The sequence below is a fragment of the Pholcus phalangioides genome, unplaced genomic scaffold (genome assembly GCF_987345545.1).
Source record: "Pholcus phalangioides strain wild (caught in Gottingen) unplaced genomic scaffold, Ppha-v1.0 ptg000003l_1, whole genome shotgun sequence".
Classification (NCBI taxonomy): domain Eukaryota; kingdom Metazoa; phylum Arthropoda; class Arachnida; order Araneae; family Pholcidae; genus Pholcus; species Pholcus phalangioides.
In genome coordinates, this window is record NW_028301596.1 from 7,238,696 (window position 1) to 7,310,784 (window position 72,089).

The window sequence follows — 72,089 nt, forward strand, 5'->3', positions numbered from 1 at the left end:
GAAAATAATTACTTTTTCAAATAAAAATTGCATAACACCTTTTTCTCTCTCTCTTTTTTTTAACTTATGCATTTTTTCTACAACAAAAAAAACCTATATAATTTTATTTTTTTTGAGTTTTTTTCCCCCTTTCTGAAATGACAAGTACAGAAAATTTCATCCATTTTTGTAAAATTTTTTTTCCTTTACCAATAAATGAATTTTTATGTTCTGGTTTCGTTAATTGAAATTAAATATGAGAAAATATTTTATTCAAAAGGATAATGAGGATTTTTTGTTATTAAATAGCATATGTTATATAATATTTTCAACTGTTTAGTCCACTGCTATTAATTTTCATTTCACAGTATTTTGTTATCAGTTCATCACAAAGAAAGACGAAGCACTGATCATAAAACAACTTTAATAATCGATTTCTTTTCCCATTTTGACAACAGCTGTAATCGATCATGTATATAGAAATCACTCTTCTGTTGTTTTTATGCATTTTTGCAATACAAATATTTGACCAAATTTCCCAGAATCTCGCTTTTACTAGAAACAAAACATGATCAGTCTTAAATGTTTCTTAATCATGGGCAAACACAATAACTTTTTTTGTTATTTTCAGCAGGTTTCAAATAGCTAACCAAATTTTGACCAAGATTCAGATGCAATGCGTTTAACAAATATGCAGAGACATGAGAGATTTCGAGTAGCCAAAAACCAAGAAACTACTTCTACTAAACCAGACATACACCTCGTTTATATTCCTCTGCGGAACTTCTAACGAATTGGTACATGTTGAAATGTGTTTGTGTATAGTGAACCTTCCGTTTAGTTTGTTTCTGTGTAATGCTTGTTATGCGTAGTGCTGCCATCAGCAATGAATTTTTTAAACTATGAGTTTTTTTTCTCAACTCATAGTGAGTGAAGTGTAAAGAATGAATAATTTTAACGTTGTAGGTCAACCAGTTGCTCTCTGCGGAGAGAATTTTTATCTGGGAGATCGGCTCGCATTCGCGCCCGAGCTTCGAGGCGCGAATGCGAGCCGATCTCTCCGTTAAAAAGACCAAGAGACTGGTTGACTGAATGATTCAAGCTGCACGTTTTCTCTCACGATACTGGAGTAACGAGGAGACTAAAATTATAAAATTTTTGTTACTGGGGGAAAAAACAATTCAACATTTTGACGTGAAGTCACCAGTCGCGAAGATATTGTAGTCACTAATACTCAAATCTCGTCGTCTGAGTAGCGCCATACTAATATATGTCACCTTGATACTGAGTCTTCTGGTGTTTAGGCAACATCAGTACCTCCGTTTGAGAATCGTACACAAAACTCACGGGAAATTATGTCAGATCACAAAATGAAATCAATCGGTGGATATTACCATTAATACAAAGTTTACGCCCGTATTCACCGACAGAGTTTAAACTACGATCACATGTGGAAGAATTGGAGATTGATACGGATTGGTTAATTTCAGGATTTTAACCAATCCGTGTCGATCTCAAATCATTTAACCTGCGATTGTAGTTTAAACTCTGTCGGTGAATACGACCGTTAGTAGCTTACCCAAGTGTTGACTAACCGATTCCAATCGATTAGTCATCGAAGTCAGGAAAAAAAATTCCAGAACAAACACATTTTAGATGAGTTCACAGGTTAGATATACTGTATATATAGTCTTTGTACTTCGTATATGGTATGCAATCATCACACAACCTTTATTTTGCAGATATCATACAACATCCAGTGTCCTTCTATTCACATAATTCTCTCGACATGTTATGGGAAATAAAGATGCATCGATAGTGTCTTATAGCTTAATGTTAAATGCTACTTTATTTATCTCCATCAGTGGCAATTTTTCAAAATTCCAGACCTAGCAGGTAATTTTTCCCACGTTTGGCAACTTTTTTTTGCCAAGAACTGATGTTTCGTATAGTTAGGATCTGTGTTTCTCGTATTTTTCTCGATGAAAAATGGCCAGCCTAACTACTCGTGTGTTTTTTATTTTTTATCGGAGACTTGCTTCTATCACAGAATATGATAAAGTAGACATAATGACACTACATTTTTTTTCCTCGGTGGTTCGACTGTTTAATCAGTGGTCTCGGACCAGCGGATCATAAATGTTTATCAATGCAGTGCATAATAGGAATGCCATGAAAGCATTGTATAAAAGCATACAGGTGAAAATTTTTTGTACTTATCATTTGTAGTCTATTCATAAATATGTATATTTATAAGGGGAAAACATAGTCAATTCAAAAATATAAGAAATTACTATTTTAAGTATTCAAGAGTAGTACGAAATATTTTTTGCACAAAGAAGAAAAAAAGAAATTAAAAAAAAAACAACTAAAATTCCCCCAGAGTGAAAAACACTCAATGCAAAAACGTATGTAAATATGTACAAATTGAAATGTCTGAAACTGACATTTTCACGAGGAAGGAAAAATATTCTTCATATGCGATTTGTGATTTCACTCTTTCATCATCGGTCTAAGAAATGACAAACATTTTACAAAAAAACGAACAAAACTAAATTATGCCTTTAGAAAACAACTATATTGTACGGAAAAATTATATAAATACTGATTATTTATCATTTATTATGTCACCTTTCACCTGCATAATCGATAGCGCTCATCTCTGTAAATCTCGCCAAATTAATGACAAACTTGGCGCGTTTAGCGACAGCTTCAACCTGATGCCAGAGGAGAAATGTAAAGATGTCACGCGAATTGTGAAGAATATTCTAGAAAGATGCTTTTGCTTATATATATTTGGCGCCGCTTTTCAGGAACTATAGCAGTTGTAAAGTTTTAGTCGGAAGAGGGAGTTATCTGTAGATCGCATTCTACCTGTAGGTCACATTCCTTTAATATCTCTGCTTGTAAATACGTGTGAACAGCTGGTTCTCTCTAGAGAATAAATCTGTGACGTCCTGCATTTTGTTTCATTATCTGCGCATTTCAGGGACTTGTGTGAGACATTATCCGGATGATTGAGAAGTATCATTAAACTGGAACCCGTTCTGCCACCTATCAAATGAAAAACACAACTATTAATAAGAGTTCAAAATAGAATTGATTCAAAATACTACATGCATAAAAAACCAATATGATATGATAATAATATGTTTTTCAAACAATAATATTAAATAAATTCTTAAATTTGCTTCAAAATTTTGATAGTTAATTACCCGTAAAGTATGTAGATAAGAAATACTTAGATATTAGTAACTTCCACCACAAAACTACAATCAGAAACCATGCAAAGTTATATAAATCTTGTTCTGCTTTTATTACTAATATTATTTTACTTTACTTTAACATCATCTGTTAAAATTTTGCTGAAAACTCATTAATTAAATTTATATTATTACTTGAAAATATTTATTAATACCATACTATATTGTTTTTATGCGCATATTATTATTTACTAATTCTATTTTAAAGGACAGTTGTGATTTTATTTGATAGGTGACAGAAGGGGTCTCACTTAGTGACGTTTCTCAATATATAATACATACTGTATTACATTATATAGTTATTTTCTAAAAGGCATGGTTTTTGGCTGATAAAATTTTGTTTTTACCCGTTTGTTGGTTATGTCTGAGAAATGTTATATTATGTTAATGTTGTTATGTAACTAAGAACTGCTGTTATGTTAATGTTGGCATGTAACTAAGTTAAACATAATTTTTTCATGTAAAAACTAATACGGTAAGTTTACATATGGGTAGACATTTATAGTCTAAAAATGAGAGTACTTCCGTGTACACAGAGTTTCTGAGCAGAAATTCTGAGTACTAACTTTAGGCCCTCCGATGAAGGCTTTGGTCCCCCTCCTCCGGATGCGGATTTATCGTTTTGTGGCCGGTGGGCTGTATAAATTTTGCCGCAATTCATTCATCAATTCTAGTCCAGTTTTCTTGATTACTTGTTCCCCCAAATTAGCCGCCCCGGACGATAGCCTGCTTAGACCTCACTACCATACCGTAAATATGTCTCTGTGTCACTATCTTTCATTCATTCACGTGCTTTCACACCCTCTAGGTCACTATTTTCGTCCCTCACTCACCAAGTCATTCTCTTGGTCACTCACCAGGTCATTCTCTTGGTCACTCACCAGGTCATTCTCTTGGTCACTCACCAGGTCATTCTCTTGGTCACTCACCAGGTCATTCTCTTGGTCACTCACCTACTTGTGCAAATGTTTTGGTCACTTACATGAGTCCACATTGCTTCAGTTAGTCATCCAAGTGGTCTGGACTTTTTTAAACGCGACACTATCTCGTTAAAATTTAAAACAAAGATCAGCTTTGCGAATATCAGCAACACCAAAGTCTTCTTCTCTGGAAGCTCTGCGTGATCCGGGATCTTGAAGGGTTCCATGGCGTTTGATCATGCGGAACCCTAAAAAAAACTGTCACGGAACTCCAGTTGGAAACCTGTGTTCTCTCTGGTGTGACTCAACTCCCAGGGGTGATTGATGTGCTTACATCCCATATGAGACAGATCCTGGGTCATATCTGGCACAACAGTTGGAAACCTGTAATCTAATTTATGACATGAATACTGTACTAGAAATTTATCTTTCAGACATAAAAAAAATTATGTATTTTTTTTTTAATTTTTTGTCGGCATTTTCATTTTATACCACACATCGCATCTTTTAATTTTTTAATCAATTCCAGCCCAAATTGGTAACTTTTCTTCCATGTTTGACAATTTGTTTTAAAAAGAATTGACGCTGTCCCGTATTTGGGATCTGTATCTCCGGAGTTTTTCCCGATGAAGTATGGCCAGCCTAATTATTTTTGTTTTTTTGAAGAATTGTTGCAATGCTTTACCCGTTTTAACAAGTTTATCCTGCAATGGAAAAAAAAGTTTGTAGCCTAACAACAAGCATTAAGAAAATCACCAATAATGTGTGCCCATAGTAATGTCATCAGAGCATTTTCCCATTAGCAATAACCACAAAGATTGATTGAACTATTCATGAATAGAGGTAACACAACGGTAAAGGAAAAATACTTTTGTGTGCTAAGAAAACAGTAGAAGTAACCATAACTTGCTTGATAATAATTTTCTACGAATATAATGATGTCATTTAAAAATGTGCAAAATCATCAAAATACAATTTCGAGAATAAAATAGATTTTTCAATACATATTTTAAAATTAACAGAAATTCCAGTCAATTGAATTACCGTTTCCTACATAATCAATACTTATATCGATTTTGTACACAATAGGAATGTCATGAAAATATTGCATACAAAGTACACAGTGGTAAAAAAAAAATATTTTGCTGACATTTACAGTTCGTATATACTCTATTCATAAATAAAATTAATTACAAAAAATAATTAATAACTGCATAATTCATTAGGAAAAAGATTTACAGTTTCTTGAATAATTAAAAAATAGAAATGAGTATCCGAAACATTCAAGTATTCAAAAATCACACGAAATATTTTTGTCAAAAAAAAGAAGAAAAAACAATTTAAATTAAAAGAAAAACTAAAATTCCACACTGAAAAACACCAACACAAAAAGGTATGTAAATACGTACAAATTGAAATGTCTAAAACAGACATTTCCACGACGCGGAAGAAAAACACTCCGCATATGATTTCACTCTCTCTCTCTCTCTCTCTCATCAGTCGGGTCTAAGAAATGACAAACATTCCACAAACAAATAAACAAAAAACTTAAAAAATTGTTTTTTTCCCCCCACACACAAATTGCTACGGACATCGCCAGCTGTTTAAACAGTCACTATCTAATGTATAACATGAATACTGCACTAGAACTTTTCCTTTTTCAGAACACACAAAAAAAATTTATGTAATTTTTTTTCTTCTTCTTTTGGATGTTCGTCTCCGGTATTTTCATTTCATACCACACACATCGCATCTGAGAACGATTCATTTGCAACGACGGACGGCGATTCTGATGTCTCTCCTTACCGTTTTCTAAAATGGAGTAAAGTAAAGAATAGCAAGCAAAAAAAACGAATGTTTCTGTTTCTACCGTCGACTTCGAATTGAATTTCAATGAATTGTCGTTTGTGGACGAGAAACAAAAAAATGGAATTCCCTTTCCTAAAAAAAAAAATCCGGTGGGAAAATGCCTCCCTTTTTCCACAATTTTTTTTTCCTATTCCGTTTTTCCCCATACAGTAGTTCCGTAGTGGTAGTTTCTCGGCCATTATATATAGATGATGTGTTGTAAATGGGTAGGCGTTTATAATGCATTCCTCTCTCTTTCTCCTCCTTACACCGTATTCAATTTTTTCTTCTTTTATATTCCTTTGATATTTTTTACTTTCTTTCCAGAGAAGTGGCAACATTTCCGAAATCGAGCCTAGAGTCCAACTAACCGTATGTCTTGAAAAAGAAAAAAAGTGGCTATACTGATGTTTTTCTAATACTCGAAGAAAATCGCTGGATTATTCTATTCCGAGGTTTGTTTTTCGTTCTGGATTTTGCTCGTTTTAAGAAATTCTATTTTTTTTTGTTTTTGCGCTGTCTCCTTTGCTGTATTCGTTCGCTCGGGAATGGCTTGACGTTGCGCGGAGATTTGAAGAAAAGGAAAATTTTACCTTCTGTATACTTACTTGGTAATGTAAGAACATTATGATTTAGCATACGCCTTCTTTTAAAGTGGTTTTGCATGTTGTATTAAGCTGTGAGAAATTTGAATAGAAATTCCATATTCGAATAGAACAAAAATTTCCGTGTCGTCGTGGTCATTAGTGTTTTAAACAAACAAAAAAAAAAAACTCGTGTGTATTTCGTGTTAGCCTTTTGAGAAGCAGACGCACTAGACGCACTTAACCACACATGCACCTTCTCCTTATCCCTCTGCGAAACTTCTAACGAACTGGTACGTGTTGGAATGTGTGCGTACATGTAGTGAAACTGACGTGAAGTTTGTTTCTGTGTAATGCTTGTTATGTGTGCGGTGCCGCCGCTATCTGCCATAGGTTTTTCTAACTATGAATGAAGTGTAATGATTGAATAATTGTATCGTTGTAGGCCTGTTGTTCTGTGTGACGAGAGTTTTGAAAGGGGAGACCGGCCCATATTTGAGCGTCGAAATCGGGAACCGCTGAAAATCAACTTCAGCCGACCACCACTGTGGTGACGGTGCTACCACGGTTCCTCGAGGTGCGAGTCCGTCACTATGACCACTCGACCACCACAACGACCAACTACCACTTAACCGTACAGGCACCGCGTACGCAATTCCTCTGCTAAATTTCTAACGAATCCGGCGGGTTCTGTGTGTATGTGTGGCACTAATGTATTTATGTTGTCGAGTTGCGCTTGTTTCGTGTTCGCGTTGCCATCTGCCTTCCATATTCTGAAGTAAAGATGGAAATGCTTGAATTTTCTTGTGCTTCATGAAAATTACACTCCTATCAAGGACAAACTTATTAGCTTCATTTATTTTTCCAACTCGAAGGCTGATAACAGCAAATTCACCCAAGGGTATCAATCAGAGGCGTATTTATGAGAGGGGATGCTTCCCCCACTTGTCCACTTGACAAGTTTCGCAAGTCGGAAAATTTTATTGATTACTATCGAAAAACATCGGATTAGAACTGGAGAAAAGCGGCTAAGTCATAAATTTGTCTCTGGTTCCGATACCAACAAACGAATTCTTCTCTCAGTTCACAAACTACAACGTTGCAAAGTTTACGAAATGTCCCGGAATCTTTTTCATCCCTTTTGAGCAGAATGCGTAAGGCGGGAGGGAGGGGGGGGGGTCTTCAACCTTTAAGACACAGCTGGTCAAATTTAAACTTCCCGCGAAGCCCGCGGGCCACAAATTAATGTAATTAAGTGCCATTTTAATAGAAGTGACCAATGGGGGGGGGGGCGGCTCAAGTTAAAAAAAGACTTTTATTTATTCTGGAAGTATTTCTTTTATTAATTATCAATATCTTCATTAGTTCTGAAAAAAAAATTTCCGCTAATTCTGAAGATGTTTTTGATAAATTAATTCTAAAATGAATTTTAGATGATTCTCGATGCAGGATCGACATTTCGTCAAAAAAAATGTTATATTCAAGTCTATTTTTACAGATTTTCTTGGTGATAAACCTGCGGGAACCATCGACTCTACTCTACTGTACACTTCTGGGAGGAAAAAATACTCGTCATGCCGTCTCTGGGTTTTTCTCCGCCATCTCCTCCCGATACAAGAGCCGTATGACGTCACCATTCGATTCGGAACGTAGCCGCCAAACCACCCCTCCCCAAGAATGGTCTCGTCTCGCAGCCGTCTCTGGGTTTTTCTCCGCCATCTCCTCCCGATACAAGAGCCGTATGACGTCACCATTCGATTCGGAACGTAGCCGCCAAACCACCCCTCCCCGAGAGTGGTCTCGTCTCGCAACTACTGCTGCCACCTGGATTTCGCTGTCGAAGTGGGCGTTTCACCGCTTGTATTTAAGTGTCGCTACCCATGGACTTTCACGATGCAGGATCGACATTTCGTCAAAAAAAATGTTATATTCAAGTCTATTTTTACAGATTTTCTTGGTGATAAACCTGCGGGAACCATCGACTCTACTCTACTGTACACTTCTGGGAGGAAAAAATACTCGTCATGCCGTCTCTGGGTTTTTCTCCGCCATCTCCTCCCGATACAAGAGCCGTATGACGTCACCATTCGATTCGGAACGTAGCCGCCAAACCACCCCTCCCCAAGAATGGTCTCGTCTCGCAGCCGTCTCTGGGTTTTTCTCCGCCATCTCCTCCCGATACAAGAGCCGTATGACGTCACCATTCGATTCGGAACGTAGCCGCCAAACCACCCCTCCCCGAGAGTGGTCTCGTCTCGCAACTACTGCTGCCACCTGGATTTCGCTGTCGAAGTGGGCGTTTCACCGCTTGTATTTAAGTGTCGCTACCCATGGACTTTCACGATGCAGGATCGACATTTCGTCAAAAAAAAATGTTATATTCAAGTCTATTTTTACAGGTTAGTTCGCTTCACATTTTCATACCAACTTATTTAATCTTTATAAATTTAATATTCTTTGTGTCGATCCTGCATCCGACGTTTAAAATTATTATGTACTGTGTGTTTCTATTTTTTGCTCAACCATCAATTTTTTACTTAAAATATATGTGTGCTTTAAAGAAAAACCCTTTTCGCTCCGGTCCTTGTTACCACCATTCAAAATTGCTCCATTCAAAACCTCTTCCCTTTTTCCCTCTTGTCCTTTTTACCCACTTGGCTAGCTTGCTTCTACTGGCGGGAGATATCGAATCCAACCCTGGGCCTAGGGTCAGCCACTCCCCAACACGCTCTCAAAATAGATCAAATCCTTCATCTGAATCTTCGACTCTTTCGGATAACTCATCCATTCTCCGTAATATTCAAGACACCCAAGTAGCCATTCTTGACAAACTTACCCTCCTCACCCAAAAACAGGACTCATTCAGTCATCAGCTAAGTGATCTATCCCACCGTCTTAGTGCAGTTGAGGAAAAACTTTCCCCAGTAGAGGAACTCCAAAGCCAAGTCTACGACCTCTCCTCTAATCTCTCTGAACTCCAATCCTCCCTTACCAATAAAGTCATCGATCTTGAGGATCGTTCTCGACGGGATAACTTGATTTTCCGAAACATTCCTGAAGAATCTGACTTCGAGTCCTCCTCCACCCTCGAATCCAAAATCATCCAATGCTGTTCTGATCACCTTGACGTAAATATTACACCTAGTGAGATAGACCGCTGTCACAGATTAGGTTCCAAAAAGACCCACGGATCCAGACTTACCATAATAAAATTCAACAAATTTAAAATAAAAAGTGAGATTCTAAAAAATGCCTCGAAACTTAAAAACAGCAACATATCTATCTCAGAAGATTTCTCTTTCGATACACGCAAGCTTCGTGGTCAAATTTGGAGAGCCAGTCAAAAATACCGTGACGAAGGCATTAAAGTAAAACTTATCCACAATTTTGCACTCATAAATAATACCAAATATGTCTGGGATCCCGATATTAATGATATCCGCCCCATCTTCCCCGCTCATACTGCTTCGAACCTTTCTATGCCCTCCCTCTCCTCCCATATTTCCTCGGTACCCCCTTTAGGCTACTCCCCCCGAGCAACCCTTCCGTCTACACAACCTCCAAATTAAAAAATACCTACCAGTTGGGAACTATTAACACTCGGAGCCTGAAAAACAAAACTGATTTTCTAGAATCATTCTTACTCATCCATAATCCCCATTTTCTTGGTGTTACAGAGTCATGGCTAAATAATACAATCTCTAATTCCGAAATTTTGCCACCCGATTACAATGCTTTTCGAAAGGATAGAAACTCTCGGGGGGGCGGGGTCTTACTTATTTTCAAAAAATCTATCCCTTTAACTGAAATTCTATTAGATTCCGAACTCGAAATTGTTGGAGCCGAATGGCTTCAACCCAACTGTCCCCCACTTGCCATCTTTTCTGTCTATTTCCCTCCCTCTCCTGATTTCCACCTTTTTGAACAACTGGAAATTATTCTTGAAAAATTTTATAAAACACATTCTATTCTTATCTCCGGAGACTGGAATCTTCCCGGCATTGACTGGAAAAATATGGAATCCCTGTCCGGCAATCACGGAATTAATAACAAAGTCCTAGATATCTTCCTTAAATTTAACTTGGTCCAATCCATTTTTGAACCCACAAGAACCACCCTCTACTCCAGCTCTACCTTAGATCTCATTGCTACCTCCAATCGAATTTCAGTCCTTTCCACCTCCATCTTTGAGGGTTGCTCCGACCATAATATCCCACTCATTAACTTTTCCCTCCGCCACTCTATCCCATCCTACAAACTCGCCCCTAAACGTAATTTCAACAAGGCAAATTATCCACTTATGCAAAATATTTTTCGCTCTCACTTCAATGATTTCTTATCCATATCCTCTTCTAACAATATCCACACCCTCTGGACCTCTTTTAAATGTATTATAGACAAATGCTTAACTACAGTTCCAATTAAAAATGTTTCTCCTAAGTCTTTTTTTAATCCATGGATCACCAGAGATATTATTCATTTAAAGAGGAAAATCCGCCGAATCGCCTTCAAATATAAAACTAACAAATCCAATTCACTCAAATCCATAATTTCAGCCTCCACCCGAGACCTCAGAAACCTCATTTCCGTCCAAAAGTCCAGATACCTCTCTCATTCTCTACCCCATTACTTAAAAACCAATCCAACAAAATTCTGGAGTTATCTTAGACCTAAATCTGTTGGTCCCACTTCCCTGAGAAGTTCAAATAAATATACATTTTCTCCTTCAGAGATGGCTACCGAATTCAATTTAGCTTTCTGCTCGGTTTTCTCAATAGACCCCTCTCCTCCCCAATACTCTTTTTTTGATTCTATCCACAACTCACCCCCTATATCCTTCTCCAAACAAGGTATCCTAAAACTTTTGAAAAAACTGAAACCCCATTCTGTTGGCCCTGACGACATCCCAAATTCTATTCTTAAATTCTGTGCTGATGAAGTCGCCGACTATCTTTTAATCCTGTTCAATGTTTCACTAAATTCTGCTACCCTCCCGAACGACTGGAAAATCAATAAAATTATTCCTATCCACAAAACGGGTTCACTTTCCAATCCCCTTAACTTCAGGCCAATAGCAATCACTTCCTCCTGCTGTAAAATCTTCGAGCATATTGTAGCAAAAGAAATCCGTATCCACTTAGACTCCATCAGCTTCTTTTTCCCCAACCAACACGGCTTTAGACAATCTCTCTCTACTACCTCTCAACTGGCCCTCTTCATCCACGACCTCTCTGAAGCCATTGATAAAAACCTACAAACTGATGTCGTATTCCTAGATTTCTCTAAAGCCTTTGATAAAGTTCCCCACGATAAACTTCTTCTCAAACTCTCCCGCCTTGGCCTTAACGTTCAATTACTTAATTGGGTGGAGGCTTTCCTAAAACACCGTAAACAGTTTGTTCATTTTAATGATCATAACTCGTCATCCGCCTCCGTAAAGTCTGGGACCCCTCAAGGATCGGTCCTCTCCCCGTTACTTTTCCTAATTTATATCAATGACCTTCCTCAATCCCTCAACTGCACCACTAGACTTTTTGCTGATGACTGTGTAATTTACCGTATCATTCTCCATCAATCTGATCAAGAACTTCTCCAACATAACCTGGCTTCCATCGCCGACTGGTGTTCCGTATGGCAAATGCCAATGAATATCTCAAAAACGGTTCACATGAAAGTTACCCGTAAACTTCTTCCTCTTGAATACTCCTACTCCATCAATCATTTACCGTTATCCCAAGTTTCACATATCAAATACCTTGGTGTCATTATTTCAGCCGACCTACGTTGGAACAAACACATCGACTACATTTACCAGAAGTGTCTTAACAAACTTTTCTTCCTCCGCCGCAATCTTAAACACTCTACTCGGGATATCAGACTTCTCTGTTACCAAACTTATATATCCCCCGTCCTCTCCTACGCCGCTGAAATCTGGGACCCTTACACCTCCAGTAATATAGACAAACTTGAATCTATTCAAAATAAATCCGCCCGATTTGTTCACGACTGCTGGTCATCTTTCATTTCTGTGTCCGAACTTAAAAATGAACTTCATCTCCTCCCTCTCTCTACTCTTCGTTTCATCTCTCGATTAACATTGCTTTATAAAATTTTCCATGGTCAGTTCAACATGGATACTTCTGGTATCTTAGCCAAACCATCCTACATCTCTAGAAGACTCGACCATTCCCTTAAAATAAAACCTATTTTTGCTTCCACTGACTGCTTTAAATACAGCTTCTTTCCTCATACCATTGGTGAATGGAACAAACTCCCAAGCTCTATTGTTGAATCTCCCTCTATCACTAGTTTTTTATCCAACATCAAACAATATCTTTGTCATTCTCAATCGCATCCTCTTGTATAGGCCCAAGGGCCAACAATATTGTATAAATAAATAAATAAATAAATAAATTTTAATATGAAATCACTTTAAATGGTTCCTTAATTATTTATTTCGCAATATGTCTCGAAATTATTATTTTTTCAATAATTATGCAACTATTTTTCTATTGATTGTGAAGAAAGAGTCACTTCTATCAGAAATTATGAAACTATTTCTCAATTATTTGTTTCAAAAAGTCAAAAATCATTTCTTTCGTTATATAATCCTGAATTTTCATTAACTCTGGAAAATTATTTCCTTCTATTTATTCTAGAATTATTTCTTTTATTTATTCTAGAATTATTTCTTTTATTTATTCTAGAATTATATCTTTCGCTGATTTTGAAATTCATTCCATCAACGCTTATAACCATTTCCTTAAAGTGATCGGCGAGTCACGACAAAAAAAAGCTTCGAGGGACAAATGTGGTCTGCGGGCCATGCGTTGAAGATCATCCCTGGCGTAAAAGGGCTGTAAGAGCTACTGATTGGTCTATAAACTATAGTCACAATTTTTTGATAGGAGAGCGATACGGATCTGTGTGCTCCAAAATTGTGACCAATCCAAAAATTGTGACTGTAATTTGAACCATGTTGGTGGATATCGCCCTAAAAAACGTTGAGTCTTATAACTACTCAAAAATACGCTTAGTGTTTGTTTTTCTCTTCAGTTTCTTTTCCTGGGGGAAGGAGGAGGGTTTTCAGACTACTACTAAATTGCATATACACTTCGCAAAATGAGGAACTTCTAACGACATGGTGCATGTCGGAATGTTTTGCATGACCTCTGTACCTAACAACCGGGATCCTTGGAGAGAATTCAGAAGGTCCGTTAGCTTAGATGGGAAGACAATTGACTTATTGTTCTCCATATTTTGCTGAATATTAGTAAGTGAGGAGGTACCTGGCAATTATTTTATTGGCATAAGTGTGCGCGTGAAACAAAAAAAAGGTTAAGAATCCCTGCTATAGTAAAGCCAATGTACGAATTTTCGATGTTCAAACTAAATTCATCTACAAAACGGATGATTCAATTTAAAAGGAGGTATCCTCAAGGGTTCCAAGTTAATGTGACGAATGCATTTTGGCATATTAATCATGTGCCAAAGTGCTTTTGGAAATTTTCTCTTGAGCTAGAACGTGATCGTCATGGCAGTTTAGAAAACGTGTGTCTTCAGCTTGATTTTTTGCTTTTTTTTTCTCCACCCACCGTGACCAGATTAATGTTGGTAAATTCAAATCATGGCGGATCTTTGGGTATTCGTGCGCAGTTAAGCACACGCATTTCCACACAAAGGAGGGTGACACAACTAATGACGTATGTCCACGGGAAGATATATTAATTCGTCACTTGACCGATGGTTTTGCTCACTTCTCCCCACCCCCATCCCACGCGCACATTCCTCATCCTTCTCTCGGACATCCCGAGTATTTGCTGATGATCTATAGATCGCTTATATATCACCGTATTATAAGCGAGGGAGAGAGAGAGAGACAGACGGAACGTGTGCCACGGGGCGATGAGGTTGGTTGCTTAGTCACATGACTTATAAGGGCCACGACGAGGGGGTCGATGACAAGGCTTCACCCACAGGAAGAGGGAGGGGACTTTGTGGCGCATGATAATGAATGGCTGATGACAGCTCATGCACCGAGATAAGAGCCCCGAAATTCGTGCCCAGTGGTCATTATAGTCCTCGTACGAAGCGCGATCGGGGTTATAGAACAGTGATTTGAGTGGAGCTCTTCCCACACACACACACACGAAATGAAAATTCCTCGGAAACGGGTCACGAAAAGGACCGACGAAATATCAAAAAGATGCTGAAGGAATACGAGATTAACAGATTAGATTCCGTTCATGAATCCTCATGAGATGATCGCAACAGATCATTTCATCGATCATATGAGAGAGAGAAAAAAAAAAGGGTCGTTCCATACCATTAATGTTGACTATAGAATTGAAGTTGAAGAAATTTATGTGGTAATTATGTGACGTTCTTATGACGTGAAAGTCTACCTCTATGCTATACTGCATAGTGGATTTCAATGTGCATCAGTCGCTCGAATAAGTGATTCATCTTTCCCAAGTCACTCGACTAAGCAATTCAGCTTTCCTAAGGCACTCGAATAAGCAATTCAGCTTTCTTAACGCACTCGAATAAGCAATTCAACTTTCTTAAGGCACGCGGATAAGTGATTGATCTTACATAAAGAACTCGAATGAATGATATAATAATTCAGCTTTTCATCTGCCATCGGTGAAATTATTCAGTTTTTTGAGGTCTTCAAAGAAGTGATTCAACTTCTCAACTAGCCTCGAAGAAATTATTCAGCTCCTCAATAGCTCTCAAAGAAATCATTTAGCTTTTATAAGGTATAAGGTTCGGGAAGAAATAATTCAGCTTTTCAACTGCTCTTGAAGAATGTATTCAGCTTTTAAAAGGTATATCTATATCTCTCTAAACCGTCCCACCCGGGGGCCATTTCCTGAAGTTAAGAGAGGCTACTAATGCCTCTACTTCAGCGCCTCACGACACAGTGCGTGAAATTTGGAAGGCAGATTCATGTGTCTCCAGTGGTGTAGATGGTAGCATGCTTGCCCGGTATGCAAGAGGGCCTGGGTTCGAGTCCCGGTGGAGACGTGATGACTTTTCTTTCCGAGCTCATCTCAGCATAATATCCGGAAAATAACTGTTTCCTTATTAAGCTTTTATTTCCCTTGAAGAAATTAGTCGACTTTTCTGTTCCCTCCTAAGAAATTACTCACTTTTCTTCAACCGTTTCTGAAGACAATTTTCAGTTTTATTTCTACTAGCTCCAAAGACAGTTCTACTTCTAAGCATTTCTACTTCCTAAGAACTTATTAAGCTTTTCTACAGCTTTAAAACAAATCATTTAGCTTTTTTACTGCTTTAAAATAAATTGTTAAGCTTTTCTGCTGCATTAAGAGAAATTATTGAGCTTTTCTACTGCTTCTCCGAAGAAATTAACCAGCTTTCATATGCCCCCCCCCCACTCCTTCTCCTCCAAAGCAAATCTAGCTAAAGTATGACCTGTTGAAAAGTTTGTGTACCCATGTTTCAAAGCAAACAATAATGAACTAAAGCGGTAGATTTCAATGTACTGAACTGAAATAAAACAATAAAGGGGAAAAAAAAAATAAACAAATTTTTTTCCGGACAGTTGATTTGAGTAAATAGACGAATTATTCCACCTCCCCCATTGCCTATATCAAGACATTTAGAAATTATCAGTGCAGTGCAGTACATCTTTATGTACATTAACGACACAAATCAGTTTTCTACTAATTTTCGATACCCCAATAAAATCAGAAAATTCCAAATTAATAAAATATTAGTTAATTTTACTGATTTTTTCTCTCCAAATAAAATGAGTATTTAAAATTTGAAATTATTACAGTAGTTTCTCTTATGTACCGCGCCTCGTTATAATGGACATTCCGACAATCACTCGAAGATTTCTTGCCACTAATTCGTTATTACCATATTTCATTTTTTCACCGGTTAATATGATATCTAGCCTAAACTTCGATGAATTTTTATTTTAATTATCTTCAACCTGTTGCTCGAGAGCCCGTTAGTATAGTCAAATGACTTAAAGTATTACTCGGAATCGACGTCAGATTTCCCTTGCATATTCCAGGAATCAAAATGGTCGATTATTGTCAAACACTTAGTTAATGAGGTATTCAGTGACTTAAAGATTTGTTATTAGATATTGCAAGGTTTACAGGGACGGACAAAATTTGTTATGACCGATAATTTGTTCAATTGCATTCTTCTATAGGCCGGCTGACAGGGTTCCAGATGGAAACAAAGCTTGGTGTATACCACGCACGCACCAGAGAGAGAGGGAGGGGGTTATCGTTAGTTCGATTTATCGGAAATTCCGGACCGTCGTGAGATAGGTTAGTTTTACCCTACTGTTGAGAGGCTGGACTTTACAGATCGATACAGTTTGGTGAAGCTTCAGCTTGGTGCACGTTGCACTAAGCCCTGGGTCAGAGACTTTGGCTCTGTTGCCATAGTCAAAAACCACGCGACGGACATTCAAGAGGGTTGGAACCACCCCGCGAATCAGATTTTCGCCGGCTCTCCATTCGGATAATTATTTCCCGTCTCGCCCGTCAGTCTAAATGAGTGCTGAGCGGGATGACGACGTCTGATTTACGGATTAGTCTGTATGGCCAAAAGGCCCGGTCAGGGTTGTGTGAAGCATTATCGGAAATTCCGATTTCAGAGTGGTAAAAATAAAGATTTATTATAATAATAGTGCTATTTACGAATATCGTAACAGTAAAACATGTCAAACTACTTTGACTACTAAAAGAAAAAAATAGTTATTCAATTACACCATATTTAATTATTGAATGAGATAAACTAGGTATACATACTATATATATATTACTATATATTCTATGTATATATATGATATGTGTACTATGGAAACGGATGCATACATGATACTTGTATGAATGAAACGAATCAAATAAAGTGTATACAAGATTATTTGCTGTCGAAAAATGTAATTATTTTTTACTTTTTCTCTATTTTTTGTCCTTTCGTGAGAAAGTCATTTCCTTCTTGCAAGCAGACAAGTGAATCTGCTAAATCATATTGCTAAAACCTATTGCTAAATCCTATTGCTAAATGCCAAATTCTGTTGCTAAATTCTATTGCCAAATGATAAACCCTGTCATTAAATGCCAACTTCTGTTGCTAAATGATATTTTTAAATTTCTTTCATTACCGAAAATTTTGACTTAAAGGAAGAAAACTTCGAGTTAATGTAAGAAAAATGTTAATGTAAGAAAAATTAAGAAAATGTTTACACTAAAACACGGAGAAAAGTGTGGGGCAAAGCGAAAACTTCGACTTAAAGAGATTTGAGGTATCGAAGCTCGACTTATCGTGAATTAACTGTATATAGATTATTTATCCAATTTTATAAGGGGGGAAAAAAGGTACACACGGTTGAGCATAAAACACGTAGCGAAAAATATAAATAACAGTACGACGAACAATCGCTTCCCATGCTACCGAGCAAAAAACGCCATCGTAAATTCCCTCACGTTTACCAAACAATCCCCTAGATGGCGCTAAAAACAAGCTTTTCCCGTTAGTTTCGATATCGAATTCTCGGATTTCGTTCCCTTCCAGCGCGTGTATTCCAAGGGTAGCCTTTCCGTCTTTCAGTGTCCAAACAAATTGCCCGGATGGGAGAGAATTGGAAGCGAAAGTATTGTGTAAAAACCCGAATGGGGAGGAGGGGATAAGATTGAAAAAAAATAAAGAAAAATCTTCCTTTTCAACATTTTCAGGTTAAAAAAAAGCCAAATAAAAAGAAAAGTTCTAAATAAAACGGCAACGAAAGGCTTTTATTCACGCGTTAAGACATCTTGATAACTTTTCTTCTCAGGTAATATATTTTCCAGAGCACTTAAAAGCCTGGAAGAAATAAAAACTAAGAATTTGGAGTCCTCCGGGTTCCTTCCAATGTACGTATACGTACGGATTCAGAGAGAGAAGAGTGAAAGCCTTCGCGTTATGTCGGAAGGGGTTTTTATCTGCTTCCTGGCAAAGCCATTTGCGACTTTACGAAAATAAAGTAAAAAAAAAATGGTTCAAGAGAAAACGTGGAAAAGGTATGAAGAGAACGAAAGAAAGACACGAAAGGAGAAGGAAAATCTTTATCTGTAAGAGCCTATTGGGAAAAGATTTATGCCTTGGTTACCAATTTGCGTTTTAAGTGCTCCAAGTTCCACTAAAGTATATATACGGGGGGAAAAAAAAGGAACAAAAAGCTTTGCTACCTGTCACTTCCAAGAGATAGATATGAGATAGGGGGAGAAAAAGGAATAAGATTCACAGAGAAGATTTGAAAATGTTAGGGGAGGTTATGACGTGGCTTCAAAAAGGAAATGGACTGGTTTCTTTCAAGAATTGCTCCAAAAAAGAAAACGCCATCAATCGAGTTCATAAACGGCAAGAAAAAAAATATAAAAAAAACTTCAAGAAAAGGATCGTTATATTATAGTATATGTATTTCCTTGACACATGGTTTACCTGGTCGTGTTTTGTCGATAGGGAGAAGAATAGTAGAAAAGGCATATCTCGAACTACTTTCTGCGATGATTAATGACGTCGGTTAACGCACGAGGTGAAAGTCTTTGCACGTAGTTTCGGTGCCGTAAATCACCGTCAGTTTAAATGAATGGGGAATAATAAAAAGAAGGGGGAGAGAGAGAGATTGTGTATGTATTTCGTCACGTGTGGCGTTTTTCTTTTGTTTTGATTGGTTGGGAGGTTCAATGATTCTGATTGGAGATAGAAATCCAAAAAAAAAATAATTGGAGGTACATATTATACATGTGAATGCCCAGCACTGTCAACGTTTGATCTCTGTCTGATTATTACCGTCGCAGTGGAGGCTCTGTGTGTTTCCTGTGTGCGTATAATGCATATTCCGTAAAAGGAAAGGGAAACAAAATTTCAAAATTGTCACAGTGGAGGCACTGTATATATATTTTGTATACATTGTGTATTTTGACTATTCTGAAATCTCCCCCACTTTAACATGCTAACTTCTTCTTACTTGCCACAAGTCTTTTCCACATTTCTTTGGAAATGCCAGGTTGCGGTTTCCGTCTATTATATGCCACTGGGCGCATGGACAATTTTTCTCCCTAGTCATTGGGTTCAGCTATACATTTTAGTCAAATAGCAGGCCCACATACACGGTTTAAAACAGTGAACTGCTTGTGGATAAGTAGCACAAGTTCTTATAACCATCTCATTCGCATATTTACACCGAAGTCACTCGTACCAGCTCCACCTATCGGCGGTTTTGGAGTTTTTTTTTCCGATCTTAAAAATAAATTCCCATGACCTTGCTAATTCTGCAAACCGGTTTTTATTTCGGTATGTGTTTTGTGGAAAGAGAGGGTTTTCAGAACAAGATCAGCTTCGCGACTCCGTGGGACTAATTAACTTTCAAAATTGGTAAAACCACAGAGTGACGCAATAAGTGCATTTCTAACAGGACTGTAAGTGGGTTTGCACGACTCATCTTTTGAAGCCCCTGCGAGTCAAGTTTGGGTCGTGACCGATAGCTCAAGTACTGGGATTAGTTGGTGGATTTGTACGACCCATCTCGGAAGCCCCTGCATATCAAGTTTGAATCGTGACCCATAATTCAAGTACTGGGATTAGTTGGTGGATTTGTACGACCCATCTCGGAAGCCCCTGCATATCAAGTTTGAATCGTGACCCATAATTCAAGAGCTTCTGGCTGTTAGTTAGTCTGAACTACCCATCTAGGAAGCCAAATGCGAGTCGCGACCCTTAGGTTAAGAATCCCCTGATCTACAGAAATCGGTCCAGTTACTGACATTAACACCGAGATCGTAATAACCGAGTTTGACTGTATTCGCATTAAAATTTTTAACGGAAACATGTGCATAAATCTCAATTCACCACCCATGAAAGCTGTTTGAACTATTTTTTTGTTATTCCACATGTAATAATGTCACAAGTTCACATCGGCACGTGTCAATACGATATTGAACATTGAAGGAGTGGAATTAGCTACCGTATGAAGAATACGACATTGAAAGCAAACGCAAGTTCAATCTCATTTAAACACATTAAGCTACTTGCGAAATATAACAAGACTTTGAATAAACATTCCTCCTTTCTAGAACATAAATTTTGAAAATTACAAATTCAATAGACGGTGCTTCTCAGTTCACGAAAACATTGTTAGAATCCGTAGAGAAGTCAATTGTACACACACACACACACTCAAGAACTCGGATGGAGACGTCTTGTGAATGGAAACCCCCCTTCCCATTCAAAATGTACGTCTTCCTACGCTGTGATCGTTCCTTAGAAATAGCTCTACACCGACTTCTCTTGTGGCGTACATCGCACCATACTCGTATACTGCATACGGAGACGACGACGACGACGGGAACATTAATATTCCGGCGGTACGTGTGTATGTCGTAGAATAGGACGTGCTGGAATGAGATGAATATATGAGGGACCATGCAAAGGAAATTCTCAAATATGGGTCGATTCATGCTAACGTTCTTTTCAGGGTGGGAAACGTAATAAGGCAAGAGTTGAAGTGTGGAATCAAATTACTTGCCGGATACATATAATACACGGAGAATTGCTTCGAAGTAAGACGCTTCTTCTCCTAAATGAATATCCTACCGTAAATATGAATGATAAATATGGTTGTATATATAATGCATAATCGCAGACCATTTTGGTAAGTTTGTGATAAATTTCCCTTTATTTATACAGCTTTAACTTAAATTATATTGCTTTTACTGGGCAATTATGCGCAATACACAAAATATCGCCGGTAAATTTGATAGATGCTAAAAATATTATTTTTAACCTGCGATTATGCATAATACCCAAGGATCAAATACAAATACAACGCCACAACAGGCAAATGCCCAACGAGGTAGCTGTGATTGTTGGTAAACATGGTAAAATCGCGCAAAATTCATCACATTTTGTCGGTTATTATGCATAATTGACGCTTCGTATTGGTACCGATATGATAAATCGGTCCCTTTTTTAAAATTATAAAGACACCTCTAAAACCACTACACCGCCTCCGGTCATATATCGCCACACGGCAATTTCCAACCAGTGGAGTTGGGTGGGAAATGAAGGCTCCATCCATTGGTAGTTGCCCTAGGCTCGGAAGGTAAAGAACTTACTTCTAATGTTCTATGCCCGGATTCGATCTCATGGAGCTTAATGGTAACCTTCATAGTGGAAGATGAGCATCTTTATCACTGCGCCACTCGGGTACTCCTGGAACAACTGGCACAACTAGTATGTTTACAACCAGACTGTACGTGGATTTGTACGACCTATATTATAAGCCTCTGTGATCGAAGTTTGAGTAGCGACCCTTAAATTAAGATACAAAATCATCATGCTTCAATTGAGTGCTATATAATCATGTTTCAATTGATTCATAAATCATCACGGTTCAATTGAGTCCTATATTATGACGATTCAACTGAGTCCTATATTATGACGATTCAACTGAGTCCTATATTATGACGATTCAACTGAGTCCTATATTATGACGATTCAACTGAGTCCTATATTATGACGATTCAATTAAGTCCTAAATCATCATGATTTAATTGAGTCCTAAATCATCCTGATTAAATTGAGCCCTATATTATCACGATTCAATTGAGTCCTATATTATCCCGATTCAATTGAGTCCTATATAATCATGTTTCAATTGATTCATAAATCATCACGGTTCAATTGAGTCCTATATTATGACGATTCAACTGAGTCCTATATTATGACGATTCAACTGAGTCCTATATTATGACGATTCAACTGAGTCCTATATTATGACGATTCAATTAAGTCCTAAATCATCACGATTCAATTGAGTCCTATATTATCCCGATTCAATTGAGCCCTATATTATCCCGATTCAATTGAATCCTAAATCATCATGATTCAATTGAGTCATAAATCATCATGATTCAATTGAGTCCTAAATCATCCATATTCAATTGAGTCCTAAATCATACCTATTCAATTGAGTCCTAAATCATACCTATTCAATTGAGTCCTAAATCATACCTATTCAATTGAGTCCTAAATCATCCCTATTCAATTGAGTCCTAAATCATCCTGATTAAATTGAGCCCTATATTATCACGATTCAATTGAGTCCTATATTATCCCGATTCAATTGAGTCCTATATTATCCCGATTCAATTGACTCCTAAATCATCATGATTCAATTGAGTCCTAAATCATCATGATTCAATTGAGTCCTAAATCATCCCTATTCAATTGAGTCCTAAACCATCAAGATTCAATTGAGTCCTAAACCATCAAGATTCAATTGAGTCCTAAATCACAATGATTCGATTGATTATTTGAAATGAAAGTAAAGGAAAATTTATGTACAATAAATTGTATTATTTGAAAATTTAGTTCCGATTAATAGAAAACTGTAAAAGTTAATATTTACCAAAAATTAAAATAAAAAACAATAACGAAAACGAATAAAAAAGAATTTTTACAAAAAAAATCAGATGAAAATAATAAAAAATGTATGAAAAAAATGTATAAGGAAATATATACAGCAAATAGAAAACTCAGTCAAAAATTATAAGTTAAAAGAAATGTATTTACAAAATTTATTATTTTCAAAATATAAAGACGTCTATACAAATATAAAGAGAGGATATAATTATTAAAATCAACTGGAAAAATGATAATGTTTGGAAATTTAATGCGATTTGATAAATAAACTTATTTAAAACCCTTATAGGAGAATTTGATTCACTAAAAATACAAAAGAAAAATATTTTTTTTAAATAAAAAAAAATTAAGCTTTTCAAACTTTAATGAATTTTAAATTTTTTACGTTTTTGGAAAATATCGTCGTGGTACTTAATTGTTCTTTGCCAATTCTCAATTTTTCGTGATGGTTCCAATTCAAACTAAATCAGTCATTAGTGGAAAAAAATAAACTTTTTTAGCAAATTTGCATTTTTAATTTGTAGATAAATTGATTTTCCCCCCTTCAAATTTTTTAGAAAGTAAATATTTTGACTTTTTAACAATAAACTCAGGTGTCTACGAAGATGATTTTTATCTATAAACACGGTCTCTATAATTAAAGTTACACATTGGAATGACAATAAAAGGAAAACTACTGGATAAGATGTTATCAAACTTGGTAATAGTTTATAGGAGGTCATGGGATTTAATTTTCCGCAAAAAAAAAAGAAGTTCAAAAACTAACCACCAGCGGGGAATGGTGCTATATGCAATATTATTAAACGAAATAAGACATGAAGGCATCAGTTTAAAATGTTTTCCTCCACCTCACATTGGTACATGTGTCAAACAGTTATTTCTGCACCATTTCACCGATGACTGGATTATAAGCAGGTACTTCCTTATTTTTTGGCTACCACGGTCACCAGACCTCAAAACCCTGTGACTTCCAGCTATGGAGTTACCTCAAAATCATTGTTTTTGGTGATAACATAGACAATTTGGCGGGATTGCAAACGCGATGCACCGACATGCAGGGCCGTCTCAAGAGCAGCATGGGCCCCCGGGTCAGTTGTTTTTCCTGAGTTCCTACCTCGTAAATTCTAGAACATTTCAACCGAATCTCATTTTTGTGAGGCCCCTCTTCTCCTGAGACCCCCGGGCCGTGCCCGGGTGGGCCCATGTGTTAAGACGGCACTGCCGACGTGTTCGTAACATTCCTCCTGATATGCTGAGAGCTAGCTACTGTTGAGAACGCAGTAATGCGATTGAACTTGCTTTCAGAAAAGGGAGGACGCCACATTGAACATGCTTTGTAACACGTTTTAGAAACGATTAAAAACATTTTAAACTGATGCCTTCATGCCTTATTTCGTTTAACAATACTGCATATAGCCCCATTTCCCGCTGGTGGTGAGTTTTTGAACTTTTTTTTTTTGCGGAAAATTGAATCCCATGACCTCATGTAAACTATTACCAAGTTTGAAAACATTTTGTCCAGTAGTTTTCCCTTTTATGGCCTTTTCAAAGTGGAACTTTAATTATGAAGACCCTGTATATAAAAACATATATTTTATTATACAGAACAGTATACCAGAATATAGATAAATATATAGAACTAGCTATAGTACCAGTCGCTGCCCAGGTTTCCTTCAATTAGTGGGAGGATTGAAAAAGTGCCAAATGATTATTAAGGAATAAACTGTTATACATAATACTGACGACGTTAAAAAATTTACAAACCATTGTAAAGGCAGATGCATGCGTCTAAAATGCATTGCCAGGGACAAGGACGTAACTGGGATTCTTGTATCATCTTCCCACCCGGAGCAAACAAGATTTTGCCTCCCCACCGATTAAAAATTCAATTATTTTATAACGGTGTTCTATGTGTTCATTTAAAATTTGCTGCCCCGTAAGTTTTTCCACCTGGGGCAGTTGCCCCATCCCCGCCTCCCTCTAGTTACAGCCCTGGCTAGGGAACCACAATAACTAAAATCATTGTTGAGGCTTGCGAACCATTGTTGTCCGACAGTCCATTTCGGGCATTTGCCCAGCTCTGATAGCCATCATGCAAAATTTGGCGACGATGGATCTAAAATTGTAGATTTGTATTAAAAAAAAACGGGCGGGATGGACGCACACTTCCGCAGTGCTATCGAAAAGCTCACAAAAGTGAGTGAGATAAGCGGAAATTTAAGAAAAGATCTTAAACAAAACATATTGCAAGCGATTAGTGAACTGAACAGAATTCACAAAATGAGTACAAAACAAAAATAAACAACCTGGAAGAACAACTACAGATGTCACAACAGCGACTAGAAAGGCCTAGCTAGTATGCTGAGGTGACCATTTCGGCTAAAGGAGGTCGCAGCCAAGACATCCGCATGCCGCCAAGAAAGACGCCAAATTCTTTCGCAACCGTGATAGAACGTCACGGAATAAACAAACCACAGAAGAGGTAAAGAAGAGCTTGAAGGAGAAGATTGATCTAGCGAAGCTGTAAATAGGGATTGACAGAATGAAAGCTTTGAATTCAGGTAAGGTCCTGATTACTTGTAAAAATAAGCAAGACCTAGAAAAATAACGCAATGAAGTGAATGCCAATCTGAAAGAAGAACTTGATACGACTCCTAATAAAAGAAGGAGAGAAGCAATCAATATTTATATGGTTGGTAATACTTTAGATAATGTGTCTGAATTGCGATATCTAGGTGTAACGTTTGACCGTAAATTAAGATGGAAAACTCATATTAACAAAAGTCAGTACAAAAGTCAGCATTGCATTGAACACACTATCCAAAATGGCAAAAGTCTCCTGGGGTATCGGCCCGAAAGCACTGAAAACTATTTATGAAGGAGCAATTCAACCTCTAATGACGTATGCTGCACCAGTTTGGAATAAAGGATTGGCTTATAAGATACATAGGACTACTGGCAGCCCAGAGCCAGAGACTAATAGCCTTGTGTGTTATGAAGGGTTTCCGCACGATATCGTACGATGCTTCGTGTGTTCTTGCAGGCATCGGCCCCATCTGTCTGAAAAGATACAAGAAATCGAGAAAATATTCTCGAGTGGCGGACGTGATACCGATAACATTGATCTGGAACTTTCACTTAAACATTGGTTTACATCCAGGGAAACGTGTGGATAGAAAAAGAAACCACAAGAGAAAATCACCTACAGCTATTTACTGACGGCAGTGAGATTGGGAACAAAATCGGTTGCGCTTTTGTGGTTTTTCCAAAACGATACCGTAATTGTCGGAAAAATGTCCAAACTTGCAACTGCTCCAATAACCAGGCAGAGCCTTTCTCAATTTTGCAAGCTTCAACATGGAAAGCACTGAATCAGTCAACACATGGTATAACTATTACTATTCGTACAGACAGTCAAATTACGATACACAAGATTTTAAATAATAAATATCATCAGGAAATAATAGAAAGAATCCGTTTCATGCTGTGGGAACGTTCAACAGATGACGTAGAAATCAACATCAAGTGGGTCAAGGGCCATTCTGGTATTAACGGAAATGAAAAGGAGGATGAACTGGCTAAAACAGCGGCCCGGTGAAATCTTCCTCTGAGCTATGAAAAGATCCCCAAATGTTACATCAAGAAAACGAAGCAAGAGGAAATATGGAAAAATTTGTGGTGTACCTCCAAGGGAAAAACAACCAAATTGTTCTTCCCAAATGTGCAACAGAGACTGAAACGGAAGTTCAATAATTCATAGACTTACCCAAATTCTCACAGGACATACTAGAATGAACGAATATCTTTTCAATTTCAAGGATGCCTCTTCTCCTCTGTGTACCTGTGACTTTACACAAATACAAACTGTGGAGCATATTATTTCCTTCTGCTCTAATTTGGACTCAAAAATATATACGAACTTTACAAACAAATCATTACTAAATGCGATCAGTGGCCGCCAGAACTAAGAACTCTCATTTCAGATGAATATTTTCCTATATTCAATCGTTGCATTGACAGCATATCGTACCCGTGTATATGAGCAACTTTTTCTCCCTCAATATATGTATTTAAATTTTTTTGTATCTACTTGAATGTTTGTTTTCTTTTGTTTCTTAATTTTTTTATAATACAGTCGGCCCCCCGTATTCGCAGTTTTTTTCCATTAACGAAAATTTTTTTTTGACAACACTCAGCAATGGTCATTCACGTGTTTTTTGATTTTGAGTTGTGCTTGTTTAGGATGGCTCATTCTTCTAGCGCTACTGATAATGCTTTGAAAAGGTAAATGAAAGTGAAAACTTAAAAAAAAATTTGATATATTGTCTGTCGAAAGTAAGTCAATACCTGCTGTGGTCCGATATCACGGAATCAATGAATCTACGGTGAGATATACCAAGGAAAAGGAATCTGAAATTCGTTCAGCCGTGGCTGTAGCTGCACCCGTGGCAGTCAAAACTTTGCAGCACCTATCCATGCATTTTTCGTACAAAAAATGCTCTTACAAGAGGGTACAAGAGGGTACAAGACTGATACGAAAAGGCATTCCGATTGATTGTAATATTATAACACAAAAGGCGAAAAATTTTTACTCTTCCAAAAGGAAAGGACTGGTGAAACGTCTATTTTATCAGAATTTTATACAAGTAAAGATTGGTTTCATAGGTTTAAGAAACGATTCGGATTACGCATGCCAAAAAATCATTGGTGATCAAGCCTCTGCTGAATAGGAGGCAGCTAGAAAGTTTCCAAAGACTTTGTAGAAAATTATTGAAGAGAAGGGTTATGCACCTCAGCAAGTGTTTAACGCTGTCGAAACAACACTATTTTGGAAGAAAATGCCGAGAAGAAAAGCGAGCTCCTCGTTTTTTAAGGCAAGTAAAGATAGACCTACTATGCCGCTTTGCACAAATGCGTATGGGTACATGGTAAAGCCCACCATCTATTTCAAATCTACAAATACGTGAACATTGAAGGGAAGGATAAGCCAAAGCTCTCAGTGATTTGCATGAACAATAAAAGGGCTTGGAATATGAAAACACTTTTCCTGGATTGGTTTAAACGGTTTTTCGTTTCGGAAGTCAGGGGGTACCTTGAGAGTGACTACATGATATTCTCAAAGTTCTTTTGATATTTGGTTGACCGAGGAGGAGTTAATGCAGCTAACTGGTACTGAAACTGAAGCAGTACAGATGAAGAAGATCGAGATAAACAAGTAGAAGACAAGTTCACCACAAGTAACATAGCAGAAGGGCTTCTCAAGCTCAAATCAGCAATAGATTATTTTCATAACATAGATTCCTGTGTATTACGTTCTTCACATGTAGAAAAATTAGTAGAGGAAGCCTTGTCAACATACTCCAACATACTTGATGATATGAAGAAAAAGACACGACAAACAGAAAAATTACAATGTTTTCGTACCATAGAATTTTCGATAGCACTTTTCTTGCGCTTCAACACTGATTGCTTGCACATACAATTATTTTTTGGTAAATATTGTATATATTTTTATTAATCATATGATATATAATCATTATTGTTTGTGTTGACATATTCTATTCATTATATATATATGTATACTCGTATCATATACACTATTTGCCGGAGAAAAAAATATTGTATTTTAGTCCGCACAATACATGTAATACGACTTCTTGTCATGGAGCATGTAGAAATAAAATAATTTGTAAAACACACACACACACACACACACACATAGCAGAAAATCAATTTATATGTATATTAAAATTATGAATACAATAAAAATTGAATGCACGCGAATATTTTTCGTTTTATTCCAAATGATGATGACATTTCTTAAAATCAAACAAGATTTAGCAAAATCAAAATACCAAGAACAAAACTATTCCGAAAAATTTCTTCAAAACAAGGAAAATAATACACAAAAAATACACTCTTTAAAGAATTTACTTAAATAAGAGAAAACTGAGTTTTATATAAATATAAAAAGAGAAAAACTTTAAGAATAAATTTTTCGGATGAAAATTAATTCCCGGTAATGTTCCTTTTTTCTTCAAATTTTTGTCTTGAATCTCTCTCTTCATTATTATTTTTCGTAAACATTTCAGTTTTAAACGCAAAAAACGAATCATCAGTGTATGCTTAAGAAAAGTTTTCGTGAGTAAAAAATTTCAAGAAAGAAAATACTTGAACTTACTTGTAGAAATTATATTATTTTTGGAAAAGAAGAAGTCACATATCTCTTTTCTATGCTATTTCGAAAATAAGGATTGTGTGTTTAGGATTTGACTGCAATGAAAAGAAAGAGACGTAAGTATTTTATGTTTTAAATTATTTGGGGTCCTCAAATCAATTCATTCGAATCTTTGAATGGTCAATTTTTTACGTTTTGTCGAAGATATAAGGGCCCGTGTCTGGAGCTTGCTGTGAATCCCAATATGAATAGATAGATATCAAGAGTGATAAGAAACGTTGATGCCAAGAGTGAGCAGAAGCAGCCATAACAAGAGAGACTAGAAGTAGTGACAGATAGGTATCAGGAGTGATTAGAAGTAGTAATATCAAAAATAGTGATACGAAGAAGTGATCTGAAGCAGTGGTATTAAGAGTGGTCTGAAGTAGCGATATCAAGAGTGGTCTGAAGTAGCGATATCAAGAGTGGTCTGAAGTAGCGATATCAAGAGTGGTCTGAAGTAGCGATATCAAGAGTGGTCTGAAGTAGCGATATCAAGAGTGGTCTGAAGTAGCGATATCAAGAGTGGTCTGAAGTAGCGATATCAAGAGTGGTCTGAAGTAGCGATATCAAGAGTGGTCTGAAGTAGCGATATCAAGAGTGATAAGAAGCAATGAGTAATTAGGATTAAGAGTGATTGGAAGTAACGATGGATAGCTATCGGAAGTAGTGATTTTCAAGTGCGATCCGAAGGAGTGATATCAAGAGGGATCGGAAGCAGTGATATCAAGAGAGATCACAAGTAGTGATGCCGAGAGTGATAAAAAGCAGTGAGAGATTGGGATCAGGAGTGATTAGAAGCTTTAATAGATAAGTATCAAGAGAGAGAGATAAGAAGCAGTGATAGATCGGGAATGATTAGAAGTATTGACAGATGGGGATCAGTAATAGATAGGTATCAAGAGAGATTAAAAGCTGTGATAGATGGGTATCAAGAGTGATTAGGGGCCATTCAGGTATTACGTAAGCAGATTTTCAACCATTTTTGACCCCCTCCCCCCCTTTTGTGAGCAAAAGTCAGCAAAACACTGACCCCCTTACCCCTGTCAGCAAAATTTCGTCACCAGCTTAGAATATTTCATATCTTCAAAAAGGGGTTGTTGATGACGTAAGCAACCTTCAAACCACCTCCCCCCCCCCCGTCATCAAAAGTCAGTAAATCCGAAACCCTCCCCACCCAATCCTCGATGCTGACGTAATACTTGAATGACCCCTTAGAAGTAGTGGAAGATATGGATTAGTGATAGATAGGAATCAACAGTGATTAGAGCAGAGGCAGACAGGAATTAGTGATAGATAGGAATCAACAGTGATTAGAGCAGAGACAGATACGGATCAGTGAAAGATAGGAATCAAGAGTGATAAGAAAATAAGGCCAGTGTGACGGAGAGCATAGATCAATGGTGGTTAAAAGCAGTGATATAAACTGAAGAGCCAAAAAAACTGGTACAGGCATGCGTATGCAAATAAAGAGATATGGAACCAATCAGAGTACGGCGCTTCGGTCGGCAACGCCTCTACAACACAACAAGTGTCTGGCATAGTTGTTAGATCGGTTACTGCTGCTACAATGGCAGGTTATCGAGATTTAAGTGAGTTTGAACGTGGTGTTATAGTCGGCGCACGAGAGATGGGACATGGCATCTCCGAGGTAGCGATGAAGTTTGGATTTTCACGTACGACCATTTCACGAGTGTACCGTGAATATCGGGAATCCGGTAAAAAATTAAATCTACGACATCGCTGCGGCCGGAAAAAGATCATGCAAGAACGGGACCAACGACGACTGACGAGAATCATTAAACGTGACAGACGAGTTTTTTTGGTTCTTCAGTGTCTATGGATCAATTATTAGTTGAAGTGATTGATAGGAATCAATGGTAGATAGGTATCAAGAGCTATAAGAAGCAGTGACAGATAAGAATGAAGAGTGATTACAAGAGCAGTGATGGATAGGGAACAGTGATAGGCAGATACACCAAAATCCGCACTTTCGGATCGCGTTATTTGACAAGCTATTTGACACTAAATTTTCTGGTACAGAAGCAGTTGATCTTGATAAGTTAGACCGACCTCCGAAAAATTTCCACCTAGTCTATACAAAATTCTCAACCAAGCTTTACTGAAAGAACTCACGAAAAATGCATTGTTCTATCATTATTCTTCAATTTCCCGTAAAACAATGAAGTAAAAAATCGACGAATAAACAACAAACTCTAGCATAATTCCCTTTTCATAACCATATTATACACAAAGACAGTATTTTCAAGTAATTTCCCGTTGAAAACTCGATAAAAAAATATGATTAAAAACTCACATACACAAAGGAAAAAAAACCGTCTTACGTATACGGAAAAAGTATAGAAAATTCTATTACGTTCTTACCTCAAATGATACAGCAGTTTTTGTTGTTATTTTGGTCCCCTCTGTCACTTTTGTTTGCCAGTTTAGCGCGCCAAGGTTTCATTTTATTCGGTAGGCAACTAAAAACTAATACTAACGCCGATCGTTTACCGCCTACTGAGAGAAAAGGATAAGAAAAGTTACTGTGTGTGTATATACAGTGTATATATTTTTTTCCCCTCTTACTCAAGGGATAAGTTCTCCAGAAAAATCGACGGGATTTTTATTGGCAAACAAAAGAACGTAATTATTTCCACCCTAAGCTTCAATTACGGTGTCTTTTCGCAGTAAAGGGGCTCGTAACACTTATTTCTCACTAATTAGCTGTCAGTTTATCTATAACAGGGTGAAGAAAAAATATATCCTTGTCCGTACAATAGATTATTATTATTTTTTTTTCACGTGTGACAAAAGTTTCTAGAGACTTTTAGATTTGAAAAAATTACATCATAAAATGTAAGAAAATTTCATCGTGATATTTCTATATCTTATAAATCGATGTAATACAGTCGAATCCCGTTTCGACGAATACAGTTATAGCGAAAATCTCGCTTTAACGAGCACTTTTCTAGTCCCCCGAGATAAATTTCCTTGGGAGAATGCAAAAACCTGGAATTTCTTTATAACGAAATATTGTTATAACGAAGTGATTTATCCAGTCTCTTGGAGCGCGCCTGCCCAATGGAGGAACTCATCTTACGTATTTGCCGCTCAAACCAGATGGTCCCACGGGTCTCTACAATGACACAATAACATTTCTCAGAAAATAATACTGCTGTCGTCTTGTTTGCGATGAATTAGCTCACGCAGAGTATAAGGTGACTCATCCAAAGAAGGAACCCTTTGCCAAACAGAAGAGGACTAATTTGGATACCACCTTGGAAATCGAAGACGTTTTTACCGAAGCCATTTCGCCCCATCATGGGTGCAGTGATCATTCCTCTGATTTGGAACACCCCATGCACAACAACGACTTCTTTCCCACGATCCATTGACTCAACTAGCATTTATTGAGCCATTGATATTTCAGCATTATGCCAAACTATTCTCTAATAATTTTTATTGATAAAAGGGGCCATTCAAGTATTACGTAAGCAGAATTTTGGCCATTTTCACCCCTCCCAGTTTGCAAAATCACCTAAGCAAAGCAATGATCCCCCCCCCCATTGTCAGCAAAATTAAGTAAGCTGGGCCAAAATCCCCTGAATCCCTATCTAAAATACATTTCTATCTAGGAGACTTCGCTGGCCCTTAGAGGAGTACGCTGGGGCATAGGGATCCTTGTACCACCCCAAAAAAACATGAAAAAACTGAAACATTTTTGTGCAAAATATTGAATATATTGAAGAAAAAAATACCTCTATGTACTGTTTTAATCAATTTCTATTTGTTTAACCACTTGCCTGATTTGCCCGTGTCAGGCACGTTCATCCGTTTCCTTTCCGAAATTGATTTGCCGGTGTCTACAACAGACATCGCACTCCCTGCCCCCTAGAGGGCGCGACCTTTTAACGAAAAGTAAAAACTTAACTAAATCTGCACAAACGTTATGGCTTCATGCGACATTCGCCTGCAGATGGTGACACTACATGAAAAGGGGTATGGACTGCTGTTATAGAGGTATTTCGGATCCCAATAGACTATTGGTTCTGGTAATCTTTTACGCTTCTGTTCTGATTTGCCAGTGTTTTTCTGTTTTCGTAATCTTTGCCCCTAGAGGGCGGTAATGAAAAGTAAACATTTTAACTAAATCTGCACAAACGACATGGCCTCATGCAACAGCAATACAATGATATCTAAATTCATAATTATCTAGATACATAATATAAAAACTAGATTATTTATATTCCATGCAAAAAAAAAAAATTAAGGACTTTTAGAAAGCTAGTAACTTGAAACGTCTTTGGAAGATTCACCTTGCACCCCTCCCCCCCGCAAACATTTGATCCACCAGTGTGCGCCTCCGTCAAAGGAATACTTGAAAAAAAGACCCCGTCCTTAAAATTTAGCATTTCCTTACGATTGATACCCACAACATGTGACCTTCATTATCCTGATGTAGCCCCGATCACCCATGTCCATAAAACTTGACAGCATCATGGGCCCCTCGCCCAATGAGATGCTCTGGAGCTTCTGGAGCCCCCTCTACTTGATTGCAAGTACCAGATGGATAACATCTTCCGATTGATATTCGTACCTTCGGAAATCATAGACAATTTCCTAATTCCATATTTTCATACCACATTTTACTTACGAAATATTCACTTTCGAACCCTGCTCCTTCTCATCAAAAGTTATCATACGAGAAGCTTCTCCCCCATTGGTGATTATGTAATACTTGGATGCCCCCCCACCATTTAAAATTATTAAACAGGAACTTTCTTGATGTCATTCTTTGAAATAAATGCCACAGATAAGAGCTTGGAACTTCGAGAGGCAGTTATATCATATTGATAAATTCCTACAGAACCTCCCCTGTAATTTAGAAGAGTCAGAAAACTCGAGGAATCACTTACCTGCCCTTAGAAAATAACCACTCACTATATTTATCTCGAGAAATCAAGAATTATTATTATTATTTTGTTAATCCTCCATTTCAACAGCCAGCGTTAAAGATAAAGAAATAGCAAAATATTGCCAGTTATAGAATGCTCTTTAGTGAAGCAATTTCATATTGTTCCCTTGCTCCATTGAGTAAGGATGGGGGAGGAGGAAAGCAATTTTCTTTGTGTTCGTGTTGAGCCATCAGTTAGTAAACACTAGAGTCATTTGCTGTTTATAAAAATTACTCCGGAAAAATAAATATCACGTAATAATGGGGGAACAATGTGTATATATTGGACTTTTATATATAAAGACCCTAAGTCACGCGAGGCTTAGCTTTTTTTCTAAGTGAATTTTGTATCTAAAAACCCCCTCATGATGAAAATGAGTTTTTTTCTTCTTCTCTTTATACATGAGTAACTGCTTGAGTTGATGGAGAAAAATGTTTATTCAGTTCCCTGTTTTTTCTGTTTGCTTTATATTACAGAAACTTATTATTCAGTTCGGCAGTGAAAAGGTAAATAGTCCGCGGGAGAAGCATGCTCAAAACTTATGAGTTGATTTTGAAGATAAGAGGAATCATATTCGACAAGTGGATGACCTTCATATTGACAATTATTACAATGCACTTTCATAAAATCGAATAATGCAAAGGTTTTCTAACAACCTGGCTAATGCGAAGATATATTTTGGTAAGAGAGAAAATTCAACTGTGCCCCTTGCGGTGAATCGAATCAACGCCCTAGACCACTAGACTACAGAAGCAATGAATATCTCAATCTTTCCTTGGATGCACTCGTGTGCACTGAACGGGACCGTACATGGACGTTCGGATCTAACTCAAGACCGTCTTAAGAGCATCATGGGTCCCCCCCGGGCCAAGTGATTTTTCTGAGGTACTACCATGCAAATTCTTGAAAATGTCAACGAGATCTCATTTTTGTGAGGCCATTCTTCTCTTGAGGCTGCCCGGGTGGGCCCATGCCCTAAGACGGCACTGCCGAGGCTCACAATTGCTGACAATGGCACCAGATGGCGACTTATTCGAGGATGACGTGTGTCGCTCTCCTCTATCCATACAAATGTTTTCTAACAGCCGATGCGAAGATATATTTTGGAAAGAGAAAATATATTCAACTGCCTTTGTATGGATAGCGGAGAGTGACGTCATCCTCGGATAAGTCGCCATCTGGTGGCATTGTCAGCAACTGTGAGCTTTGGCCTGAGTTAGGTCCGACCGTCCATGTACCGTCCCGTGCAGTGCACACGAGCTCCAAGGAAAGATTGAGATATTCGTTGCCCCTCTAGTCTAGCGGTCTAGGACGTGGGTTCGTTCCCCGCAGGGGCGCAGTAGAATTTTCTCTCTTTCCAAAATATATCTTTGCATCTGTCAGCTGTTAGAAAACCTTTGTATGGATAGCGGAGAGTTGACATCATCCTCAAATAGAATAATAATGAACTTGAATAGTTCAATATCTACTTAAATTAAAAAATACATACTCAACACACTTTCAATAGTTTACGTAATATTATTGATAACTTTAACAGTTATATAACTACTGTTATTAGAATTTATATAATCATAGAATTCTTTGTTGGCAATGAATTACTTACAAGGAAAGGGTCCTAAAGTGACGTCTTCAAATAGGTTTGAAGAAAAAAAAATTACCACTGATTCTACATATTTAAATATGCACATAAATATAAAAAAATCCTGCAGAATAATTATAAATCACTCTAAAAATTGCAAATATTAATATTTTGAATGTCCATAGAAGCTGCTAATGAATTTACAAATCCCGCAACCCCTCAGAGTTTTAGAGTGACGTTTTTATACGGTATTATAGGGGACTCTACCATGGTCGAGTACAGCACAGACAGAGAAAGAGAGGAGAAAAGAGAAATAACTATAAGTATATAATAACTATAAAGTAAGTGAAAAAATAAGTTTTTTCTAGATAAATCGCCAAGAAGTGTAAATAGGCGATGAGTAGCCAACTGCTATCATCTTAACAATTTTTTGCGGCTTTAATAATTGCATTCCGCAGCTATTTTTTGTTTTATATGTTTCGGGTTGAGATGAATGTACTTAAAAGTTTTAATAATTTTTTTGAGGCTGATGTTTGGGATCGTTTTCTTATAAGCTCATAATCATTATTCTGTGCCTTCATATGTTTGAGAACAAAATTCCTTTAACTTTTATTACCTTTTATCAATTCTTGAAGAATATTCAAATATCAACGGAACAAATCTGTAATTTGATGCCATCAAATATTGAATTTTAGATAAATATCCAATTACAGTGCGTATAACGAACAAACTCGTAATCTTATTACCTTCTATACTGATTAGATACGGAAGAAAAAATATCCAAATTTTAACAGATATCAATATTTCATCGTCCCCTATGAATTTTAGAAAAATATCAAAATTTTAGGAGAAAAACCAGCATTTCATTGACTTCAATAAATTCTGCAACGTTATTGTAATGTTAAAAGGGTGGAATCATTGTTTTCCTGCCATGAATGATTTCTAACAGATCATTCAAGTATTAACGGATGCAATCAGTATTTTTCTACTATCAGTGAATTCTAAGCGATCATTCAAATTTTAACTGATGAAATCTATATCTTATTACCTTCAATGAGTTCTGCAAAACATTCAGAAATTTTATATATATGCTCATCATTCAAATATTAACGAATTAAATCAAACTTCATTCCCTTCTTCGAGGATTAGAATTCAGTCTTCAGTCTTCTGAACTGAAGTATAAACGAAAGAAAATTCTAAGAATCATTTCTAACGGATGTATTTTATATCTAGAATAATTGATTGATTTTACTGCCTAGAGATTATTGAAATATCGACCATGAAATCAAAACTTCATTGCCTTCAAAGAATTCCGAAGTGTCATTAAAGCTTTTACAAATGAGATGAATATTCCATTGCCTTCAATGCTTCAATGAATTATAATGAAAAGTTCAAGTAATTGTCCATGAATTAAATTAGTATTTCTTTGCCTTCTATGAACTGAATAAAACAAATATTCATATCAGAGAGCTCTCCACTATACCATTCCAATCAATTCTTGTTGTTCCAAGTGTTAATTTTCCGAAACAAACAAATAAATCACAATAGTTTCATCATCAGTATGATTAATTGCTCGAACAGCAATAAGTCTTAGGTGGGAATTTTTGTTGAATCGTGAAAACAGGGGGGTACAGAGAGAGAGAGATGCGAAGCGAAGTTAATCGCCTTAAAATGGAAGTTGGGGTAATTAGACACACGATTAATTGCGTGGCAGTACTTCGATAAAGCACGTCTAATGAATGCCATCGAACATCTTTAAAGGGACTTCGGTCGGAACCACATTTTTGGAACAAGCCAGAGGCAAAGTAAATATTAGTCGTGGTATTTAGCTGCGATGGTCGAGACTTTGTTATGAAATTCCAAAACGAGAGACTTAATTTACAGATTTTTCAACGCCTTCGATCGATATCGACACGAAATTGAATTGAAAAGTGAGTACCACAAAAGTGTTTAGGTACGAATCTTAAAAATAACTCCTTCTAAGAAACCATGTAAATACAGTCAAATACCGTTTTAACGAATACCGTTATAGCGAAAATCTCGTTTAAACGAACACGTTTCTAATCCCCTCAGATAAGTTTACATAGGAAGAACGCAAAAACCTAGAATTCCTTTATTTCATGAAACATTTTAAATTCCTTTATTCCTGGAATTTCGTTATAGCGAAGCGATTTCTCCGGTCTCTTGGAGTTCGTTATAACGGAATTCGACTGTAATTTTAGTAACTTATGTGATATTGCCATTGGTTTTTATAATATCAAACACACGATTTTCGAGTACCAGGTTGCAGCAATTCTGGTCAAACACCAAACCATAATTTCTCAATTGCATTTTTCAGTTGTGGAGCTGAGGAATATTGTTTTTCATTGCTATACCCGACATGTGTAAGGACCGGAACAGAAAGTTTGGACGCGGCCATATGGACACAAGACTTTATGCCGTTTGAACGCCATCTCGTGGCCGCGTCCATTCAGCCGGATCATTAGTTAAATCAACTAGACCATTAAATGTCTTGTGTTTGGATGATGCTTTCGTCATCAACCAAATTTTACAAAAATATGAAATATTCTTAATAGCATCTTACTCGGTGCGCCAAAAACGAGAAAACGGATCTCGAAATGTGCCACTCATCGCTTAAGTGTTCTGGAACTGTATCGCGGGTTCTTACTTAAGTGATCTGTGAATGTACCACGGGCCTACTTCAGTGATCTGAAAATGCGCCACGAGCCGTTTAAATGTTCAGGAATCGTGCCACGGGTCATTTAAGCGATCTGTGCATGTGCTTAGTTCATTTTCAAAAAATTAGGTTTGAGGGGGCAGGCCACATCAGATAACCTTCAGGGCCCGATTTGGTCCGCTGGCCAAGGGTTTACCATATATGTCTTAAAAGGTGGGTCACAATGAATTTCTTAAAAAGAAATTTTGAGTTCTTACCATTCAAATAGCATTTGAATGGTTCAATATAGCTCAATATTGAGAATTGCTGCGCCCGGTGTCCAAATGTCCAAACGTGGGGACCAAACATATACCGTGTAAGGACAACCCATGGGTTTTTTTATGGAACAGAGGTCCGGACTGAGGGCTGGCCACTCTAGAACTGAGACGGTGTTGGATCTGAACCACTTTTTCGTTTATTTTAAAGGAGTGGATGGAAGCATGATCCTGTTGATAAGTCCAGCTTGAACCATATAACATTTCTCCGAATGGTAATAAATAGATTTCAAATTTTTTTGGTATATTTCTGAATTCTGATTGCCATTTAAAAAAGCCAATGAGGTCTGTCCATCATAACCCAACCAATCCCAATAACAACACCGAACTTCCACTATATATATATATATATATATATATATATATATATATATATATAATAATTCAGAATTAATCAAAATAAGTCAGAATTAATCAAAATAAGTCAGAATTAATCAAAATAAGTCAGAATTAATCATGAGTGTTCAATATTTTTGGACCACTCTTTGATTCGGTACTCCCAGGCCCAGCCATTGAGACAACACTAGACAAAAATATAAGAAAATATCCAGAAAATCGTGACACTGGAACAGTGAGGAGACAAGAGCATACCAAGTCACCAGTCAACAGGTCGCTTAGATTTTCTAGTCACCAATGCTCCATTATCCTCGTCTAAGTTGTACCATAGAAACACACGTGTTGCGTCACCTGCATACCGAATCTTCTAGTATCAAGGCAGAATACAGAATTCTGGTATCAAGGCAACAACATAGGTATTCTTGTGAAGACCTCTCTTCATATTACGAAGCCAACACGACACTCAAAAGTTCAAAATGAATGAAATGATTAACGGTGTGATAAAGTAATCTTAACCGAGACTCCTTATACTTAAACAGTATGCATCAATAATTAGCTCCTATAAAAATAATCACTTTCAAACCAGCAGTTTCAGCGATTAAAAAAAAAAACACAAGTAAATCCATAAATTTCAAATTATTGCACAAAATTCTTTCATAAACTTCCAATTCCAGCAAAATATTTTCCCAACGATTGAGTAAAAAATAAAATAAAACACCCAACGATATTTCTATATCATTAACGAAAGTATCGATACTTTCACGTGAAAACTTCTCTAATATCTTCGATTTATAATAAATAAAACGGAATAGTTCAACCTGAAACGGAGGCGAAAGAAAAATAAAAAATTTTAATGGATAACTTTATAATCGATATAAAAAAAAAAATCGATGTTTTTTTTTTTGGTTTTTGTTTCTACTCCAGGAAAACAAATTCTACGAAACTTTTCTCGTGACGGGAAAAGCGGGAATGCTTTGATTTTATTGGCTTATTCCTGTTTTCTTCTCTTTTTAGCTCTGTTTTTCAACATTTCGTGTAAAAAAAATGTATCTTTTTTTTTTCGTACGTATGTGTCTTTATATATTGTTTCCTTTTTCCCTCTATGTCATCTGTTTATTGATTAACGATGGCGTGAGAGAAGGGAAAATGATTCCTTTTTTTGTGTGTTTTTCGATATTTTCTTTTCTTAGTTTGAGTTTACATCTCTGCTATTACGCCAGGAAGAAAAACAAAAACATGGATGTATCTATCTAGAAGTTAGCGTAATTTTCCGTGTTCCGATAACGTAACTATTGAGAAACATCCCAAAAAAAAATATCGAGGGTTAACATCTTTTTAAGTGTTCGACAACATGGCAAAATATGTGATTCTATTGTTTTTATGGGTGTAATAAAGATGTGTTTAAAATTTCCAATATGTCTCGAATCAAGTTTTTGTTTTAAATATTCAACGAAATTATCGAGAGAATCCACCGGATTGCTCGGAGGTTTCTTATTCAATCAAGGAAGGACACTTATAGGACATCCGAAGGCGCTTAAACGAGGGTGCAAGTGTTGCGGTGAACCGGGACGGCAACGTAGACTAGTTAAGACTCGACATTTTTAAAAATTTCTAAATATTCACGTGACATCTCGGTTTTGAGTCCGACAACGAAGAAAACTCTAGGGAATAGACGGCCTAGGACCGTTGCCAGAAACAAGAATATAATTTATCTATCAGGGGCGGCTTGAGACAAAATCTCTAACCGTGTTGGAATTATATTTTGCGCCTTCTGCCTATTCCCTCACCCATGGCTCCTACATTTTTGCGTCAGGGACCCGAGGCTGGAATCTTTCGCGGGCCTCCAAGCCAGATTTTACATAAGTTGCCCTATCTTCAGTAAATTTATAGTGAGAAAAAAAGAAAAATTATACGGGTAGAGCCCTGGGCCCACCGGACTAAAGCCCTAACAGCCTTACCCTTGTCGGGCTCATGCCCCTCCATTACAACTTTATCCCCATAATTCCCCACACAAATCAAGATTTTTTTTCTTTTTCAAAAAAAAAAAAAAATCGCCCTTTCATGTCGGATTTGGCGCCCTTTTAGAGCAGACAGACACAATTTTCTTTGATTTTTATTTTTGGCCAATGGAAACTTTTCTTCACCGTTCAGATTTAGCACCAATCTTTAGTAGCGCTCCAATGGGTCTTAATGGGTTGTATGGCCCAAGAGCAACTCCTGTATTCTAGCAAAAGAGGCAAATGACCATTTTGGTTAACTCACCTACTATTTTTTCCCAAAACGAGCAGATGAAAGCAAAGGAAAAATTCGGCTCCCCTCTTGTACGGCACCTGGAGTAATAGAAACACGTTTGAAATAAATATCTGGATAAAAATAACCTGGTTCCCCCCCCCATCTTTACAGGATAAGTGATGATGGCTCACCAAAATAAGTGTTGTTTTGAGGAAAAAATTATCTGGCATTATTACGAACGGTAAAGTAATTCTGAATCAAAATCTGCTTCAAAAGCGGAAATTATGGTCAAGAAAATTTTGCGCATTAAACAATGGTATGCAGCTAACTAACGAAAAAAGTCAGGTCTATCTCGAGGTCCCCAAGATTGAAGCCCTGTCAGTCTCCCGCCGGGATTGCCTTTAGGGGCAGCATATGAGGCTTCGCGGCAGGTAAGCTCGAGCCGCCCCTGAGGACATCAATCTAAAATCCACAATGACCAATCAGAACAAAGCAGCACCTGTCATGTTATGCTGAAAAAGCATGACGCAGCGTTCATTCGCCGGTCGGCTGTTGGAAATTCTTTGAGTTGTAGCTAGAGACGAATCGTCCAATCCAGAATACAGTAACGAAACCTTGACATCTGCTGATGATGCTAACCAAGAGTTCTGGAGAAATGTTGAGAAAATTAATTCGTACTGGCGATGTCCGTTGGTCGTTCAACTTACGAGGAACAGGACCTCAGCATAATTGGATATAATTGTCAAATATTAAACTCAATGAGCTTGATGGGGCCTATGTGAACCAATATTCCTCCGCTTTTCCCCATTACAGGTTGCGTCACGTTGAAATTTTCACCAGGTGCAACTTCGAAGTGTGAGATGATGAAGGTGTGTCATATTGGTTTAAGAGGGTGTTACCATCTATATTTGAAATTAGCACTTCCATGTAATGCATCTTTCAAATGATGTTGGAATACTATCACGTTATTGGCAGAGTTTTCTGATGGCTTACTACCAACATGTATGACAGAACAGTTATGATTGTGAAAAATTACTACATTAATATTATGTTGAAGGTTATAATTCGTAAGGAGAAATTTTTGAACTTTGTTTGTGAAACATTAACGATCAAATTATTGGCTGAAAATAAGTTACTCACTTTAATTAAGTCTAAGTTGGTTAAAGTTTGATAATCTTTTGCTCTGTAAGTTATAACTGTATCGTCTCAGCAAATGTTATTATAATACCAACAATTTCAAGGTTACAAAGAATCGTTTATAAAAATGAGAGACGAAGGGACCCAAGAGCAGAGCCCTGAGGAACGCCATTGATGATTTTAAGTAAATCACTATGTGCGTATATCTCGGCATTTAACGAATTGGTATCGGTATCTGTTTCTAATGTAAGATTTAAAGGAGTTTCAGACTGACTCCTCTTATACCACAAAAACCGAGTTTTCAATCAAGATTTTGTGAGAAACGCTATCGAAAGCTTTTCTTATATCCAGAAATATTGTTACAGTATTGCACGATTTACCAATGTCAGTAAAACCTGTTTTCTAGAAGAATCAGAAAGCTCATTCACTCTAAACGGCTATTTAAATATTAAATACTATCAGAACTCCAACCAACACCTCCTTTTTTTTGGCAGTACACAACACACACAAACACAATCTATATATATAAAATGGATTTTCTGTGTGTGTGTGTATGTTCACTATACAAATCTACAATTTTAGATAGATCGTATTGAAATTTTGCACGCATACCAAACGTGACCCGCCTTGAACGATAGGCTATTGTAAAAGTTTGTCAGAGCTGTGCAAATGCCCGAAATGGGCAAAAAACTGTCGGGAAACAATGTTTTCCTAGCCTCAACATTGACTTTTAGAATGTTTGCTTTGGTTACCGTAGGTTCCCTAGCAATGCGTTTCAGACATGCATATGCCTTTTCAATGGTTCGTCACTTCTTTTATGCTGCCGGTATTATGTATCATTCATTTATATTCGTTTGCCACTTTTTGAATCGTCCCAGTAATTGAAGAAAACCCGGGCAGCACCAGGTATTATAGCTAGTACAAAAATAAAACATTATCTAGCTTCATAGAAAACTGAAAAATATGAACCGTCTCTCGGTAATACACTTAGTATCCTCGGAATAAGACATATCGAGGAATAAAAACGGGTAAAAATATAAACATTTCCCGTAATTCTTTCGGAAACACATTCATTTACAGAATATAAAGTGAATGTCATTTCAACCAAATGCCTTCATTCTTTTCAAACTGACAACTTGGTAGGGAAGTTCTTTTTTAAACAAAAAACACAGGAACACATATATATTGCCAAACCCACAGGGAAAAATTTAAAAAATATTTATTTTCTCCCCTATCATTCCTCTTCTTCAGTCGTCATCTTTTGTATTTTATTCCAAAAATAATAATAATTGAAAAAAAAAAATCGAAAAATAATTTTATATCGATTTTTTTTTTAAAACATCGAAAATAATTTTTCTTTCCGATTTCTATCATTTATAATTTTTGCTCTTTATACGTCAGATAAAATCACATAGTTTTCAAAGTGAGAGGAAATTGGATACATTTATTTCGACATTGATGAATAAAAAATTGTTACGGTAAATGTTATAAATCGGTTATTATGCAGAAACGCTGGTTATTTTATATAAACATCAATTGTTGCAGTGAGTTTGATAAATGTATCACTTCTACCGGTGATTGTGCATATTATAACGATGAATACTACAAAAATTGTCACTTTTACTGTGGATTATGCGTAATATCAAAACGTACCTTGCAAATATGATACAAATTTGAAAAGTAATTGCAATTTATTGTTTTTTTTTATATCAGTGATCATGCACAATATCTTAGTGTTGTTGGCAAATTTAATAAATGATAAAAAATTGTACGTAATTATAGTTTAATAAATTGATACATAATATCGGGGGTACATGAAGTTCATTATATTAATACCCGATTGTGGAATCCGTCAAATGGGGGTGGTGTTAAATATATCGGGGTCCGATTGTAGAATCCGTTAAATGAAGCTTTTATTTCAGAAACCCCCACAAGTAACCAAAAAATCGAAATTGTGTTAATACTAGTTTCTTGAAGTTGATTAATTGATTGACGCTTTGTTTGGTGTAGAAACCCACTGAAAAAACGTTTTATATACTCCCATCTCTTCAATATTCATTTAGTGAAGAAACCCCAAGACAGTTAGATTCTGTGTAGCGCCCGAGTGGCGCCGTGGTAAGGTGCTCGTCTTCCACTATGAAGGTTACCATCAAGGTCCATGGTTCGAATCCGGGCATAGAACGCTAGAAGCAAGTTCTTTACCTGGTGCGACCTCCGATGGATGGAGCCTTCAATTCCCACCCCACTCCTCTGGTTGGAAATTTCCGGATGGCGATATATGACAGGAGTTGGTGTTCGGTAAAGTAATTAGATTCTGTATATGAAATGCGTTCTTGAATTTTGATACTTCACCTCCTTCGGACACGGCCTTAGAAATCCCAAATTTCTGTGATAAGTAAGCCACAACTTACCGAATTCGAATTTTGTGAAATTATCTCAATTAATTTGACATATACTGACTATACTGAGTGCAGCATAAAGCTGTAAATTTTATTATCTTAAAATATTTGCTTTTAGTTAACTCAATCTAGGTTTCCCTAGAAGCAGGTTTCTGCAGCGCGTACAACGTTGAAACTCTGATTGGTAAAAAAACACCTGAATTTCAAGTTTTTAACCAATCAGCGTTTACACGCTGCACTCGGCGCAGAAATTCTACTTCTAGGAAAACCCGGCTTTAGGAAAGTTTTCCTTGAATATCTCAAAATTGGGATTCGGAAATACGCGTTTCAAACAGGAGTTTGCTATACTGTGGTGTGATTTTATAAGCATAAAAATTTGTAAAAGTTCGTGTAATCAGAGAATTACAATTAATTAATCGGTGTATTATCATAAAATTTGTTGCGCAGGAATTCGTTATATCGAGGTTCGATTTCAGAATTCGCAGTTATTTCGGGGGCGTTCGGAAAAATATGTTAAACCAAAGTGTTCATTATATCCGGTTCAGACTCCAGCTCGCAAGTGCGGTCATCTGAATAATGAATATTATCACGGGAATGAAACAGATTTATCATATTTACTAATACGAAATGACGATTATGCATAATAAGCGGCAGCGAGATTTATCATGTTTACAAACGACGCTTGGGTTTTATGCATAAACGTCAGTGAAAAACGTAAGTGATAAATTTAGGGAAATTTACAAAATTCACCAATCAATTGGATATTATGCATAATAAACGGCGGTTATGCATAATAAGTGGTTATTATGCCTAATCGCCGATCGTTTCAATGAGTTCAATAAATTTTATAATATTTATAAATTTTACCGGCGGATATATGTAGTACCCAAGTGTCGTTGGTAAGCATGATAAATCGTAGTAAATTCATCATATTTGCCGGTTATTATGCATACTCGACATTTCGTATTAGTATAAATATGATAAATATGCGCCATTACCGTGATGAGATTTATAACAGTCGAATCCAATGACCATAATGAATTTCATCTCGATTTGGAAGTTCGACAATTACGAACTCGAAATCCTCCAACGTTATAATGAACTCCAAGATACTAGAAAATCACTTCGTTATAACGAGATTTCGTTATAAAGGAGCTCCAGATTCTTGCATTGTTCCTATATAAATTTATCTAGGGAGTTAGATAAGTGTTCGTTAAAACAAGATTTTCGCTATAACGGTATTCGTCAAAACGGGATTATTCGCTGTATTTACATTAAAATACTTGTAAGTCAGAGTCTGAACCGGATATAATGAACTCTGATTTAACAAATTTTTCCGGCCATCCCCGAAATAACTCCTATAATTAAATCCTAATCGACGAATTCCAAAATCGGACCTCGATATGACGAATTCTTATTTAAAAAATTTTACTATTATATCCTGATATAATGAACTCTCATTTAAAATAATTACAAGTTGTATATGATTTAACGAAGCTTTACAAGATTTTGTGCACATACAATATAACAAACTCCTATTTAACGAATTCTACTGTCGGAACTCTATATAACGAACTCCTATTAAACAAATTTTACGATTGTACCCCGATATTACATATCACTTTATCAAACTATCATTACGTATAAGTTTTTTAGTATTTATCAAATTTACCAACGACGCTTGGATGTTATGCATAATCACCGGTAAAGGTGTTAAATTTAGTGAAATTTATTAACCTTACCAAAATGGTCGGTCATTATGCATAATAACTGGATATCACATTTACCGTAACGCATACAGCAATATATTATCTTATTGCAATTGAATGTATATGTTACGGTGAATGTGAGAAATCGGTTATTATGCATACTTTTACGACTATATAACATTAACTGGCAAATATGCATAATACCCAAATTTGAAAAAATATGTTCTAAAAGAATTATCACTTTTACCGGAGATAATGCCGTTGGTAAATTTGACAAATGCTTAAAATTTATCGTCGGTGATCATGCATAATACACAAGTGTAATCGGTGAACTTGTTGAATATGAAAAAAATTCTAAATGAGTCTAGTATGTGTGATGAACACAGTCGGACCCCGATGTAATGATAACAAATTTTTCGATCGTACTCCGATATAATGATACAATCCTTGTATGAGTTATCATGTTTACCAACGACGCGGAGCTAGATATTATGCATAATAACCAGTAAAAGTTATAAATTCAAGGAAATTCGTCAAACTTACCAAAAATGTATGCCTAATAACTGTCTATTTTGTATAATAATAGCATTCACCGTAACAAATATATAAATTTCATCCGGAGAAGAAGAAAGAGAACTTCATAAGATTATTGCAAAAAAAGCGTGGGAGTGAGGGAGGGAACCAGATGAAAAATTAAGTCCTGGAAGAAAACAGGAAATTCGAAGAATTCCAGGACGACGGTGATGACGAGGAAAAACCTGGAAAAAAAAGGAGACACAATCTCGAGACTCATTCATTATAGCTTAATAACATGACGTAAAACTGAAAAAGCAACAAGAAAAAGCAGCAACAACAACGAAAAAGAAATGTCTTCTCACTTGCTTTCCTCTCAACCCATGAAAATTGAAGTGATGGGTTCGGAGCCGTTCAGTTTTTCTTCAAAAAAACGAAGTAATTTACTACAGAAAATGACATTGTTTCCTTTTTTTTATTTCTTCCTCCCATGTACGCACGTTTTTGTTTCCTTTTTATCACTTTTTTATCCCCCTAGTAAATAAGGACTAGAAGTCATTGGATATTTATAGAAAATAAACAGATACAAAAAAAAAAAAAGTGACATTTGCGAGGAAACGGTAATGAAATCACCTGAGGATACGAACGGGATATTGAAGACAGTCTTTTCCAACATGCTCTTCGTTTCTCCCACACACACACGCGCGCATGTTGAATTTTGAAATATATACTATAACATGGCTGAAAAAGAGAGAGAGAGAGAGAAACGTTGCCTTTTCACATTGTATGCTGAAAAACCTTTTAGCTTAATTTGTTCGAGATTTCAAGGAAAATGTTCTTGAATGATTTAGCATTGAATCTTGGAAATGTGTTAAATTGAACTGACAAATATCCTAATTTTTATTTAAATATTTATCGGAAGATACGATAAATAAGTGATATTTCTCGGAATTAATAATATTGTCGTCGAGAGAAGATACGATATTCATCGGTGTAGTTAGAGAAAAGTCAATAGAGACGGTATTGCGATAACAGGATTAGCGTCTTAATGTAAGGGCTCTTTATATTTGTTACATGTGGTGTTTCGATTAATGCCCTTTGGGGAAGATTAGAGTGAACACTATAGTTGACTTTTATAGCAACTACAAAATAATTTCAATAGCTAGTACCATGCAATTTCAATGTCAGATTACGAGATAACCCCGAAAATAAATGTAATTAATTTCGATATATTAACTCAAATGTGTATTAGTATATTAATTAATATATACAGAGTGATTCGCTACTGCGCGCGTACAAAATTCTGGATGGGGAAGGTGACACAAATGCGAATCGCAATTACATAGCAATGCAGAGTCGGAAATGCTTTCCTGACGCGGTAGCACAGACTAGAAGTGAATGGACACCACGTAAGTGAATATGCATTTTAACCACTTTACGCTCAAGGACGTAATATTACGTCCGAACGCCAGTGGAATAAATTTCTAAGAAGTCTGTCTACCTGTTTTCTTTCCGAATTCTTCATCACCACGGAACATTGTTGTAGTCCGATGAAAAAAAAAGTAGTTCTTTTTACCTTCTCATGAGGTGATAAAAAACTTCTTCTCTATAAGGTTAAATAGGTTCTACTATATATACATATGTTGTAGAGCGTATCGCCAAATGGCTGTTGGTGCCAAGGAACCATTGCCAACACAAGCCAAGCTAGCTGAGCGAGAGAGAGAGAAACCTGCTTTTGGAGCAGCCTTGGGGTGGCGCTCTTTCTCTTGTTTTTCCTTCTTTTGGTTCCGGCGGCGAATGAGCGAGGTCTGCTTCACCTCGGCTCCCGAATTCATGCTTAAACGTTATTCACTAAGTGAAGTTAAAAATAATACCATGAATTAATTTAAGCCCCACGTGATATGTCATCCGTTTCGGGACGAAGAATCGTTGTCCGAAAATGTGGTGGATGCGAATGGATCAACGAACTTGAGGAAACGAGATGGTAATCTGATGCACTGTGCTCCAGAATCTTAGGGAACAAAAATGGCCATCGTCTTCCCTGGCTTATGGACATAAAACCTGGATTCGACATAAACCTGGCACCTTTGCCATGGACCTTCGAGAGCCCACACAGTTCCTCCGGACTATGGACACGGAGATCGATATAACTCCTGGTATAGCGACGGATCTTCAAGAATAATTATCTAATGTAACGAGCCTCCCACATGTAGAGCAGAACTTTAATTACTGAATAACCACCAGTTCATCCGGCCGGTCGGGCATGTAATTTAATTATAAAGAGCTCTCTTAAGGTAAATTTAATCACCATAATTAGTACTATGTAGTGTGTGTTAATGAATTTGGTTAAGTGAGCTTCAATCTATACCATAGTTTCCCAACCTTTTTTGTCCTATCGCCTCCTTCTTCAGAAATTTTTTTCTTCCATCGCCCCCAACTCAATCTAACTCATAGGATCCTATGTTATACCCGTAGCTTCTACCGCCCCCCCCCTCGAACATTCCATCGCCCCCGGGGGCGTTAACGCCCACGTTGGGAATTACTGATCTATACGATGACGTGCCTTCAACCCCTTAAGAGTGAGGCCTAACCTCCCCTCCCCACAACACATGTACATAAGGGAGGAAAGAGAACAGGTAGGTGAGGGTGAAAAGAGAAATTTACATCATACCTACTCTAGAGAGAGTACAGTAATATACTATTTTCCTTCCACATTTGTTTTTTTCCCCCTCACTTTTCTACCTTTTTTCCTTCCTTTTTCTAACATGCCATTACGTGAGAACTAAGTTATGGTATTCATCGTCGATTCGTCAAACAACTTTTTGAGAGAAGCATTTCTCCGACTATTCACGCAACCTAGGGGATAAAATAAATGTACATCAACAAAAGTAACCGAGGTAAAAGAAAATGTTTCAAGTATTGTCCGCGAGCTTTAACGCATGCTTCAAATCTCCGGAGTTTGGAATTCCAAACATTCAGGTAGATGCCGCGAATGTCTCGAAGTTCCCTTCAACGCGTGCAACCAGTTCCTTTTGCTCTGTCAACGGTGGGTTTCATATACCAGTGTTTGATATGCCCCCGGTGATTAAGTTTGCCCGGAGCTCCCGCACCATAATTGATATTACAACCATTTTGAGATAAAAAGTCCTCTATTAATCCTCTGGTAATGTCAGGATGGCCGATTGTAGGTGCAGCGAGTTTCAGTTTGGAATTTACGTTTCATTCAGAAAAATAATCATCAAAATGTCAGTATCTGTCTTTTAATTTCGAACATAGAGGGCTGCATGTCGCACGTAAGATTTACGGCATCTACATAGAATGCAAAGCTATGTGTGTAGGTTTCTGTAACAATTCATTGTGACACTGCCTCCTCTTCGGAGTTGAACTATTGCATTACATAGTCTCTTGAAGAACATATTTCTCTTTCTGGATGTAGACGTTTTCTTTAGATAGCCGCAGAAGAAGTCAAAAGAGTTGATATCCCACATTGTGTGCCATCTATACTTGAAAGAACAACTCTGGAAAAGCCTGGGAGTCATTTAGACCAATGTTTCCCGAAAAGGGAATGACCTAGGAAGGTGGAAGAAACTATTGGTATTATGTAGGGTCCTATGGGCTGTCTTCTTGAGTTGGGGGCGATGGAGGAAAGAGTTTGTGAAAGTCTGATTTTTAGACATCACGCGTGAAACCTAAAATCTTGATGCAGGAAATCAAGAATAAAAACCTGATCTCATTAGAGACAGACCGTCCCAACAGCAATCACAATGCCCAACCTCATTATGAATTTCAGTCCTTGAAACCTTCACTCGTGCATCGCGACGCCGTAGATGCGACTTCAACAGGTCATACGCGCTTTGCCAATTAAATGCATTAGTGCATTGAAGCCACGGTTGGTACAAGGGAATAGGGAAAATGACAATTCTAGAGTCACCTCACACCATCTCTAGGATGGCGAAAAATTTAGAAATGTAGCTGTGGAAGCACATCTTTACCCCGGGAGTTACCAGCCCACTCCATAAGAACTAATGAATACCATATATTGATGATAACTGACGCTAACTTATTACACGTGATAATATGATGTATGAATTCATGATATAAAGTCACCATACGATGAGTAAGATACTGAAGATGCAAAACGTTTAATAGTGACGCGATTAATGCTATATTATAGCATTAATCGCATAATTGTCTACATTATGATGATATGGATAAAAACAATAATGATGAACACTACTTTAAATCGAGATTAAAGAAGGAATACAATATGTGTAAGTCATGAAAAATTTCAATGACATATGCAGTGTATCGATTCTGGCAGTACCAGATGGGAAATTAGCCATGTAATACATGTGAATGCTCATGTAATGCCGTTGTTCGTTGGTGCGAAGTATTGAGCATGAGAGGACATAATTTTCACCGTCAGGAAAAGTTTTATTTTTGAGAAGGAAGATTGGCCAGTTGAAAATGGACAATCATTGCAGGTGCAAACTTTGGATGAGTGTCTGGTGGGGGGGCATGCCCCTGACTTTTTTATCTCAATATACAGGGTGTTCTATTAATGGACCGACAAACTCAGAGGGTTGCTAGTAGGCATCAAGGGGAACAAAAATTGTAAGGGAACACAGTGAGTGTCGCAAACCACGTTGAGAGGGTGGAAATCGCGAAAAACGTCTGCAGGTTTCGACGTCACGCTGGAACGAGAAAAAAGTACAATAATAACAACAAAAAGATTTATCTGATTAATTACTATAAGAGTTGTTGGAAGTGGCGACCGCTGGCGCCATTGCACAATATACAACGACGTAAAAACGATTCCCGGACGCGCTCGAAGATACCAGGTATGTTTATGATCTCCGTTCTGTCGTCCGCAGCGCGTGATCCTACCTCAGCGCATGTGACGCTGCTTACGTCAGATTCAGCGATCAACTGATCCCCGCATATTGACGCAGGTGACAGTGAAACATCACGTTAAGAATATATAAAAATACAACACTTATATTTAGCTTGTTTTAGTATAAAAACACTCTATATATAAAATGACGCCTATATGAGCACTAAAATAGTACTTGCATATGGGGTTACCAGATTTGAAACTGTGAAAAAAAAAGCCAGAATTCTTATGGGCATACCCTTGCAAACGTCACTTTTTCATTTCCCACAAAAGATGGCGCTACTATACTAACAAAAAAATCGCGTCACTACAATAACTTTTGTCAACTAAAACAGATTCGCTAAAAGAAAAAGCACAAAAAAAAAAAAATGATCTGTCTCTCCTCATTTATAATAAGTTGTTCACACAGTCTTGTCAGTTTTAATACTATGCCTAGAGCAAGACGAGAGGTTTTTTTCTTTACCCTTCGAAGGTTTTCCTTTTTTATTCCCGGAGCGTTGCTTTTTTGACGGAGGTGACTTCGTCATAGGAATCAGCAGTGCCGTAACTAGCTATTCCGGCGCAAGAATTTTCATTTTCATTTAGGTCATTTCTAGCCCATTCTGGGCCCCCCCCCCCTCCAAGTGGGCCCTATTCGAGTGTACCTGTTACACCTGCCTAGATAACGCACTGGGAATAAGAATTGAGTGTTGTTTTGCATCGTATTTCCTTTACAGCTCTTCTGAATGGAATAGCTAACACTTCCGTCTCTCCCAACTTCAGTACTGGGCAACACTGTTAGTGGGCAATGGTTTAAACAATGATATTCTTTCATATTGATGTTGTAGTTTTGTTTTTCCAGAGCTGTTCTTCGGACAGTCTTTTCGATATCAACCTGGAGCAGTGAGCCACGGTTGGCTAGCACCTGGGTTCTTCCTTCTGAGGCAACCTGGGTTCTTGTGTTCGGTAAACTTTGACGGCTATTGGCCAAAGCAAGTAAAAAAAGTTCCCCAGGAAAATGAAAAATAATTTCGGAATTCTGAAACAAAATAGCGAATTTTCTGAAATGTAGGAGGACGCTGGGAATGACATCAAAAGGGAGTACGTCTGGCAACCCTACCTGCAGTATGTCTTATAACCTAACATAATAAGTACCACTTCCTCTGTCATGAATGAATCAACGCCAGAACTTTGCCACTGCACTTATCCCGTTGCCGAGATCTCTTCCAGCCCAGCTTCGCGGCAGAGTCTGGAACACTTTAACACTTCCTCTGTCAGACACCTGCACACCATTCAGTACAACAAGGCCCAAGGATCATACTATCGTAATTATGGGGGATGATATGTGTCTCCGTATTAGTGAATCCATTGAATCTATTTCATAACAAACACCCTGTATTATAACGAAGTGCCTTACATCGGGGGTTCACAACCATTTCAGGCCGTGGGCCAGATATGTGGTACTTCTGCTGCTCGCGGCCAAGAAACGGTAATATATGATGTGAACGTATGACAAGCATATTTTTTACGGGATATTTCCGTAATTTTGGCTGTACTGACTTTTCTGTAAGATATCCCGTTTTTCTAATTTTCACGATGAATTTTATTCGAATTGCAATTTTTTTAGTGAAATCAGGTATTGAGATTATAAATTACATGATGGCATAATTATCACTCTAATTATCATAACTACTTATAGTTAGATAAATATATTTCTTGGACAAAAATTCAACAACGTTTGACATAACAATATTTGTCAAACTTGTTTGTTAACAAACTGTGTCAAACTATTATATATATATATATTTTTTCGGTGAATTGCAATTCAATCAACTGTGAGTTGCGGTAGCCCTCTATTTCTCACCATTGGCGACTTTTCAGAAATTTTAAAGATAGTTACCAACTTTACTCACCTTTGAGCATTTTTTGAGTTGTAATTAGCTTTTTATTTCCCCTTTGATAATTTTTGGCCTGCAATTTGCAATTTCCCTTTGGCAGTTTTTTGGCTATAACTAACAACTTTGGTTCCATCTGGCACTTTCTCTAGCTATTATTAGCAACTTTAATTTAATTTGGAAGCTATTTTGACTGTAATTAGCGAATTTAATTTACCTTGAAAAATTTTCACTATAATTAGCAGCTTTATTTCAATTCAATGATTTTTTTGGCTGCAACTGGCAACTTTAAGTCCTTTGACAATTTTGCGGTGGGAATTTGCGCATATAATTTTGTATTTCCGTGAAGGAAATAGAACCAGCCTTTTACTACAGATACTTTTCCCCCGAACACGTTTCGCTGACGAATGAAACCCCTAAGACGGGCCACATTTGACCCATCGGCGGGAGGTTGTGCACCCCTCCCTTACAGGGTTTGCTCTTAGAATAAAATCTGTGTTGTTAGGAATTATTGTAAAACTCCAAAAAACAAACGTTAAATGAGAAATATTTGACAATATCGGAAAATTTAGAAAGTATTCATGAGCAGGAAACGGATATGATAACCTCAATAATCATGAAATTCTAGATGGAAGACCAAACAAATAGGCTTAGGAAACTGCACGAAAACTTCATCGATGAGTTGTAATTTCCGAACTACGAAATTGCCAGTCTGGAGGATAGAAAATTTTTCAATTTTCACCTATACTTGATCGGCCCATCTTCTCTATATAACAAAAGAGTAGAATAAAGAAGAGAAGAAAAAAAAGGAATGAAGAACATTCTAGATTTCTTTTGTGTCTGTCTTTGCAATGAATCCAAAAAAGGAATGCATTATGCAACGGAATTTCGAAGGGAGTGGGGGGAAACCTTACTACCATCTTCAAAGATTAGCATATTCTGATAGACGTGTTAAAATATAAGAAAAAGAAGTTGCAGGGAATGAAAAACGGTGTGTTATATAGTCTCTGGGATGAAGGAAAAGGGTAAAACTTCAATTGCTGAATCAGCTTGGATTGCTGATGCAGCTGAAGCTTTATATATATATGTATATATATATATTGGGTGATTCCAATTCTATTCTGAAATATATATATATACGTATGCTTCTTCTTATCCATGAAACTCATTGCTGTGAGTCTTGAGGGTTATCGGTGAAATGTAAAATAAGCAATGTGGTGATTGAAAGTTTAGTAGTTTCCCGCTTTTTTTTTTCGGAAAGTTTAACGTTAACTTAGTGCCAAAGAAGTTCAATAGTTTTGAAAGTCAGTTATAAGTATTTTCGAACGTTTTGAAGTGCTTTCCATATAACGGAAATTTCACCAAAACACTCAGTTTTTCGTTATTTTACCCCTAGTGAGAGCTACTTTCTACACATATTGAACCTACTACGACGATGCTCTGTTGCTTGCCCGATGTAACTCGTTTTGCTGAAACAGATTTTCTGTTTCGAATTTTTGATGGAACGAAGTGGTTTTGTTGTATGGCGTGAAATTGGGAAAATTCACTGCCAGCGAATCAGCGGAAGCAAAAAAATTATCGACGGGGGAAACTCGAGGACAAAAAAAAATTCATGGTAAAATACTGATGATTGCTTCAATGAATTTTAATTCCGATGAAAATTCGCCGTCACGTAATTAACAGAAAGGAAAATCCAGATATGGGGAATTCACTAAAAGGAAAATTCATCGAAGAAAAAATTCACCAAAAAAAGTTCATTGACGGAGAATTCACTGATATGAAAATTCATCGAAGAGAATATTCACTGGAACGAAAATTCATCGAAGGGAAATTCCCCGAAAGAAAAACTTACCGACGGAGAAAAATTCCAAAAACGACATCAAAAGAAAAATTTCCAGATGGCACAATTCACTGACACAAAATTCAACTATGAGATAGCAAATTCATTCCCCAATTTGCCAGTGATAGATTCAGAGTGTGAGCGAGTCATTGAGAGTATGTAAGCAAACAGAGAGGGTAAATGAGCAAATGACAGAGTCAGTGAGCGGATGAGAATAAGTGAACAAAAGTGAGAGTATAACGGCCGTATTCACCGACAGAGTTTAACTGCAATCGCAGGTAAAAGGATAAGAGATCGAAACAGATTGGTTAAATCCGGGATTTTAACCAATCCGCGTCAATCTCTAACCCTTCAACCTGCGATTGCAGTTGAAGTCTGTCGGTGAATACGCCGTAAGTGAGAAGAGGGTAAGCTAGTAAGTGAGTGCGTTAATCAGCAAATGAGTAAGCAATCACACGAGTCAGTGAGTGAGCGAGCGAGTGAGAAAGGGAATGAGGTATTCACTCATTCAATGACTCGCTCACTGATTTGCTCAATCACCCAGCTCACGCATTAACTTGCTCACTCATTCACTACTCATTCACTTTGCTGAATGGCTCAGTCTTCCGATCTTCTAGTCGTGAACTGTTGTCGGTGAATTTTCCATTCGATATAAATTTTCATTCTCGCATTTCCTCATAATTTCAGCTGTCCCGACAATTTTTCTTTTATAATTTTTTAAATATATTTCCCGTTATTTCAACGAAAATAACTTAAACTTGTAATCTCGTCTCCGCCTCTAGCTACGATATTAACGAATGAAATGAAGTACCGTTAAATTAAAAATTAAAAAAAATATATATAAATTTTAATCTCAGAGAAATAAATTGAAAAAAAAATCATTCACAAAACATCAAGTAATTTTTTAACTGCATTTATAGCGAAACGAAATCTAAAACTAATAAATTGGAATTTTCAGAAACGACATCTCAATACGACAAAATTTAACATAGATAATTATAAATAAAAACTATATTAACTAGATGAACGGTAAATATCGATATAATGAATAAAATTATTAATAATCAATAAAATTATTAATAATCAATAAAATTATTAATAATCAATAAAATTATTAATAATCAATAAAATTATTAATAATCAATAAAACTAATAAAATTAACAATTAATAAAATTATTAATAATCAATAAAACTAATAAAATTAACAATTGATAAAATGTAACAAAATTTAATTAATGAACAAAAATCACTTCCAAATCAAATCCAAAAATTTATCAAGCAATTTTGATTTTACTTAAGAAAAATTCAATGAATTAAAAAAAATTTAAGCAAGAGAAATTCCAAAGGAAATGAAATTTAAAAAAGAAATGGCCAGAAAATAATTGGCTGAATAAATAAATAAATAAATAACATCACATAAAATAATATGGAAATATCGCCAAGCAAGCAACAAAAATTGTTTTTCCCCCCAAAAAATAATAATAATATTATCCTTTCAAAAAATAAATAAATTAAATTGAATAAAACTTTAGAATATTAGAGAAAGAAAGTTCTCTTCCTGCATTTTTCTGGCAAAAAACTGCAGAGGGGGGAAAAAAAAAGGGAAATGGACGTTTTAGGGAAAATTCGGATGAAGAAACCCGGAAAAGAAAAATCAGGAAGTGTATCTTGAAAGGAAATTAATTTTGAAGTTATTTGATGTCTTTTTCCCCTCCTTTTCAATGAATTTGTTTTTCCCTCTTTTTTTTTTGGGGTGGAAAAATTGTTTTTAAAGCATTTTTCCCTCTTTTATAACATAAAAGTTAGAAGTAAATAGGAATCAAAGGATGGAGAAAAGAGTTCTCAAGTAATATTGTATTTACATAATGATTTTTCTTCCTATAAAAATTGTATCGATTCTTTTGAATTTATTTGTTATCATTCAAGTGAAAATATTATAGAAATTTGTATAAATTGCTTAAAAATATGTATAATTAAAATAGTCTACATAAAATATATTAGAAATTTTATATAAACTTCTGGAGAAATTATATTCTTCAAATATTCTAGAGAAATTTGATGTAAATTTCTTGAAAAAGTATATGCTTAAAATATTCTAGAAATTTTATATAAATTTCTTGAGAAATTATATACTTAATATACTCTAGAAATTTGATATAAATTTCTTAAAAATTATATACTTAAAACATTCCAGCCAGAAGTTTTATATAAATATAAAGAAATTATATAGAAATTTTATATAAATTTCTGGAGAAATTATGTACTTAAAATATTCTAGAAATTTTATATAAATTTCATAAAAAATATATTTAAAATAGTCTAGAAATTTTGCATAAATTTATAGAGGAATTATACATTTGAAATATTCTGGAAATTTTGTATAAATTTCTTAAAACATTATATACTTAAAATATTCCACCAGAAGTTTTATATAAATTTAAAGAGATTTTATGGAAATTTTATATAAATTTCTGGATAATTTATGTACTTAAAATATTCTAGAAATTTTGTGTAAATTTCTAGAGGAATTATGTACTTAAAATAATCTAGAACATTTATATAAATTTCTTGAAAAACTGGAAATATTCTAGAAATTTTATATTTAGTGAACAACATCGAATAACGATAATATTGACACTAATAACGATATTGATGGGGAAACATGTTCAAGATGGATATGTGCAGTAAATGTGATAAATCTTGTTATCATGCATAATAACCAATTGTTATTATAACCACTGAACAATGTGGTAAATTTTATAAATTTCCCGAAATTTATATCACTTCTAATGACAGTTACGCAGACTACCCAAGCGTCGTTGGTGAATGTGATGAATTCGAACAAAATTCATTACATTTTCCGGTTACTATGCATAATAGTCAATTCGTATTGGTAATTATGATAAATCTGTCCCATTGCCGTAACAATATTTATTATTAAAATGATCGTATTTGTGAGCTAGAGTCTGAACCGAACATAACGAACTCCAATTTAACAAATTCTAAGCTCCTAACCCGATATACGAACTTTCATTGAACAAATTTTTCGATTTAATGGATTTTTACAAGTCTATATTTAATAGATTTACATACGATGGCGATTTATTTATTTATCTATTCAAGGTTTATTGCGATTGGAAATTTTGTGATTTATTTTTGAAAAAAATGAATACAATTTTCGGATACACCCATCCTTCGGGACTGATTCGATATCTCTTTGAGACGTGAAGCGGATTGTGTCCGGTCCTTTAATGTTCAAAATATTTCCCGTCGCAGTAAAAAAAACGAAATTCAAATTAAGCGTCGTACTTGGAGAAAAATATAACCAATATTATAGGTAACAGAATACCAACTATAGAATACACGCATTAAATCATCTCAATGCCTATTAGGCCAATGTATAATAATTTTGCAAAACTCATCTAATTGGGTTAAACTGGCCAAACTGGGAGGGATCTCACAAATCTCAAATGATACATAAAACTAGCAATATGGGTATATATAGAAATGTCCTGTCCACTTGTTAATACAAGATTCATTGAAAGACTGGTTATTTGTGGAGATGGAGATTGCAAGGAAGAAAATTCATCATTGCCCCCACGGGGATTCGAACCCCATTGTTTCGCTTACCGGACGAGTGCTTTACCATCTAAGCTATGTAAGAGGATAGAGCACTTCGACCTTGGAGCGTATATATAGTTGTATGTTGAAAGGCTCCGTACATAGACGGCGGCGGCAGCAATCAATAGCTCGTGAATGACATACGCCACCAGATGGCCACATGCATATAGAAACAAGTGGAGAGGACATTTCTATATACATGTGGTCATCTGGTGTCGTATGTCATTCACGACCTATTAGTTGATTGCTGCCACAGTCCATGTACGGAGCCTTCAAAATATATATATACGCTCCAAGGTTGAAACATTCTATCTACTTCCATAAATTAGATGGTAGAGCACTCGTCCGGCCAGCGAGACACCGGGGTTCGAGTCCCTGTGGGGGGCGGTGATGAATTTTCTTCCTTGTAATTTTCATCTCCACAAATAATTAGTCTTTCAATGAATCATGTAATAGGGGTTTAGTTTCAAATATTTTTTCGACAGTAAATTTGTATGTAATGACTTATTTTACACAATGTATCTTCACATTTAATATTTCTCGCTATAGAGTCCAAGCAAATTTTTTTGTTTTATTAGAAAATATTTGATATAGACGTTAACTTAACACCCTCCCTGGAACAATTTTTACTTAACACTGTTAAGTAAAAATTGTTCCCTGTGAAGGAAAAGAAAAAAGAAACTAATAATTTCTGACAATGGTTTTTCATAGCGCGTGAAGACTCAACAACACTTTATTAAGCATCAACACTCACTCCGAATCAGATTGGTAGGTGTCAGCACAAACAGGAATAATTTCGCATTCCACCTTCGGCTATAGCGCAATCTTGAGATATGAGTTTCATTCGAAAAACGCAATTTCTGAAAAGAAAAAACCATTTGCGCTTAGATATTTCATTTCAGAAAGATAATACCTAACTTTTCAATGATATTAATTTATTCTGATCGATGTAAAAATCAGTTTGTACAGTATTACAATTATGATAGAGCTTCATACGAAGATTTCACTTTTAATAGCGATCTTAAGAAAGGCATCTCTTCCTTGGATTAGACTTTATTCCAGCTTTTACAGAACGAGAGAACTTGAAACATCAGCTACCGTTCATTACAATGATCGAATTAATTAAACTAATCACGATTCCATCACGGACATGATAGTTACTTCATCAACGAATACGATAAAATTGCTTGAACATTAAGATAATTGGAAACAGCAATGAAACACACCGCACACGCGAAACTCTACCGACCAACGATTCAATTAAACCCGCTTATCCAGTTGGTAATTTTTATACTGGATGGTAATTTAAAATAAATTACCAGTGAGGTGGAAAATGCCTAGATTGTTTCCTCAAGAAAAATAGTCGAATCAGCACTATCTTTCTCTCGTTTTCTAACGCAAAAATTTCTGAAAAAGTTCGATTCTTCGTGAAAATTCGTTGGTAAAATTAATCACGAATTCTTGATAATGTTTTCTTAGTCCTATCCGTGCCTCGATATTGTAAATGAATGAATCTAATTCTGAATGTTCGCATTTCGAGATGCCAATTTCTCTCTGTAGAAAAATTTCTCACAGGGGAAAGAAAAAGTAATTTTCTCTAAATTTCAGCGATCGTATATATATTCACGGATTAGGTGTGATATACATATTATGTAAACGAAAGAAATACTTTGAGCTCGAATAAGAACAAATTCAAACTTGAGCCGAAGAAATTTCCGAGAATAATTTAAAATTTAACAGGAATGAAGTTTTGACGTCTCTGATCAAGAAGTAACTGATATATTTACGTATACAATGCTCGGAAAATGATTTTACTTGATTAACATTTGTTTGGATCTCACTTGTGACATCTCTGAAATCATTTTTTCCATTTACAGCTTAAGATTACGGAATGGGAACAGATGTATAAATGTGTTTTCTCGTTCAAAAATTTAAACTTGAATCGTGTTAGATATTGAATACACATTTTATGTGATGAAATCTGGTGAGAAGGATTTTTACAGTATTTTCTTTGTAAATAAAACACTGCGATGTACAGAGTGGGTTCCAAACACATTTAAAAATTAATAAAAAATCAAACAATTGACATGGAAATTATATTATCATGGGTTGGAGTTTATTAATACAAAATTTCAAAACTTCCCTCATAAGTGGTGCTGTATCACGGAAAACTCGGCATAACACATTAGCATACAACATAATGTACAACATAATAATACAGCGGACTCTCACACTGATCCCGCACATATCATACCATGGTTATGCCTGATTACTGGAAAGCAGTAAAAAAAAATAAACATCTAAATAATGTAAACTTCTGTGCATAAACACGCACAGGGCCCGATTCCCGCATTGGCAAGTGGGGCATTTTCCCTATGATTTTGGGCTCACAAAGACTTAAACATGTTTTCATTGACTAGCCACTAAGGCAGGCATCTTCAACCCGTTGCTCGCGAGCACCACGGTACTCTCTGAAGCACCCAGTGTGCTCCATGCTCGTGTCAGATTTCGTGCTCGCGTGCACTTGGTCAACGTTCCAGTTAAACACGTTGTACAAATCTCATTCAAAGATTGAAATCATCCTTATTTCATGTATTCGCATGTCAAACTTGCCGAGAGTGTGCTCTTCTTTTGATGATGGGGTACAGTCAGTGCTCGCGACCATAGAAAGTTTGGAGACCTCTGCACTAACGAAACATGTTTTATTTCAGTTGTAGCTCCCCACATATAAAAGTGGAGTCCTGGACACGAATGATAGTGTAACATCGATAATCCGAGGTGAACGGGACCGAGAACAACTCGTATTACTGAAAATTCGGATTATCCGAAAAGTAATAGAAAACGGCTTTCTAAGAGGAGAAGGGAATTCTATTCCTATCTATTTTAGCCCTAATTCAACCACTTGATTCAATTCACAACTGTCTGGACTCAGACTCTGGTATAGGAGGTTGACGAGCTAAAGGCCTTAGGGAGCCCAATATTTTTTTTGCGATATACATTTATAATAGAGGGGTCCAGGGAACAAGACGCTTCTCACACTGAAATCGGTCGCATCTGCGTGAGAAAAATGAGGCAAAATGATACAAAACTCATGCTTGACGAAAAACAGGAGTATTGAGGACGAATTTCGAAAAATTCCTGGACCTAAGTTTATCCAGAACATCGAAGTTTCGAGACCCGAATTATCGATACTCTACTATGTCGGATTATAGAGAGGCTACTGTAGTAGTATACAATAGATGCTTATAAGGATTTGCATTCCATAAAACTACCGCATTTCAATATGTGCTCATATTGAAATGCGGTAGTTTTCAAGTAGGGGTAGAGTTTTTTTCCACCTTTCGCCCGTTTAGATGTAGCAGGAGCTACAAATCACCTAGTACAACTGTAAAACACCATGTCTCATTTTATAAAGTAGGTTTTCTTCCGATTTTTAGCTGACGAAAAGTAAAGCAAACAGGAAAATGCGTTTCATTGATAGATAAGCTGTACGAAATTTCTAAACTCGTCATCGCTGAAATTAAATGCTTCTAAAAAGGTGAAGTATTGTGTCGATATCGTGAACGGGTCAAGGATTGGAAGGGGTCGTTTGTCACGTACGTTTTTATAGAAAAAAATGTGTTTTTCTGGTTTGCATTCTTTCCCTGAAAACTATCGCAGCTTCCAGTTTCTCCTTGAAAGCTATTACAGAGTTTTTGCTTAAGCCTGCTATAACTCCAGGTTTTCTGGAGTTATAGCAGCATTTTCCAGGCTGTTACAGCTCTAGATTCTTTCTCAAGCTTATTACAATTCCAGCTCTTTCAGTTTCTTTTTGACGCCTATCAGAGTTACAGTTCATTGAGTTCCATCTTGAAGACTATCACATCTCAAGCAATTTCTTGGAGCTTAGCTCAAGTTAAATTTTCTTTCTGAAGCCTGTCACCGCTTTAAAATAATTTTCAAAATTGGTTGATCGTAAAATGATTGTTTAAAAATGTGATTGCTATTTACTGCGAATGAAAAAAATATATATAAAAGCAAAGTGCTGAGTTATTCTATTTATGTACAGTCCCTATAAAAGGAATACTTGCCAACACAGCGACAAGTTACAAAAACATAGTGATTTTATGCATTTCAATCTCTCAACCTCTCTCTCTCTCACACACACACACGCACGCGCGCACTCACTGAAAGGAAAATACACTGATAGTAAAATATTCCACAAAAATGGGCCGCTGTAGTCTTAATGCGGAAATTGCGCCCATGACTAACAGTACAAAATGTTTTAGGCGTATTGCTAATTTCAGAATCACTCTGTGTATCACATAGTGATTTTATATATTTAATCTCTCTCTCTATCTCACACACACACACGCACGCGCGCACTCACTGAAAGGAAAATACACTGATAGTAAAATATTCCACAAAAATGGGCCGCTGTAGTCTGAATGCGGAAATTGCGCCCATGACTCACAGTACAAAATGTTTTAGGTGAATTGCTAATTTCAGAATCACTCTGTACTTTATTTTCACGCGCATTAGAAACCGATCACAAAAGTATACAAAATATATGTTTTCTAGGTAACGGAGCCAATTAGCTTTGAGCGATGAGGATCAGTGGACGGTTTTACTTTCCTTTTGCCGTTGTTGTTGGTGTATATACGGATAAGTACCTATTTGAGGAGAGTTGAACAAAGGAACCTTCACTCACGAGGAAAAAAAAAGGAGGAAAAGCTACTTTTGACGGAGCATCAATTACTATGGATATAATGATATATAAATGTCTGAAATTTCCTGAGGGTGATACGTATATCTTGATTTATTCCACCTAGATACGCCCAGTATGGCTCCACACCCTCCTATGTGATGGGTAATGCTCCTTAGCGAGTTGTTGAGCACGAAAAATCATCTCTCTCTATTCGTCATCGAAGTAACTGAATCATTTATTCATAAGCGTCGTGATTTATAGAAGCGTTCGCATAAAGATTGATGCAAGATTTATATCGTATTAATACATGAATTAAGTTTGTGTTTTTACTTTTATCCCCTCAAGATTTTTGTTTAAGACCTTTCCGTGTCTTTAATTTATCATTAAATAGGCATGTGATTTATTTATCATCAAATAGGGTCACCATGGAAACAAAAAAATTGGGATTGGCACCTAAAATTTTTTATATATCGTTAATAAATTGAAGTCTCAAGACTACATAAAATTTTTGAAATTCGTATCAACGTATCTATCAACATGGAAGGGGCCGCTATATCCTGCCAAAATAATATGACAATTTTCATTTTTTATCAAAGTTGATAGATTATGAAGAAATCTGATATTACCGTAAAAAAATAAATTTGATAATTAACGCACCACGTTTATTTTCTGCACACGTGAGCTAATTATACCAGGACGTACAATTTATTGCCGATTTCGAACAACACATTCTTTTTTATACTCAACGAGAGGTTGGTGCGCTAACCACTCGATGTGGGACACCCTGCGGTAGCAATCTTTTTCTGTGGACATGCCACCATTTCCCTTCTAAAACTGTCTCAGGAAATTTTCAGACAAGAACCAACCGGGTATCGAACTCGTGAAACCTTTAAACATCCTTTGGCAGTTCAGGCGACCGTCTTATGTTAACGTGCTCTAAAAAATTAATACAAATTTAAATGAAGTTTTAGAGAAAAAAATGAGACTGAAAGTTTCAGTACATCAAATTACTTGAGAAAAATTATAATTATCAAATTTGAAATTCTATTTCTATGTAGAAATTGATTACGTTCATTTTTAATGATACTTAGAAATTAAGTTCCATTAAATAGTTTAAATTTGGTTTTAAAAACTCAATTAGAAATTTAAAATTTTTTTTTCTATACTATTTTCATGGAATATTTAATATATATACCGCTACATATTTCATGAAGATGAAATTATGTCAACTATATTTGTAAATAATAGTAAATAAATGTGACATTTAAAAAACAATATTAAAGACCAGAAATAAAGCTTATAAAATTTTTTCGAAAAAAAATTAATAAAGAGGAAATAAGTTGATAAAAATAATATCAATTTTTTTATCCTTTCTTTAATTAAAAAGAATTTGATAAGCCTAATTGAAATAAATTACTCATACACAAATTTATTGAAAATGGTTTGAAACCTAAAAATGAGTGAAATATAAGCATACAGAATAACACTAATCATGATGGTAGAATTTTAAATTGAAATTTTGTGAATGGGAAGTAGTACCGGAAAAAATTGATTAATATGACTGTGAAAAGTAAAATCTGGTTATGAAATTATTTTGATTTTTAGGAAATATTTGATACTAAAGAAAAACAATCGATATATTGATGTATATCGAAAAAAATATGTATATACAGTCGAATCTCGTTTTAACGAATACCGTTCTAGCGAAAATCTCGTTTTAACGAATACCGTTATAGTGAAAATCTCGTTTTAACGAATACCTATAGCGAAAATCTCGTTGTAACGAATACCGTTATAGCGAAAATCTCGTTGTAACGAATACCGTTATAGCGAAAATCTCGTTGTAACGAATACCGTTATAGCGAAAATCTCGTTTTAACGAACACTTTTCTAATCCCCCCAAATAACTTTACATAGGAACTTTTCTAGATAACCCGGAATTCCTTTATAACGAAATTTCGTTTTAACGAAGTGATTTCTCCCTCCTCTTGGCGTTCGTTATAACAGGATTCGACTGTATTATGAATATCTAATATATAAAATGAAAAAAATATACGATTACGAATGTGAATCAGAAAATGAAGCATCGATGAATATGTGAGAAAGATATTTATAAACCTAGGAAAATGCTAAAAAAATGAAAATTCTCACTTTTTTTTCCAGCATTTCTCTGACTCAAGACACGCACACACGAAAAACAACAACAACAACAATACTCAGAAACATAGATATTTATAGGCACACCCACACGAAGACAAAACAATCGAAATTGTTTCCGAATTTTTAAGCTTTTGTGATGATTCCAAAAAAACATACCTTACTCTTTTCTCATTTTTATTTTTACTACAGGATGGAATTTGGTTTCGTTTTCTCTACTTTTCTCCGAAAAAAAAAATCGCCCTAGAGGTTTTTTTTATTCACATGCCGGGTATATATATACCGAGACCTTATTCAACACCATGAAGCTGCCTTCAATTTTCTCTACTTCAAACATTCATCAGGGAGTTGTGCACGTTCTTTGATGCCTTATATCGAAAATACGAAAAAAAAATGGAAAACATACCAATGTTTCGTGTATTTTTATACATATACATATTTTTTTCTTTCTATTTCTCCGTTGTGGGCCAATTTGTGATATGTGATGCACATCTCACTCTTTCTCATTTCAATATTTTCCCCTCGAAGAATATACTTTCGAGTTCATCTAAAAAAAACACTACGAAAAAACTTCTAAATTTTAGTGTTTCGTTTTGAAATTTCTAGCACGAGTTTCGGTGTTATTTATACATTTTTTTTCTGTCCCTCATTGATACCGACTATGGTTCTGTTTGGGATTCATTCCATGCCTTCTTGTGTTGTGTGATGATAATATTTTCCTCGTCCTTTTCTTCTAGTACTTGGAAAATGTCGCGTTGTAATAACTTATGCATTTTATGCATCGTCAAATCAGAATACGCCTCATGAAGAAAACATGTTCGGGGTGTGGGGGGGAGGGTGAAATAACATCTCTCTGTCTTTTCTCTGGAAATATTTCGATGTTTGGGAAGAGAGATCACATGTATTCCTTGCGAAATATTTTGACAATTACTTGCAATGTGTTCGCGAAAACTTCACATTAGTGTCTGAAATTTTAATATAAAAAATATAGTTTCGTGAATTTGCATTGGATTTCTATGTCTTTATTTATTCGTTATTCTGTTGTAATGGATGACATGTGTTACGGCGATTATGATAAATCTGTTATTACACATAATAACAGGGAATTCGCATACTTACCAATCGTCTTGGTAAATTTGTAAAATTTATCACTTTTACCAGAGGTTATGCGTAATATTCAAGCGTCGTCGTTAAATTTGATAAAAGTGAAACCATTATCACTTTCACCGGTGATTATGCATAATATCCAAGTGTCGTTGGTAAATTTAATAAATACTTGCAAATTCGTGTCTTTATCTGTGATTATGCACAATACTCTAATGCAATTGATAGATTTGATAAGTATAAAAAACCTCCTATCGGGTATAGTATATGTGATGAATATAGTCCGACTCCTCGATATAATGATAATAAATTTTACGATCGTACCCCTCCATATACTGATGACAAATTTTACGATCATACCCTGATATAAAGATATAATACATGGTTGAATTATCATGTATAGCATATTATACAGTACAGTATGATTTATCATGTTTACCAACGACGCGACGCTTGAATATTATACTATGCATAATCGCCAGTAAAAGGGATTAATTTAGGGAAATTTATAAAATTTACCAACCACGTTTAGGTACTATTTATGCATGTTCGTCGGTAAAAGTGATACATTTAGGGAAGTTTATCAAACTCAACAAGATGTTCGGCGATTATGCATAATAACCGTATTTTTCACATTTACCGTAACAGGAGAGCATAACCTGTTTTCTACAGTACGTGGCTTGCGCATTCGTTGATTCGATTACAACCTGTAAGCTCGCTTTTTAGCAATCTCACTAATACGGCAGTAAGCCAATTTTAAGGACACGAGTTTGCTTAGGAAGGCACAATAATATTTTTACTTAAAAAAGCCAATTTTACTAGAACATTTTGTTCTTAAATGTATAAAGCTGTCTCCGTTGGCTGAACGGAATACGCGAAGCCTCTTGTAGACCCCGTAGCAAGGAAGTGCAACAATGGTGTGTAGCCTGTCCTTTATGTAGGAGTCAATCCAGAAGGATTTTTCATTACCTGCTCTATTCGTATTAGGTTCCAATAAATAAATATTCGTACTAGAAATCTCTAGTTTATCCAGTTAAAATCTGTTGAAAATTTCCGAATTTTTGCTCGTGTTGCCAGATATTGCTCGTTTATCGAGTCAAAATTTGTTGAAAATGTTTAGTTGTTTTGAGAAACACTCGTAATCCGAAGTTCCACTGTCTGTAAATTTTGAAATTGTTTCTAGATCAACATGGTTCGTGACTCTTTAGTTCCCTTGGTCAGGGCCCCCGCGATTTTATTGTATAGTCTCCCACTTTTGTGTGTGCGTTACTGCCAAAACCCGAAATCGGTCAGTTCGCGAATTGGATGGCCCAGTTGGCCCGATTATTGTCTGAATTTTAGACTTTGGCCAGCCCATATGTCTGTTGTAGGTCTGCCTACGCAGAGAACAGGCTGACCACGGATGACATAACACGGCAGATGCTGACATAACATGAAATTAAATCATTTCCTTCAGAAAATGGAAGACAGATGGTAGCGCGAACACGAAACAAACGCAACTCGGAAACATAAATACGTTAGGGCCAAATATACACTCAGAACACACATTCCGGCATGTGCCGAATTGTTAGAAATTCCGTAGAGGAATGTGTATGAGGTGCATGTATGGTTAAGTAGTAGCCCATATGTCTTTTCCTAGTTAACAAGTAGGGACTATCGAACATCCCTATACATGTATATCCCTATGATTCGGGGGTCATCACTCCGTTGGTGTACTCTTTGTGTGATAATTATGGCCATTTTTAATCACGGTTTGCTATGGCAACCCTAACGATTAAGGTAATCGGAATATCGGTATCTTTGGGATCGATATACTTATATATAGGGTTGTACTGTACAGGGATCGATACAGATACTATACAGGACCCATATACTGTGTGTGAGTCGCCAAACCACTGCGAAAGCCCGAAATTCGGAGATTGGCTGGGGCAACTGGACCGGAAAGTTCGCGGACTGGCCGATTTCGGGCATTGGCAGCAACATACATATACATTGCATTAATCTTAGGCGGCTGGTGAGCGGTATGAGTAATGCAGCTAGCTCATCAAGATGTTTAATCGGTTGCTTGGAAATGCTTCTTTAAACGAGTTAATACTTTTGTTAAACACTTAAAACGAATTTCAATCTCTTCAGATAAAAATTTCACAATTTTTTAAATCATCCGTTATACTGAGGTGTTACTGTATGTTCAAATATTTACGGGACCATAGTGGGTTAATAAATTGACAAAAATAATGTGACATTTTTGACTTTTCGTCGTAGACTGAAACTTAGAGACAAAACAGAGAAGTAAATATCACTTTTAGACTAGACATAATGAGTAGGGAGACGTAAATTTCGTATATAACAAAATCGAAATTTCTCAAAAACAAAGTTTTGAAATCGGAAATTTTTCATTTATTCGCAAAAAAAAATTCAAATTAAAAATTTTGCATTTGTTAGCTAAAAACGACACGATTTTTTTTTCAAGTGTAGTTATGGTTGTGTTTTTTAATCATGACATGTTTTTAATTCAAGTTACATAATAAGTGTCTTCTAGTAAAATTCATGTACTAACATTTTTTTTTTCACATTAGATGTCTATTACTACTACTTAACGTGGATATCTTTATGGTATTTCTAGTTAATATTCCCTGTGTGGAACACTACTACTTAACTACAATTCGTAAACATTCCTCTGAGAAATTTCCCACGAATTGGCACATGCAGGAACATGGCGTGCGTGTATGCGTGGTCTTGACATATTTACGTTGCAGCAGCATGGGCGGAGATACGGGGATAATGGAGGGGCATTGCTCCTCCCCCCCCCAACGTTAAAGATGTGACCTAATGCATATGTTTATATCAGAATTGGCATCATCATCGCCCCCCCCCCCAAGATTTTCAAGTCTAAATCCGCCTATGCAGCAGTTATGCATATTTCGGATTATATTGGTGACATTTGAAGTTTGTCTGTCATAATCAAAAGTCTTCTACGGCACCCCTCTCCCAATTCCCAAAACCAGGACCCTTGCATGAAACCAAGGGAATTATCATTTTGTTAGTCTACTAGTCGAAGAAGCTGTCTGTTAACATGATCGTTTCCTCCAATCCCGTGCCACGTCTTTAGAAAAATATTTTTTTGAAAACACTTCCAGTAATCAATTTCTGTACAAAGATGATGAAAGTGTTTTTGGGGCTTCACATGGCCAAAATTATCTACGTGCCGGTAGGCATATAGACATTCAGATTTTCTTTGATATATTAGATTCGTTGCATTGAATGCCATGTGTAGAGTTAATTTTTTTTATTTGAATAATTATCTGCTGCTGTCTTTTAGCGTGATATTTTACCCCTCTTTAATTCATCATTTTCATTTGTCACGACCCTCGCTTTTACGAACTCATTAGGACTTGAATAATTAGTACGTATAATCGAAAGCTCGTAAATAAGAAAGACAGGACGGACTTGTAAAAACATGCAAATTGGAGGTTCGTAAAATCGAGCGACGACTGTAAGAAGACGCAAAATGCAAGTACTAAGCAAAATTATGAATAAGTTTCCTTTTTGAAACTGCAAATTATTGATATTTCACGAAAAACGATTTATTCGTCAAAATTCACAAATTTCGCATTTATCGCATCTATTTCGCAAATAAGAAATTTGTGTATCCCCTAACGTAATGAAGTTTCTCATTAAAATTTAAACGTTTTTGAAATAAAGGGGGGGGGGTTGTATTATATTTTCCCACGCAACTTCCCCGAAATTCCGAGACGAAAACGAACGCACATGAATTGGAGAGAAGCCAAGAAAATCTCTCATCGCGTTTCGAAAACAGCACTTGAAGGATTTTCCTCTCTTACAGGCTCTGGCGACAGAGCATTAACGAAAACTAATTAGCGTATTACATAACTTGCTGCATTAATCCCTTTAATGAAAGAGAACGGAATCGACACCCCTAACCTTTCTCTCTCTTCCTGTTTATTTTCATTTTCCTCTCACGCCGTACTTATATAAACCACTTTTACCACCCCAGAAAACTCTGAAAACAGCTGAATTTGCTTGTTCCGAAAGTTGTAATTTATATAAATTACTTCCGGATGGTGAATAAATCATTTTTTATTCTATAAATATTTTTCATTCGAATCTGGTATGTGTTTCCGTATTTTGCACCCTTTCGACACGAATGATAAATTCTAGAATATTTACCCCTCTCAGTTGCGTAAATAGATTGAATGGATTCTGACATGCTCAATTTAATTTCAACCACCTATTTTTTTTTAAAAAAACACTTGAGCGTAAATGTATAATATTTGGAAAATAATTAAAAATAATTAATGTTTGTTTTCCGGTTTTGTGGGTTGATTTGAGAAATTTTTCAATCGTGAAATATTTTTAACTTTCAGGTGAAACTTAAAACTTTAGTTTGTGCGCTTTCACTCTTCTAACACAATACAGAGGAAAATTTGTATTTTGTTTTTCCTGTTGGGTTTAGTTTTGATTTTTGATGTGTTTTGAATGTTATTCGATAGTGTTTGTGGTATCTGGAAAAGAGTTTCGATTTTTGTTACTGAGAATTTAAAAGTATTGGGAAAATTTTAGGCTTTTTTTTCTCCATCGTAGCGATTTAGAATTCAGATAATTATTGAAGAAAATAATCGATGTGGAATGTCTTTTGATTTTGAGCCTAGATTGTTTGAGTGTAGAGCAGGGGGGTATTCGGAATTTTTTTTTTCGAGTTGCGAGCGTTGTGTTTGTCCATTATTAGAGAATGAGTACCCAGACAGCAACTCTGAACTCTGCTTCAGC

At 36.2% G+C, this 72,089-nt stretch overlaps 1 protein-coding gene and 1 non-coding gene across 2 annotated transcripts; both read left to right on the forward strand.

Annotated features, from left to right (window-relative positions):
- Positions 1 to 8,055: 8,055 nt before the first annotated feature.
- Positions 8,056 to 10,717, forward strand: LOC149087982 (uncharacterized). Its single transcript, XM_089243357.1, has one exon. The coding sequence runs from the start codon at positions 8,925 to 8,927 to the stop codon at positions 10,161 to 10,163; it is 1,239 nt and encodes a 412-aa protein (XP_089099483.1). The 5' UTR covers positions 8,056 to 8,924; the 3' UTR covers positions 10,164 to 10,717.
- A 4,833-nt stretch (positions 10,718 to 15,550) lies between these two features.
- Positions 15,551 to 15,624, forward strand: TRNAT-GGU (transfer RNA threonine (anticodon GGU)). Its single transcript has one exon. It is a non-coding gene; the product is annotated as a tRNA-Thr (tRNA).
- The last annotated feature ends 56,465 nt before the right edge of the window (positions 15,625 to 72,089 follow it).

Coding starts and splice junctions, on each gene's coding strand:
- LOC149087982 (XM_089243357.1), top strand. CDS start 8,925: ATGGACTTTCACGATGCAGGATCGACATTTCGTCAAAAAAAAATGTTA.